Source organism: Vanessa tameamea, chromosome 21 (genome assembly GCF_037043105.1).
Source record: "Vanessa tameamea isolate UH-Manoa-2023 chromosome 21, ilVanTame1 primary haplotype, whole genome shotgun sequence".
NCBI lineage: Eukaryota > Metazoa > Arthropoda > Insecta > Lepidoptera > Nymphalidae > Vanessa > Vanessa tameamea.
Genome location: NC_087329.1, coordinates 2,651,317 through 2,717,900, shown reverse-complemented (window position 1 = coordinate 2,717,900; position 66,584 = coordinate 2,651,317). Strand labels below are relative to the sequence as shown.

The 66,584-nt window shown below is 32.8% G+C and overlaps 1 protein-coding gene across 1 annotated transcript; it reads left to right on the top strand.

Annotated features, from left to right (window-relative positions):
• The first annotated feature begins 10,700 nt into the window (after positions 1-10,700).
• Fasn3 (Fatty acid synthase 3) lies at positions 10,701-49,069 on the top strand. The gene is made up of 41 exons (XM_064218167.1): positions 10,701-10,793; positions 14,533-14,685; positions 14,832-15,024; positions 23,167-23,287; positions 24,741-24,944; positions 25,164-25,280; positions 25,617-25,780; positions 27,296-27,438; positions 27,852-28,055; positions 28,535-28,724; positions 29,696-29,855; positions 30,273-30,442; positions 30,613-30,764; positions 31,296-31,479; positions 31,736-31,884; positions 32,288-32,472; positions 33,054-33,173; positions 35,633-35,742; positions 36,006-36,196; positions 36,312-36,481; positions 39,254-39,517; positions 39,635-39,755; positions 40,357-40,647; positions 40,798-41,241; positions 41,416-41,586; positions 41,729-41,859; positions 42,028-42,178; positions 42,476-42,647; positions 42,799-42,911; positions 43,299-43,460; positions 43,608-43,736; positions 44,153-44,232; positions 44,492-44,647; positions 44,815-45,066; positions 45,213-45,366; positions 46,017-46,221; positions 46,972-47,122; positions 47,376-47,550; positions 47,721-47,897; positions 48,023-48,125; positions 48,394-49,069. Exons 2-41 carry the CDS (start codon positions 14,533-14,535, stop codon positions 48,969-48,971), a joined length of 7,260 nt encoding a protein of 2,419 aa, XP_064074237.1. The 5' UTR covers positions 10,701-10,793; the 3' UTR covers positions 48,972-49,069.
• The last annotated feature ends 17,515 nt before the right edge of the window (positions 49,070-66,584 follow it).

The following is a 66,584-nucleotide window of genomic DNA, read 5'->3' as shown; positions in this document are numbered from 1 at the left end:
AGCTAGTACTACGAGGGAGCGTTTTTATGTTCGAGGAATGAGAGAGTTGAAGGGGGGTTGATTAAACTCCTTAGGATCGTAACGTGTTCAGTGACTCATAATTAGTATAAATACGAGAATGTGATTAGACAATTATTCTTTGAGTCAAACAACATAATCGGGAGTGAAAATTAAATATGTAAAATATCGAATATCGTGCCGTTTTAAAGTTCCTTACCAAACAAGGAAAATCATAGTCTCGTACATAGTCTACTATATATGAGAGAAACCATTATATATTCTAGAAAAAAGAAATACGTGGGCGATGGGAAGTTGTCTCTTGGGGGGAACAATTCGTATCAATTTTGTACATCAAGCTACTTTGAAGCGATTGATCTAAAAACATTTAGTAGAATTTTATTTTCAACACATAGATTTTCTGATGACGTTTAGCTTCAACAAACAATTTGCATTTTTTGGTTGTTCTGAAATTATTGCTTTTTGAATAAATTTAAATTAATCTTAATCTATGTATATACATACATATATAAAAAAATATAACTGATGTTAAGTGGTCACCACCGCCCATAGACTTTGACGCTGTTCGAAATAATTACCATCCCTTTCTTCGCCAATGCGCCAATGTCCCTTGTGCCTGTAGTTACACTGGCTCACTCACCCTTCAAACCGGAACGCAACAATACTAAATGTTACTGCTTGGCGACAGAATAGCTGATGAGTGGATGGTACCTACCCAGATGGGCTTGCACAAAGCCCTACCACCAAGTAACAAGTTACCATAAACAAATCGAAATGTATGTAAATCCTAATCAATTTCAAGTCATAAGATAAAGTCACAGTACGTTTAGCCGTTCATGCCTTACAATGCCAATGCGTGACTGAATTTGGGAATTAAGCTGAGATGTTTTATGCCCCTTGTGCAGTTGCCCCTTGTTGTTGTATGAGTTCACTCATTACCACCAGTGTGTGCGTAAACACACACTGATTTTAATACATGAGTGTGTGTATATCTTATATACACACACTCTGGTTGATTATTTTATAAATAATATATTAATAGTAGTTATATTTATTTTATAAAGTTTATTTATATTCATAAATGAGAAATATGAATAATATCAATGTTGGTTTGAGAAAACCGTCGGTGGAAGCTGATTTGTTGTGCGTGGTAGAAAATGCCTTAAATATAACGCTGTTATGTATTTTCGGACGTCTAGGCAAAAATAAACGTAAAGTTAACGTAATTTGGAATCAGTAATATCTAACAGACAATGTTAATATATATTAAATGATCAAGATAACTTCAATGTTGTTAACACCTTTAAAGACGTATCACTTTGAATGTTACCCACATGAGTCGTTAATTTTAAGTGCTTAGTAAATATTTCAATAAATCAATAAATAACTTACATAGTAGTCTGATCAAGAATTATAATGAATCGCAGAAAATGGCTACGCAAACCTGTACTTTTTTACTAATCTGTATTTCTTAAAATAGTTATTATAAATGTGCCTCAGAAGCAAGGAACATGCTGTCTCGGAGTTTTCTGTAGGCTTTTTTAAGACGCAAAATTTTTAATTACAATACTTTGATATCCTCGTTTATCCTTATATTAACCAAGTAATTGTACGAAAACAGTTTTTTGAAAATATTTACAAATTATCTCTACGAATCTTCCTCGTTTATCGCTCTTTCCATAAGTGAAAACTGTATCGAAATCCGTTGATTGGTCTAGAAGATGAAAGCGGAGATACATACGGAAACGGAATGTGACTTAGTTTTACACAATTTATAGGTCCTGTACATACTATTTACATGATTGAATAAAAAACGAATAGCGGTTGTTTTTTTTTTTTACAATTTTACGGTGTAATTTGTATACATTTATACTTAGTACTCGAAGGTTAATGTAATATTCATGTTCTTGATGACATTTGACATACTGTTAAATAGTAAGCGGCGATCAAATCCTAGCGAAACTTGGACTTTATAAACCGTGTTATTCTGGTATTATATATCCAGTTTATTTTTAATTGCTTTAATGTTTTTGCGTACTCTGGTCAATGTCCCAGTTGCCATGAACTTCTGAAGATCTTAGAAAGGTATAAGCAAAAAAAAAACGCGACTGGTCATGTATAATCATACATTATATCGTAGCCTGGAGCCAGATCAACTTACTCTGGGTATAGGTAACTTTATTATTTTTTATGTGATCACACAATGTTACCAGTACTTCCACGTTCTGCCTTCCCAGCGAAAGTAGCTGCCGTCGAATGCAGATGCTTTCCAAAATATATATAAAACTGGAAAATAGTCTCGCCTCGGACCATGATTAGGATATGTCATAGGCATGAATTCACCCAGAACGGTCACTGGATGAACTAGACATCTGCGAACGTAGCTCGGCAGTCCGTCTAAGTAAAGAGAAGTATTTAGAGGGATACAATGGTCTGAAAATATCTAGCTTTAGTGAGTTAAGGCAAGTAAAACATTTCCTGGAGGTGGAAACGACCAGGAAATTCTTTATAATAACAAAACAAATCGGCTTGTTGTGTTCTTGAATCTCGTACTTATGTATTATTTAGCATGCACCATACACGATGATCTCTTGAATCTGAATTAATTCCTTGAAATGGAATTATGTACTTACTAAGAAATATCTAACACTTCTGTTCAGAGTTAAGACGTTATATTTAATATATTTAGATAATATAAGCAATATAACAAACCCAGTTTCAACCCAAAACAACGAATCCAAACTGACTTAACCTAAACTTAATCTCATTTTTTTAAAGAAAATATTAATATTTTATATGAAACCACTTTTATATGTTATGTTTAAGCAACAGAAGATCTTGGAAACAATTTTAATACTTTGATTATAATTATTATAACAAGGAATCTGCCTACTAAACCATGGATGCATCGGAGGATGGATTGAATAAACTTAAAATAGAAAAGCAGTTGCGTAAATATCACCAATACAAAATCCAAGGCTCCTAGACCAGGCATGTTCACTATTAAAGCACATTGTGTGCTTTAATAGTGAACATTAAGTTGTTGAGGCACTTATTTTTTTTTAAAAAAGAATAGTAGCAATGGCCTAAATAAATTAAAGAATTACTAATATTCCTATTTACCCCTCCTTTTAAGCTTATCACTTGTGTTAGGAGTGGGCACCACAATAGCTCACTTTTCACATCGCTAGGAGACCCGTAAACCATTGTAAACCGTTAGTTATTCATAGTGTAATAATTTAATGGTTACAAGGTTGGAATCATACTTCAATCTTTATCCCCTTCTATAATAAATTAATTAAAAATATTAGCGTTAATGCTTTGGCACAAGCGGTATGTTCAATAAATAGTAACTAAAAACAGAAACATTGATTGATTAATATATAATTTTTATTTTAATTATTAACATTTAAGTTCTTAAATATATAAAAATATGAATTAAAAATAATTACTGTATATATGTCGGAATGGAATGGTAGCAAGCAAGCAGCGTTTCCCCGTTGAATCGCAATTCCGATCCTCTGGGCAAAAAACGAACTCTCCTCTCACCAGTGGAGGCAATAAGGCGAGGCGTTATACTTCTTTGTTATATTTATTATAATTATAATATAATTGTGTCATTGTAGAAATATTTGTATTTTTTTACACCGGTAGGTAAGCAATTTCAACCTTTCCATACATCGTCCACTGTATTGCCCACCGTGAGAACAATGATTATACTTCCTTCGTGCCTGTAGTTACACTGGCTCATTCGCCTTTCGAAACCGAACAGAACAGTACTAAGTACATAAATGTAAAAAACATTAAGAAAAAACTCGATGTATATTTTGCAAATATAAAATAATTAATACAATACATGGAACACCTGTATACGCTATACTAAACGATGTTGTTCTGAGCAGGTTAATGAATAGTCACAGCGCCAATTCGCTTATCGTTGTTTTATGAAAAAAATAAACAACTAATTGTAACATTACTTATTTGCTATGTACCTGCTTATTGTTTCTTTTATATTTTGTTTTGTAATTATTGTATAGTTTTAAGTCTATAAGTGTTGACAACGAATACCGATGTACGGATAAATCCAATAGGGTTTTTGTTACATCGTTTTAAATACAGTACAATATAAATAAAATGTATATTCACTTAAAATTAATAAATAAAAATAAAGTATTGCTGTTTGAATTGATAAATCAGGATATACGGCTAGTAAATAATTAATAATACATTTTTGAGGATCGTTATAGCGTACAAAGTCAATATTATTTAGGAAATAAGCGAGATCAAGACTAGTTAGTCCGACTTTATAAATTTTTAGTTATTAATTTAAAGTGATGCGATGATTATGCTGTCAGTGATATGCGAGAATTATTCATGTGCATATATTATTATTGATGTCTGAGTAGTATGTTTTGTATCGCTATTGTTAGTGTTATATGTATATTTAAATTATTTATAATTATGATTAGTTGACGTACGTTCACCCCGCTCGGCCGATGTTCTGGCTGAATGTATTACCATCGTTGCCGTATTTTTTCTAAATACATTCTGAGTATAATCACATATAAGGAATCTAATTATAAACGAAATAATATTTTATTCCTTGTCATCGAAAAATAACAGTTAGTTTTCACATTAATTAAATTTTAATGAAATCAACAAGACTCTTTTCCCTTCGTATAGATAGTTATATCAGTTATGCGGATTGGCAAGGGGGCCTGATAAGTGATCACTACCGCCCAAAGACACTGTAGGAAATATTAACCAATCCTTACGTCGCCAACGCTCCGCCAACATTCGGAACTAAGATGCTGTGTATCTTATAACACTAATTCTAGCAGACTCACTCTTTAACCAGAACGCAACGATACTAGGTAAATCAATATTTATCCAGTGATACTTACCCAGACGGGCTTACATTTAGCTCTAAAAACAAGTATAATTGGATAGCGATATATCCAATTTATATTAGTCCAGGAAAAGTCCAAAATGGACTCAATCGAAGGGAACAAATAATGAATTTAATCTTTTCAAAGTTTCTTCACAATCAAATATACTCTATTCAAGTAGGCGTTTACAGGCAATTGAATCTTCATTTTACCAGATTTCTTGTAATATAAAGATACAGCCCGTTCGAAATGTAGTAGAGAACCGACGAAAGACTCAGTAGGTATTCTTTTTTTGTCAATCGATAAATTCGATAATTAAATACTCATCTACAATTACATTTATGATAAAATATTTTTTCAAATAACATTGCATATAATAAGAAATATTTTCGTAAGGTAGAATGATTCCAAATGAAATAATGTTCTATCATATGAGACAGTTACTGCAATAAATATTTGAAATAACTTTAAACCTTTAATAAATATTAAACATAAAAAAATATTGGGCATTTAGTGCATCTTTTTAGTGGTATAATTTTGATGTCGCTTTATATCTAGTGATGGCCCCGTGTTTATAAGAGTTGAATCTTAAGCGATGATTCTGAATTGGAATCCGGTACAAGCAGCTCTGAATTCGTCTGCTTAATTTATCGTTGAAGGAAACCATCGAGAGAAGATCTGCACGAGGTGGATGAGAATCTTCTACGTGTAACCAACCCACATTAGAGCAGCTTAGTGGTGCAAGGTCCAAATCTCCCAGCCATGGGAAAATAATATTACTTTTTTGTCATTTTATTTTTGATATGTTTGGTAATGGTTGCCATTAGAGTATATTCGGAATAATATAATATAACCATAATAAAATTAAACTAACAGAAACCGTGACAGACATTTCATAAATAGGAAATTGAAGACAAACTTGAAACACCAAGTTTCCGTCTGCGTAAAGTAAATACGGATACAAGTTAAAGTATCGCCAGCACAATCTCTCCTTCTACCGATTCTTGACTATGCCGATACTCAGCTGATGTTGACTGTTATCTTTACTTAAATGAAGAGCAACTAAATAAACTTGTGTTAGACAAGTGTTATACAAAATCTAAAAACTAGTGTTAGTACTTCGCAGGAACATTTATCTCTGTTCTATTAAATTAATTTTTAATCCAATGATTTCTATCTCAAATACCGATACAAGATTTTTCTTTTGTTTTTTTTTTTATGATATATATAGGCAAACCCTGAAAATGGGCCACCTAATACCTGATGATAAGAGGTCACCACCGCCCATAGACTCATAAGCTCGGTGGAACTTTAATTGTTGTTCTCAAATTATTATAATGTGTATAATTGTAAATACGTTCGTATTATATTTATATAACCTTACTCGCAATTTAAAATAATTGTACCACTTCCCACATGTATTTTGCAACCAGTTCTCTGCTCAAAGGTTGCCTGGAGATAGCTGCTTTAGCGATAAGGTCGTATGTTGCACCTCATGCAACTTTAATATATTTTTCGCCAATGCGCCACCAACCTTGGGAACTAAGATGTTACGGCCCTTGTGCCAGTCAGGTTTGAAACCGGAACACAACAATACTGAGTACTGTTGTTAGGCGTCAGAATATTTGATGAGTGGGTGGTACCCAGACGGGTTTGCACAAAGCCCTACCACCTATTAATCCGAATGTCCAATTTAGTTCAAGTGTTGGTGTGAATCAATCAATATCAATGAAGAACAAAATAAGTATCTGCGATGACGTCCATACGATGCATTGCTCTAAACTTTACCTTATAAAATGAAATTCTCGTAAGTCGCATCAATAGTATATATTTAGAACGGCTGAACCTGCAAAGCATAGCCTCTTATATAACAGCAGAGAACCTCCGAAGCGTGCTGCTTTATGGCATAAGTTTTACAAATGTTTTTTTTTAAGTTACTTAAATACAACGTCTCCGTTTAGAATAGTTTTCTTTTGGTTGGATACATGAGAGTATTTTTTTATAATATAGGTTGTGAAAGGGCAGATGGGCCACTTGATGGTAAGTGGTCACCACCTCCATAGACATTATGTGCCACCAACATTGGGAGCCGAGATGTTATGTCCATGTATAAACCAGAATACAACGATACTAAGTATTGCTGCTTAGCCGTAGAATATATGATAGGTTACCCCCACGGGGGTGTAAAAGAAACCGACTCCCTAATAGTCGGCCTAATATTTTTATCAGTTAGACGTTAAAAAACTTTCCTCATTTATTACTTTAGATTTTTAATATTAAAATGACCAGTGCATGTAAAACTATGGAATAAACAGGGTAATATAGTCGACCGCGCGGGGTCACGGGATTCCATTAAAATATAAACACTCATTAACAAACAATGTCCTTCCATAAGCTACATATGCTACGGTTCAAGTGTATGAAATGGAGATTCTATAAAAAGCCTACAAGGTAATTATTTTTTAAAAAAAGGGGCAATTCATTTCTTACGTAAGACGATTTAGGGGGGAGGGGGGTCGATCATGTCTTATGTTTTCTTACAAGGGAGTGGGAAGGAGTCTCGATAGTTCTTACGTAAGATCAAAAAAATGCGCGAAGTTAAAATTATTTGAAAAAGGTTCGTTTGTCGAGGTTCGCTCTTAACTTTAGTTTTATTGATTGGAAAAGAAATCATGATGTATAGAAATTGCCCCCGCGCTTAGTGACGCTGTGTAGGTCAGTAGGGGCAACAGAATTTAAAAAAGAAAGAAAAGATTATGGAGCGGAATTTTTAAGAAGATTTTCACCGACTTTCAGACATTTAGATCATTCGAAAATTTGAATACGTACTGAGGACTGTTAAGTAAAGTGTTTTTCGGTAAAAGAGAAACTTTTTTAAATTTTTTTATTAAAATCATTGAAATTATGCTAATTCTTATTATATTTTTTTTTGACTGAAGTTGTTTTCTCTACTCAGGCAGAAAAAGCAACTAAATTTTATTTCTATTAGACGTTCTAGTCAGCGTTGCTTAATTTTAATTATAAAATAATTGGTTTGTATATATGGCATGAATAATTTTAAAATTTTGGATTTATTTTAAAGTTAATTATGATCATTCACATTGTTAAATTTATCACTGACGAAATTAATTTCTAATATTTTTTATCGTCATTACACATATTGACCGATTCCACAAATTGCTGCTTCATATCTATTCCTAAATAATGAAATATTTTATATACAGGCTGTTGTTAAATAAGTATGCTTTGCGTTTATATTATATACAAGAGTAGGCAGAGGTTATATGAACTTTATAGTGAAAGATCATACAACCGGTCTTTTTCATTTATTAGTTATGTTATGTTATGCCTACTCTAAACTATTCAAACGTGTATGTCATACAGCTAAATCATTGCATATAAAAAAAAAATATTGACGCACGTGATAAAATTAAAACGACATGGAAAATTATTAATTGCGAAACTGGAAGAGTCAAAAATAACATGTCCGACTTTAGCTTATCTATTGATAACAATTTATCTTCCTCAGACCGGGATGTTGCAACTGTTTTTGAATATTTTTTTGCTGACATTCCATTTTCGACTACTAACTCATTAAATTCCTCTCCTACCGTTGCTGAATCATTATTAAAAAACAATGTGGAAGAATTTAATATTAGTTTTAAATTTAATACAGTACAGAGAAAAATTGTGGCTAATTTCACTGGAGTTAGACACATGCAGGTTTCCTCAAGAGGTTTTTCTTCATCAACGAGCACGAGATGAATTACAAACACAAATTAAGCAAATAAAAATTCAGTTGCACGGGTTTGAACCCGCGATCGTCGGTTGATATGACTCGGCGGTCACTGGGCTATCTCGGCTCTACCTGGAAACCAACTGTGTAATCTTTAATTAATCGCATTGTATGAAAATAATTTTACATTCTTAGACAAACGTGATCATCGAGCCAACATCGGGCTTAGACAGTTCTGAACTTCGAATGAAGGTATTAATCCCAGCGAGTCAAACGTCAAAGTGTCAGCCACAAGAAAACTCTGCAAATTGCGCCTAAGTGAACATTTAGTCTGACACGGACTCGACACGACTCTTAAAACCATACCAGATAAATCTTAGAAAAAGGTTATTCATGAAATTAAAGAACTTTCACTCTAAAAGTAGCCATATTTTAGGAATATTTCATACATGTCTTGTATGTTGGATGGTTATAAAAACCGTGAAATATCCACAATTTGTATCGTTTATTTAAATTTAATTATACAGACTGTTACACTCCAATCAGTCGTATTCTCTCTAATCCCTCTATCCTCCATCTCACTTACACTTATATAATTATCCTTCATGCTGTCTCTGACATGCACACTCTCGGTGCCGTTCCAAAATAATCCAGTATTGCACCTTTGTCATGTGTACATAAAGGTGCTTGCCGTAACTGGAGGGCGAAACTGTCCATAGTCGAGCTATCTTTGGTATGTTCTCAAACTTTAAAATATACCGGAAACCCGAGGGTCTGGAATACCGGTTCTGTTCTGTTCCGGTTTGATTGAGCAACAACAACAACAGTACTAAGTTTTGTTGGTTGGCGGAAGAATATATGATAAGTGGATGGTATCTACCCAGGGGGGCTTGATAAGTGGGTAATAATATATGATAAGTGGGTGGTACCTACCCAGTTGGGCTTGATAAGTGGGTAATAATATATGATAAGTGGGTGGTACCTACCCAGTTGGGCTTGATAAGTGGGTAATAATATATGATAAGTGGGTGGTACCTACCCAGTTGGGCTTGATAAGTGGGTAATAATATATGATAAGTGGGTGGTACCTACCCAAGCGGGCTTGCTCAAAGCCCAGTAAGTAACTTAACTGTAATTTATAGCTGAACATAATTTCTTGGCTAAGGTAATATAATAAATAATAAAGTATATCTGCTTTGTGTGTTTTCGTGTTTATATAAATATGTTTTGACTATGAGTGTGCATGTGTGAATTTATCTGATATAGAGATAATTTAGATTGACCTCTGATTGACATTTCATACAAAAACTGGCAAGAAATAATCTTATATAGAAAACAAAATAATATTTAATATTGAACATATTACAATCGAAAACTTCAACACATATTGTATTCAATATTTAAACAATAAAAAAGTAACTTCCAGTAACGTTACCGTTTCTAAAGTAAAATATTTAAAGGTTATATTAATATTTCGAACATCCTTATCGTAGGGAGTGAAGGAGATCGCGTCTGTTTGTGACTGAAAAACGACGATGGCGGTAAACAATGTGTCAGATTTAATCAATACATCTACAATTTTTTTCAATACATCTTAAGTCGATTCCGTATAACAAAACATGAACGGTTTTAAGTACAAAATTTTACTTCACTTACATTGGAAACAAACCTATTAAAGTCTGACAGCAAAATAATACCAAATATCGCAGTATAAGTTAGTTAGTTTAAGGTTCAAGTTTAAGAGGCCGCCTCTTATACGAACGCCTCGTAGCTCTCTTCTATATGTATTTGATATTTAGTTTCAATAATGTAGGTATAATAAATAGTATTTGTAATGTATATATTTATTTATTGTCTAGAAATTATTTTATATCGAATTTAAATTATATTTTATATACAGTAAATATTGGCAACAATTATGAGTAATATTTTTTTATTACAAAATAAAATAAATAATATATTAAATATTTTCTTAAACACTTTCTCTAACACCGCACACCCTGTATATCATTTTTAAATTGGATGTTTAAAAACAAAGTTCGTTGGACACTCGCGACCAGACGTGCAGTGGCCGGTGTGCACGTAACAGGTTCGAATCCAGGAATTTTACTATAAATTGACGTCCCAAGTTACTTCTACTAAATTTAACGGTGAGCCTATTTTTTAACTTGTATTACTTACAAATATAATAAGAACTTTTTGAAAGTGTTGGTGAAAACTGAGTTACAGTTTATGAGTTCCCACATTAAATATATGTTTAAACACATTTGTCGTTGGTTTGGTTAGTTGGTTAATAAAACTTTTGGTGAATAACTTTTCGATATTTATAATATTATAATTCATATACGTATCGACTGATATCTGTTCTTGTAAACATTGTAACAATAATTATTAATATTGATAATTATATTTGTTGTATTTATATGTTTATTATAACTAGTGTTTACCCAGATATCGAAATCTATCATAATTCGTTACTGAAAATTGGACTATTTCGTTTTTCTTTTCTACTTATACCCAATACTTTTATTTATAGCTTTAAAGCTACAATAACTAAGCTAAAAGCTGTAAGGTATAAGGAAAATCGTCCGTCGTTGGTCTAAATATGCACAGTTAAAGTATATAAATGCAGAAAGTATATAATATGCATTATAAATAGATCAAATTAATAAAAATAACATCACGTATTACCATTTGTTTGATGCACACAAACATATAATTCAATTCAATTCTTAGTTTAATGGCTTTAGTTGTGCCGACAGGGCACAGATTATTTCGTCAATGACATGTTGGATGGAGAAGACACGAAAGAGATTGATCGGTACGGTTGAGGGAACAAACTTAATTATATTTTGAAGACTAGCATAGTAGCAATTTCCTTGTTAATCCTTAACCTAGACAATACAAATATTAAGGGTTAATAATAACGTAAATTAAAAATAATTGTTTGTACTCTAAACTATATATACTAAAATATAACAATCGATTGGACTATTCACAACTTAATTTTATTGCATTTAATATATTTACATAAAAAAGAACAAAATGGACTAAACATATACGTCAACAAACATTCAATATTTATAGGACGAGGGACTTTTGGAGGGAGAATGTCGTAAATCATGTAAAAGTTAAAAAGCGATGACGCTTTATTGACATTTACATTTTTTAATGACAAGGTATCATCCAGTTGAGCCTAATTTTCTCATATCTTTCCGATCAAAGTATCTTACACATATATTTATTAGCAATAAATGATCGTCGACATTCCAGTAATAAAAGATCACTAGTATAAATAATTAATGCAAATTAAATAAAATATATTATGATTAAAGTTAAACTTCGTATAAAACTCGTTTGTGAATTATATTCACGCAATAAATTACAATATCGTTCAGTTTGAATTTGAGTAAATAGCGTCAACCGAGGTTACTTCGGGTAGATATTACAGGAGGTCCGTGGAGTGTGCAAATATAAAATAATAGTTTTAGACTTTGCACACGTTAGTAAGGTAAATAACGTTCACTTGAAGCTCGCGTCCGCAAATAAAATAATTCCTTGCAGTTTGTTTAGTTGAGTTGATGCCGTCTAATAGATGCAGTTTGCTAGGAATTAGACATGGCGCTGTAACAAATTCTTCTATAATAGACGAAGAAACTCTATACTTATTTCTTTATTTACTAGTCATCTTAATCGATGATATTTACCATTGGAAAACAGTATGACGTTGACTTTTTAGTCTTAGGTGTGACTGCTGTGTAGGTACCACCCACTTATCATCATTCTACCGCCAAATAGCAATATTTAGTATTATAGTTCTCAAGGTTGGTGACGCATTGCTTGTATGAGAAATAGTCAATACGTCTTACAGTATCAATGTCAAAGTAAGTCGTCCACTTTTAGGTTTTACATTAGGTGGCCCATTTACCAGTACACATACTTATTAAACATAAAAAATAATCATCACTGACATTAGAAATAACGTATTTCATTACAAACTCTCATCCTCCATTTAACCCCCCATATCAGATTCCTCTCTTTGTATTCACCAACGTTCTATATGGAATTAATGTGAAAATTTCATCCTCTTAGAAACATTCGTTAAAGCGGTGCGTAATTCATCCGGTAATTTAAAAAAATATAAAGTACATACATACATACACTCGACGTACATCAGTTACATATAATTCTTGCATATATTTATAATTAAAGTAACTTTAACTCGCTAGTAGTTTATAAATGTTTAGTTTTTAAGTGATGATCATAAATGAAAAACCGTAACATTTTCAAGAGCGTGTCGTTTTGCCGATATTTGATATTGTACAATTTAGAATTTGTGTGATATTTTGATAATTAGCTGAGAGACTCCAGTGATTAGTATATCTATTTATTTCTATACTAACAATAATATATGCATATGCAACCATGTCAAACTTGAAGGAAAACATTTTGAGAAAACCAATATTATCCTAAATGTGTATACGCCAACCCACATATGAAAGAGGAGTTGAGTAGCCTTCAGTTCAATCGTGAGACATACAGGCACTTTTAATATAAAAGTAACAACTTATTTTTACAGGGACTAGGACTTTTGTCCTACTGCAAAGGTCTCCTTTTCCTTTGAGAAGGTTTAGGCGAATTCCTCACTGCCCTTGTCCTATCACTAGAATTAATCTTCTCTTGTGATCTGACAACGTCATAACAAATAATACGAGATTTTATTAAACAATGTCAATATCACCCACTACTGGATAGTCTCGTCTTTAAAATGAATCATTGAATCACTCTATAAAACCTTATTAATATTAATATAATGTTTAAACATTTTCGTCTCTGTCTCTCCACTGATAAACTCCCATTGCTGTGCTAAGGCCTTCTCTACCTTTGTGAAAAAAGGTTTTGGACACTTTTTTTAAACAATAAATTGAATATGAAATTTTCCATTTGTGTTATTCATTAAAATTCGTAGCGTTATAAAAGTTCATGGAATTTAATTAAATAATTATTATTCAATAATTAAAAATTATACTTTTAAATCATTGTTTATACAAAACAGTCAAAGCTAGTTCATAGTGCAATTATTTGCAAGTCAGTACCGGGTAATGAAGATTACCTGGTACGTGTTACATTGTTTTCTATATATTATGTTTTTTATAACGTAAATTAAATAATTCATTGCGTATTAATATTGGGGTATAAAAATAAACTTTCGTATTTCATAAATATATTATATGTTGTATACAATTGAGTTGATGTTTTGTATAGTTTTAATCGAGCGGTTTTAAGCGATCCGCGAGATCATTTCTGTTATATTATATAAAGTAAAGTAAAGTAAGTAAACTCCATTTTGAAGAAGGTTTGGAGTGAGTAGCATAACCTCATAGTTGTCAAGGTTGGCATTTGCAATGTTAAGAATGTTTTTTTTTAAAAAGGCCAAAATTATGGACAGTAACTCTTACCGATTTATTACTAGGGAATAAAATAGACTCGATTTCAAAACTTATTTTAATATGAAATACATTAGATCGGCTCAGTTCACAGCAAATTTAAGCGATAATCAGTGACCGTCAGCGTAGAAACGAACTATAGAAGATTCTGCAATAAGAAACTCAAATCTCACCGCATAACACGAACGTGAAATGTCTAAATGTGATACACGACATTGAATTTAATAATTACAAAATTTATACACTACACGTATCAAAATGGCGTAACACTCTAAGTCAGTTGTCAACATTTCACGAGTGATGTACAAAATTAATTGTTACAAAATCGCAAATCTCCTATGTCAAATACTGAGCCAAACAAATATCATGTATGAATTTGTTACTCTTAAAAAAAGCCAATCATTATTGCTAATTATAATAAAGAAATGTAATGTTTAACCAGATGGCACCCACAATCGTCTCAGATGACAGGCTGACGTCGGGTCACCGGCTATCGCATCCAGCACCTGGCGACGAAGTCCTCATCACCGGCATCTCTGGTTACTTTCCCGATTCGGACTCTGTTAAACACTTACAAGAAAATTTGTTTAATAAGGTATCGTTGTAAATTCTTAATATTCTAGCCAGGTCCATTTAATATACCTTGTATTACGAAATTCTGAAACTGTAGCAGGAGGCCCTTAATTACAACGACAGACTTACGAAATGTTGAGTTGAAATTGGTAATTTATTTGTTATCAGGTGGATCTCATATCGGGTGACAGCCGTCGTTGGAAACTGGCTCATCCCGAGATCCCGCCACGTACGGGAAAAATCAACCATGTCAACAAATTCGACGCGTCCTTCTTCGGCGTGCACTTCAAGCAGGCGCACACCATGGACCCTATGTGTAGGATCCTTTTGGAGAAAGCGTACGAAGCTGTCATAGACGCTGGTAAGTTAATAAGTTAAAGTACAGCTTTATCCATTTCAAAAATAATCATAACCAAAAAAATTTTTTATTCAAATTTAGTCAGTAGTTTTGAATTATTATTTAACAAGATTAAAATAAAATCAGTAATTGCTCACTGAGAATAGCATTATTTTATATTACATTAATCGTATAGATATATCCACTAACGAAACCGTGTTCCTACGTAAATTATCGGGGTGGTTTCGTATGAATGACACTGGTGCCTACAAGATGTCTGCAGTGCATGAGATGTTTAACGTTAGGATAGACAGCAAAGATGTTCAGCAACAGCCTGTAAATGTGCCACTGCTGAGGCATTTTCACCGTTCGAGGAAAAAATTTGGAGCTCATCTTTCATCTTCAAGTTCACATTCGCTCAACTAAGTATTACGAAATAACAAACTAAAACGTGTAAGATCAATTTTACAAATATCTGTCCGTAACTTAATAGAAAAAAGAACTATATAGTTTTTTAATTTACCTAGGAAGGTAATGTAGGCGTTTGTGTGTTGTGTTAGAACGTAAGGAGGCTTGTTAGTGTATATACTTAAACTGTTATAGTCTTAGATATTCTTCCAGATTCATTTATTAACACTATTTTCACATTTATTTTACCCACTAATCCGTGCTTCACGATACATCCCGTATTCTCCAAATCTCCCTATTATTCTAATTATTAAAAAATAATTAGCATTATAACAAAACACTGCCGCCGCGTTCGATTTCTTGACATTTTTTTACTTACCGGCCAGTATCGGACATTCGGCCAGTATTAATCAAAATTAAAATATTACATTACAACATATTCTAAAAATTGTCAATCATATTATTAATTAAATTATTCTAATAAATTATAGTTATACAATTTGTAAAAAAATAACTCTAACAATAGGGTATAAGTATTTTGACTGACGAAGGCTCGTCTCTCTAAGGCATTTTTGACGCAGAAGGGCGTGCCTTTATTAAATTTAATATATTGTACCTCTTCCCACATTTATTATACAAGCAGTGCTCTGCCCAAAGGTTGCTTGGGAGTGATCGTTGTTGTAGCGATAAGTCCAAATATTAAGTTTGAAGTATTGGTGTGCAATAAAGAATAAATAAATAAATAATATTTTCATGCAGAATAATAAAATGTAAATCTGTTATTTTTTTTTTTTGGTTTTTATTTTCGTCAAAATGGCACGGATTATTTCGTCAATGTCACGTGCGATATAATTCTATGGAATATTATTTAACTTCTGACCTCTGAAGTCCGACTTGAATATTCATGGGAAAACGGAAAAAAAAAACGAAAAGTGACCTTTTCACCTAACTATTATTATGATATCAAACAAACCGTATTTTAAATCTATGTACGCCGTAATAAATATAATGAATACCGTCCACTATACGTATGAAAATTTGTTGCTCGATATAAATGACATTAAGTAATTATTCGACTTATAAAAGGTTTCACATATTTACGTTCTTTAAATATTGATATATATGTTATGAAACTATATGCGTCTGTACTGTGCTAATATCTGGCTTTGTGCAAGATCTTTTGTTTCGGCCCACTGATCGCATAATCGCCAAGCAGTTGATTTATTATTGTGCTCCAGTCTGAAGGATGAGTGAGTCAGTGTAACTAGACACAGGAGTAATGAAATCTTAGTTTTTGAGGTTAGGCGTGCATTGACCATTTATGGCATGGTTAATATTTTAACAATGTCAATTCCTTCGTGCGGTGTTGACCATTAGCAGCCTGTAAAATTCCCACTGCTGGGCTAAGGCCTGATCTCCCTTTGATGAGAAGGTTTGGAGCATATTCCACCACGCTGCTCCAATGCGAGTTGGTGGAATACACATGTGGCAGAATTTCGTTGAAATTAGACACATGCAGGTTTCCTCACGATGTTTTCCTTCACCGCCGAGCACGAGATGAATTATAAAATTATAAACACAAATTAAGCACATGAAAATTCAGTGGTGTATAGTGGCAATAATTTTCCTTATAACACTTTAAACAGATATTTAATTGTATTTAATATAATTAGTGTAAATTAAATACTGTTGTTTTTGTTAAAACATTTTTAATTACACTTCGAAAAGAATAATGATACATGAATTAATTAATTAAATGTATATTGAAATTAACCCAGATTATAATGAAACGTATTATTTATGTAGTGTTTGTTTTTAAAAATAAAAAATATTAAAAAAAAAAATTGTTACGAAATCTCTTGATTCAAGGACATTAGTTCATCTCATTCAATTAGTTGAAACACTCAATGAAACAAAATAGCAGATTCTGTGTCTACGAAAATAGACGTCTCGAATATCCGAATGCGAATTGAATCTAAGACCTCTGAATTCACGGATCAAATAGATTGAGTAGAGGGAATAGGAAAACTAGATCGTATTATGACTTTGAAACTACTCAATAGATGATCACAAGTTCGTTTATAATAATGTAAATAATAATGGTACCACCATTACCATATTAAACCTTTTATTTAAGAAATAATCAATTCTTTATTTGACTTCGGTAGTTAGTAAGAATCAAGAGATTTCGTAACAAATTTTTTTTTTTAATATTTTTTATTTTAAAAACAAACACTTCATAAATAATACGTTTCATTATAATCGGGGTTAATTTCAATATACATTTAATTAATTAATTCATGTATCATTATTCTTTTCGAAGTGTAATTAAAAATGTTTTAACAAAAACAACAGTATTTAATTTACACTAATTATATTAAATACAATTAAATATCTGTTTAAAGTGTTATAAGGAAAATTATTGCACGCGACGACAATACTTTTTTTATTTAAAAACAAGCAAACGTGTCAGTTGCAGGTAAGTGGTCAACACCGCCGAGATGGCCCAGTATTTAGAACGCGTGCATCTTAACCGATGATTTCGGGTTCAAACCCAGGCAAGCACCACTTAATTGTCATGTACTTAATTTGTGTTTATAATTTTATAATTCATCTCGTGCTCGGCGGTGAAGGAAAACATCGTGAGGAAACCTGCATGTGTCTAATTTCAAAGAAATTCTGCCACATGTGTATTCCACCAACCCGCATTGGAGCAGCGTGGTGGAATATGCTTAAAACCTTCTCCTCAAAGGGAGAGGAGGCCTAAGCCCAGCAGTGGGAATTTTACAGGCTGCTAATGGTCAACACCGCACGAAGGAATTGACATTGTTAAAATATTAACCATGCCATAAATGGTCAATGCTAACCTAACCTCAAAAACTAAGATTTCATTACTCCTGTGTCTAGTTACACTGACTCACTCATCCTTCAGACTGGAGCACAATAATAAATTAACTGTTTGGCGATTATGCGATCAGTGGGCCGAAACAAAAGATCTTGCACAAAGCCAGATATTAGCACAGTATAGACGCATATAGTTTCATAACATATATATCAACATTTAAAGAACGTAAATATGTGAAACCTTTTATAAGTCGAATAATTACTTAATGTCATTTATATCGAGCAACAAATTTTCATACGTATAGTGGACGGTATTCATTATATTTATTACGGCGTACATAGATTTAAAATACGGTTTGTTTGATATCATAATAATAGTTAGGTGAAAAGGTCACTTTTCGTTTTTTTTTTCGTTTTCCCATGAATATTCAAGTCGGACTTCAGAGGTCAGAAGTTAAATAATATTCCATAGAATTATATCGCACGTGACATTGACGAAATAATCCGTGCCATTTTGACGAAAATAAAAACCGAAAAAAAAATAACAGTTTTACATTTACATTTTATTATTCTGCATGAAAATATTATTTATTTATTTATTCTTTATTGCACACCAATACTTCAAACTTAATATTTGGATTTAAAAGGAGTTGCACTTTGCAACAGGCGGCCTTATCGCTACAACAGCGATCACTCCCAAGCAACCTTTGGGCAGAGCACTGCTTGTATAATAAATGTGGGAAGAGGTACAATATATTAAATTTAATAAAGGCACGCCCTTCTGCGTCAAAAATGCCTTAGAGAGGCGAGCCTTCGTCAGTAAAAATACTTATATCCTATTGTTAGAGTTAGAGTCAAACTTCAAAACTTGGTAGTTGAATATATGATGAGTACCTACCCAGATGGGTTTGTAAAAAGCCCGATTTGCAAAAGCAATTTTGTGCATTAGAACGTTGAGTACCTATGTATATATATTTCAGTAGTTTGAGTGTGTTAGATTTTTTTATAGAGAGTTAATACATTATGTCAGGATATTTTAAGAATAATTTCTATTTCTTTATTATTTTATTATATTTTAAGGTTATAAGACAATAAAAGATTATATATGAAACACAAATATTTAATTAGCCATTATAATAGCTGTAGTAAACGTAATATTGTATCAATTAATAATTGCAATAAAACCAATTACCTTAATCAAAATATACTTTATTCAAGTAGGCTTTTACAAGCACCTTTGAATCGTCATTTAACCAACTATTTAAAGTAAAGCTACCACCGGTTCGGAATGTAGGTTCTACCGAGAAGAACCGGCAAGAGACTCAGTAGTTACTCTTTTTCAATATCCAAAAATACAGTCATTTTAGTTAAATACAATTATACTAACTTAGTATATTGATAATTGCAAAAACACAATTCATATATTCATCAATAATTTAACAAGTAATAACAATTTTATTATATCACAAAATTATATCGTACCTTAAATGTTAGCAGCAGCTTGCTGGTCCAGGATCAAGTGAAAAGTAAACGTAAAGTGTTCTGTACCGAGCTTCCATCACTTATATAAGCCTCACTACAAATCACGTGACTCACAATATTGAACAGAAAACTCAAAGTACCCTCTTATTTAATATCAATGTTATCGAAACAATTCAAAAATACCTTAAATTAAATTATTATTATTACAGAATTGATTAAAACATACAATACATAGTGTAAGCCTTGTTTGTAATTGTCTAATTATTTATTTATTTCTTACTTAATCTGACAAGTGCAATGATGTATAAAAAAATAAAATACCTGATAATTACGAATGTAGTATATGTTATATGTTATTTCTAAGCACCATACTGCTTAAATATATAAGACATCTTTGGTGAACTACCAATGGTTTAATAAAAATATCGGTTCGATAAAAAGCTATAGGCTATACAGAACGCTCGAACAATTTATCTTAAAACAAACTTCGTTTAATTCGAGTAAAACGAACCTTGGCAATCTTTATTGAGCGACTACTTTTATCTTATACATTAAAACTTCTATTCGTTAATTATTATAACCGGATAATTCTCTTTGACCGTCTAATATTATTCCAAAGATATTCCAAAATTTGATCGATGATATTTGAAAATGGAAGAGTAGTTTTGAATTTAACTGAATAATGTCTTCCTAGGCACTTTTAAGTAATAGGTACTATTTCAAATATTTTTTTATTAATAAAAGTAAAGGTCGTCGGTCACCAGTAAAAATCAAAAAGATGAGAAAAGGGTACTCAACTGTATTTAATACGCTTCGTCCTCCGTCTGCTGTTTAAAAGCATATGATATAAAAGATTAGTAATTACACTGTACATTATGAGAGCAAGCAAATGTGAAATCGATCATCTAATGGTATATCGGTGATAATAACACCAGCTTCCCGGTCGGATAAGAGAAACATTCAAAAACCATTTTTCGCGAGTTTATTTAATAATCCGTAATATTTTTGCTAACGGTTCAAATGACAAAGTATTATAGGTAGTATACGAAAGTCCGGTATAGCAGATGGTAAAACGTTTAAAATTAATATATAATTAATGTTTATAAGGATTTATTCGAAGTAATTATTAAACTAAAATAAATTTTCTGTTATATTTTCTACATAAAATTGTTTACTGTGAAGTCAGACCACAAGTCGGAACGGTAAAATTGGGTTTTTCTGTAGAAAAAATCTCAGTGCCTCTTAAAGCACAGAACTTTTTCCGATCACGTCGGATTGTAAGAGTGCACATGTTTGCGCACACACTTGTGCAGTATTATACGCCATACGCAGCTGGCTGGTCTCCCTTGAAGTAGCCGTGACCGAAATCGGTCATGACTACATCACAGAGACTGTGTCCGATCCGAAAAACAGGTAAAGATTAATGTCAAAATGATTCGTAGTTGTTGCACAAAAAAAAAACAACTAATCGAAATTTACCTCATAATAACAATATGATAATGGTCTTTCACATAATTTAACACAGCTCGGTAATAACACCATGATAACATAAGAAGATCAAGTATGATCTCTCTATCCGGATCATACAACTGGGACCAATTCTACTAACAAATGTCAATTTGTTACTCAGTACACTTTGTTGGAATCGAATCGAAACGTATTCGTTGCGATTTTCCTGTTTAACTACTCATCAATCCAAATGTTTTTCGATCGTATTCGGTTAAGAATCGATAAGGCATCTTAAACGTTTTAAATTAGTATTGCTTGCAGCAACGATGGCCCTCGCGGGTATTGACGCAATGTGATTTCTGTCCAGTGCTCTGAATGTGAACGTGAAGCAATTCAAGAAAGCGCAGGTAAACGGTGGGAGTAGCTAGGACTCTAGGTAGCCAATTGCCTCGTCATCTATTTAGTGACACGCAGGAATGGATTAACGAGATTCCCGCTGTCCCTATCTTCTATCTAGCGAAACCACAGCCAAGGGAACGGGCTTGGGAGAATCAGCGGGGAAAGAAGACCCTGTTGAGCTTGACTCTAGTCTAAACGAGCTGGGGCCAAATGAATATCGCTTATAGCCGGGGATAATTTTTTGTGAGGAAAAGAGACGGAAACAAATCGCATCTGTTTTAATTAGTAGAATTGCCCAGTTTTCATATATTGTGTGAATAAACAATAGTATTAACATTTAATACACGAAATGTATAGGACTGTATTGTAACTATCTGATTAATGAGCCGAGACACAGTTTATATATTAATTATGTAGTATGTCGTATCAATTCATTAGTTGGTTCTGTCAGTATTAATCAAATAAATAGAGCGGAATAATTAGTTACGTCTAATTAAGATTTGAGAAGCTGATGGATTAAAAAAAACAAAAATATTTGTAACAAATTTATATATTACATGATTATTAGTTTGTCGAAACTTAATCTATGATGACCTCCGTGGTCGAGTAGTGTGTACACCGGTTTTCATGGGTACGACACTCCCAGGTCCCGGCCGTGTCAATGTAGAAATAGTTCATTAGTTTTCTATGTTGTCTTGGGTCTGGGTGTTTGTGGTACCGTCGTTACTTCTGATTTTCCATAACACGAGTGCTTTATCTGTACTTAGGCGATGCTAGTAAACAAAGATTATATTTTATTTTCAACTTAGACTAGATCATTATATCCAGTTTTGAAAGGGAATGAAAAGACTAATAAAATTAGTTGTAAATTGTTTTTTAAGTGGTAGTAAGTTGTGCAAGCCCGCCTGGTTAGGTACCGCTCATCATAAATTCTACCGCCAAACAGTAACACTTGGCATAGTTGTGTTCCGGTTTGAAGGGCAGGTGAGCCAGTGTAACTACCGGCACAAGGGACATAAAAAGTTCTTACAGCGCCAATGTATATGGAAAAATAAAGTAAATACCTGTTCATACATATTATGTTTAGGAACAAGAAATAATCGACTTTAGAATATTTCGCTAAATGTTTCTTACAAAAAACGATTTAAAGTTTAGCCCGAAATGGTTTACATTTAAGTTACAATTTGCAAAAATGTATTCGTTTTGTTTACAGTTTATCAAAGAACTCTTTACACTTGAAGTTTCAAGGCTAATTTCGCTCTATATTTTGTTTATGATCTTTCGTTTTGTTTTATGATTTATTGCACAATAGAAAAAAATGTTCAAAATGCTTAATGTTTAACTGATTATCTATCAGTTAAAAGTGTAGGAATTACTAGGAACCGCTCATAAAAACTAATATATATTACGTAATAGGTATATAATAAAAATCACGTGACTATATTTTTTTAATTTTTAAAAATATTCATCTAATGATCTCGATGATTTGTGTTACCGAATAGTGTTTTGTTTTACTAGAAATATGTGATCATCAGTAAGGAATTCATGATTTGAATAACTTCTAAAAATAGTATTTGTCAACAGGTTTGAATCCAAAGGAACTGCGCAACACCAAGACTGGTGTTTTCATCGGTGCTTGCTTCTCGGAATCTGAGAAGACATGGTTCTACGAAAAAATGCAAGTCAACGGTTTCGGTGTGACTGGGTGAGATTGTGCAAGCAAATATAGATTGTATCCGTTTAACATTGAGTGTATATTTAAGTAAAACATAAGGAAACGATGAACACAAAATAATAATAATAATAATGTTTATTTCATCAATAAGCAACACAGTACAATAACATCACAAAGGTATGAAAAATAAAATAAAAAAATATATAAAATCATTAAATAGTATGAAACAAAGTCGCTTACCGTTGTCTGTCTGTCGCTTTATATGCTTAGATCTTTAAAATTACGCAACGGATATTGATGCGGTTCTCTTTAATAGATAGATTCATTCAAGAAAAAGGTTTATATGTATAGTACATGCACAATATGGTAGAGAAACACTGATGACTCTGGAGGTTTCTAAAGTGATATCTTTTTACCAGAAATAATGGCTTATTTGCGAAGCGATTTTAGGCAATACAGCATTCATCCTTATCCAATTACAATAAGTACCTTAAATTCATTGTGCATTTAGTATAGATCAATATGGCCTTTTACAGCATGTAATTTAAATGAATATTTTCGAAGATATTACAGATTTAAAACGCAGGGACATAGCGGTTTGTTTTGTCTAACGACTGAAAAACTGTGAACGTTGTAAGACATTCTGTAGTATATTTAGTATCAGCATTGCACCCGTGCGAAGCCGGGGCGGGTAGTAATGAAATAAACTCAATGACAAAAAAGAAAACATAAAAATCAAGAATACATTATCCTTTTAATCTTCTGTGACTTATAGGAATAAACCTTAAAGATCGTTTAATCTTACTAGCAAAGAGTTTTAACTGTGGACTTATTAATCTCGAACAATAATGAAGTAATACTGCGCTTTTACATTGAGAAAGTTTATGAACTTCCATTTCTAACATGGCGAAGTTAGTAAGTTGTTAATAATGAATATGGAAACAGTTCAATTCATTTAATCGATAGAAATTATTAAACTCTATGATCGGAATTTTGGTATGATGAAGTTTGTGTCATTTAGTTTTAGTAAGAGATTAAAATACTGGTGTGGAATTACAAGTGTATTATATATAATTCAGAGAATAGACACGCTCTTTATTTTCTACGATTTTTGTGGTCCCGTTACGACAAGAAAATCGTTAACTATTTTGGGAATTATTTTCTCGTATAGCGTTTGTTTGAATAAATATCTTGGAAGTGATTAATTGGACATTAAAAGTAACATAAATCACAGTTAACTAGTATAATAGCTATTTCATGTACTGCGTAATGATTTGAAAGTCAAAAAATAATATAATATCGTAGGCTGTTCGAATTCGATCGAGGCAATATTCGAGATCGGACTTTTGTCACAAAAGTTTAATGTTACATATATTATTTTTTAAATATATTATGTTTGGGAAAATAGAATTAATTCTTGGAAACAATAGGGTTTCTCATCAATAACTATTGAAGAGTTTAAAGTTTAAAATATTATTTTTAGCTGTTCCCGAGCTATGTTAGCCAACCGTATCTCCTACTGGCTTGGAGTTACTGGTCCTTCATATACCGTGGATTCAGCTTGCTCCAGTTCTCTGTACGCCTTGGAACACGCATTCAGAGCTATACGTGACGGCCATTGTGATGCTGCTATTGTTGGTGGATCGAACTTGTGTCTCCATCCTTACGTATCCTTGCAGTTCTCTAGGTATGGAATGATCTATTTCATACATTGCTGAAAGTCTGTTCTTGTTTTATTTTTATTGTTCTGTTTATGTAAATAACAAAGATTTATAGACTTTTTCGTATAGTCTTAAATCTATCTTCTCATATCTATTGAATTCATTTTACTATACCAAGTTTATCACCGATATTATGACTTAAAAATAGTAATTATCTCTATATGTTTTCCGAATATTTCTTTTAGACTGGGTGTATTATCTCCTGATGGAAGATGCAAGTCTTTCGACAACAGTGCAAATGGTTACGCCCGTTCTGAAGCAATTGTTGTTTGTTTGTTGCAGAAGGCTAAGGATTCAAGAAGGTAAGACTTCGAGTTGCTTTATTAATCCAAGGACTACTGTTAGGATTCCCAATAACCGGAGTTACATACCTCGCTTACTTGTAAATGAATATAAATTTGGTTGTTAGTGTATTTCGTCTATTTTTTGCTTTTTTTTTTAACTAAATCCATGTCTGTGGGTTGACATTATCAGGTCGATTTTCTCATTATATTCGAAATTTGAATATATTTATTTTAAAATATTTAATTGTATCAATTAATATTACACTAGAAACAAAAAAAAAAACAATCAAATATTTTTTTCTATAGTGACCATATGGCAAATGGTAAATATTATTAAAAAATTCGTTTTCTCAGGGTCTATGCCCAAGTCCTCCACGCTAAGACTAACTGTGACGGATACAAAGAGCAAGGTATCACCTATCCAGCTGGTAACATCCAGAAGTTACTCCTCAGCGAATTTTATGAAGAATGTTCCATTCCACCCAGCACCCTTGAATTCGTGGAAGCTCATGGAACAGGTATGTTATATATTATAGGAGTTTTAGACATTTTATTGTAATAATATTAATGGTTATTCGTACATTGAATGAATTATCGACGTTATAAGTGCCAGTTATGCGAAGACTTTGAGGAATTTTATTAAATATCTTATCTTATCTTTCTCCTGCAAATTTATGCTCAGATAGGATGGAAATTGTTGGTCTGGAAAGAACCTGTGACTTATACCTCAAACACAAAGTGTAGTTAGATTGAAAACTCTTTTTAAATAAAAATATTTATATTAATATAATTAACGTTCGACTTGTCTGGTCTTATTAAAAATGATGCATGTAATTCAAGTATAAAGTTTAAAAGTGTAATATTAAATTGTCCTTCTAATAAGGAGCAAAAATACAAAAGCGCATAAAAATAAAAAAGACAACGGCTAATGGGTAACGTTCAAAAGATAGGAAAACTTAAACAACGTTTACTTGGAAAGCAGTCTGACATAAAATTAAAAAGCTCTTTCATCACGAACTCAACTATTGTCGTCGACACAAAGGAACGAGATAAATTTTCGTTTTAAGAAAAATACGAGGGAATACAATGAGACCAATAAAAACATGTAAATAATTCTGTTGATTCGTACCGAATGGACGCTGAAATTGCTTTTTGCAAAGACACCGATGTCTTCCATTGGTTGCTTTTCATTAGAATTTATCAAACATTGTCTGACATAGAAGACTTAAAATAACATGTTTCACTGTTGGGTAAAGATATTGTTTCCGCTTGAGGGTAAGATGTTGAACTTTCAGACTATAATCATTTAATGGTGGAAACTGTAGCGGATTTCTTTGCGACATATTATGTAGGTTTATTGATAATGTTTTCCATGAAGGCCAAGCATAAGATTCCCGTTTGTTAACCATTGAGCCACTTTGGTTTGAAATAAGAATAAGAATGGTAAAATATTTAAGCTTTTTTTATATGGATGATTTAGAATTTCGTTCGTTTTGTTGCCTTTTTACATTTACAGACGTGACGTTGATGTGAGATGATGTTGCTTGTAAATTGTACATTTCCGAGTTTCGTTAGTTTCTTCGAGCTGGATTTTGCATCATATTTTAACAGATATTTGTTTCTGGACAAAGTTCAATAGAGAATTGAGATATCGATATATCGTTTCCAGTGATTCCGTTTGATAGACATACAGATAGATAGAGTTACTTTTGCAATTTTTAATATTAGTTAAGTTGTTTACTCGTAAGGCTCAAGTGCAGTGGTCACTACAAATGGCTGTTGTTTTAAATTTCACGGGTTCAATATCTGCTCTTCAAATCTTTTATATATTATGTAAAACAAGCCAAAATATCTGTAGACTATTTCCAGACTTGTGATAAAGCCTCCCAGTGGAAGTCGTAAAGTGTCAGGTTTATTTATTTGATATATAAAGTCAATCATAATCGACTCCCTCCCATCTGTACCACAAATAGTCAAGTTATAATAATTTCTCAATAGCCAATAACCAACCAAGAACTTTTTTCCCCCATCAGGTACAAAAGTAGGAGATCCTGAAGAACTTAAAGCTATTGATGAAATATTCTGTACTGGACGATCTGAACCTCTTATGATAGGTTCTATTAAATCTAATTTGGGACATAGTGAGCCGGCTTCAGGTCTTTGTTCTATCGCGAAGGTGAAACATACTTATTTTTTATTTATTTTATTTTATTTTTATTTATGAATCGTCAATATTTCAATTTCCACAACATTTCATCTTATCGAATCGTCAATATTTCAATTTCAACAACCACCGTTCCAGAAAACAGCGAGAAGAAATGGCAAAAAATCTTTAATCTTTTAAAAGAAACCAGATTTCCCCTAGTTTTCCGAATAATATACTGTCCTTTTATAGCTCATATAAATTCACTTGCATTGCAGTTTCTATACGATTACTGATTCTTTTAACTGATTATTATTTATGATAACTATATTATGTTTATTTTTTATATTTTTTATAATAGAAGCTAACTTATGTGAACCGTTTCTTGAAGATAATATTGTTAATAAAATTTATCTATTTTATTTAACACCAGAATATTGTTTCAGCTCTGTATCGCCTATACTACTGGATATATTCCTCCAAATCTGAATTTCCAAGTTCCAAGAGAAGGTGTTCCAGCCCTAATGGAGGGTAAACTCAAGGTAATAACGGAAAAGCAGCCTTGGAACAGAGGAATGTCTGGTATAAACAGCTTTGGCTTTGGTGGTGCAAACGCCCACACTTTGCTTAAGAACGTCGCGAGACCGAAGGTAAGACAGATTCAGATATTGTATTTAGTATAAAATGCCTAATTTCCCTGATCTTCTAGAAAATAAATAATTTTACTGATAACATCTAAAATGTGTCAGATTATAAGGACTTGAAAGTAACAGATAAATTTCTTACTATTAGTTTTGCTTTTGCCAATATTTAATGGGAAAAGTTTATTTAATTTAGTCCGGCTATAATACAATATTTTAATCAATGATATTGCAAAATTTGGGACGTAACTTGTTGAGTCTGCCGTGCTCCATTTCTGTCTATTGTCAGGTGGCAAACTGTCTAATTTTAATATATAATTTAGTCGTAATAATAATAGTAGCCTTACTTTTTACTTTAGACGAATAAAAAATAGCTCAGGGAATATATCACATAACGTCTTTTTATTCAAATGTCTACAAAATCTCCATAAACTATCGAAGATACAAAATAACATTTATTATATCTTGAGTAATTTATTTACAATTAGGTCAACAATGGAATACCATCGGATGATCTACCTAGATTGGTCTGCGTATCAGGTCGCACTGAATCAGCGGTAGCTAAGATTCTAGATGACCTTGAATCAAGGACAGTTGACGCTGAACTCATTAGACTTTTACACGCTATACACGGCGAGGACATCACCGGCCATGTTGTTAGAGGATACACATTGTTGAGTAAGCTACAAGTTACATAAACATAACATAATCAGCCTGTAAATTTCCCACTGCTGGGCTAAGGCCTCCTCTCCCGTTGAGGAGAAGGTATGGAGCATATTCCACCACGCTGCTCCAATGCGGGTTGGTGGAATACACATGTGGCAGAATTTCGTTGAAATTAGACACATGCAGGTTTCCTCACGATGTTTTCCTTCACCGCCGAGCACGAGATGAATTATAAACAAATTAAGCACATGTAAATTCAGCGGTGCCTGCCTGGGTTTGAACCCGAAATCATCGGTTAAGATGCAGGCGTTCTAACCCCTGGGCCATCTCGGCTCTCTAGTTATTGATTAGTAAAAATTTCATTTCATTAGGTTTTCAGCTCTTCAAAGTTAGCACGTGTCAAATGTGTTTCGTTACGGTCAAACGTTTTTGGAAATAGAGGTTATTTCAATATTATGCATGATATAAACTTAAAAATGAAGTCTAAAGTCTTGAACGTTTAAGAAAATATGTATTGATTTTTATAAGATCTCGCCGGAGCAGTAGTAGGTAGTAAGTAGCTCATAAGACTGCGGATCGGATAGTTCAGATATCGGATCAATATAATCCAATGGAACCGAAAACCGACACGACCGGAAAGAGTTCAGTCTGGACGACTTTACATACTTTCTGAGGCATTTCTGTCTTCTAGAATCCGCACTTCTGTCCTCTCAGTTCTACATCTGATCCCAGTTGTTACTGAAAATTTTAGGATAGATGAATAATTACACCCAATAATAACATCGGCCCGAAGTGTAGTTTTAATCCCGGACCACCGGATATGCGGACTTATGTTTAGGCACTAGACTAACGAGACACCAATTATTTATAATTGACTACCAGAAAGCTAAAAGAGAAATTGATAATTTTTTTGATTGAAATTGTTTCGATTGTTCTATATCTTAATACAGTTAAATAATATATGTATAACTTTTAATATTTAGATTCCACACCAAAAATGAGCGTGTCACTAGCTCGTAGCATCCAATACTTCTCCGGTGTTCGTCGTCCAGTGTGGTTCGTTTACTCCGGTATGGGTTCTCAGTGGGCAGGAATGGCTACCCAGCTCATGAGGATTCCTATATTCGCTGCTGCTATTGAAAAGTAAGTGTGAAAGCTATTACATGATTAGTTGTTATTAATAGATTATTTTTTATTTATATTGAACAATGTATTTACTTTATAATCATAAAAATTAACGGCCTTAATTAATCGTCGTTTACTTACTTAACCATTAATTTTTCACTTTAAGTTATCATTGATTTGATTTCGAAAGAAAAAGACACAAAAATATTTTATTTATCTTATATTACATTTATACATAAAGCTGCAAGACAGTTACAATCTATTGTAATAGATAAAGCCGCAAGACAGTTACAATCTATTACAATTTTTTTCTAATTAATAAAAAAAATGTTTATTATATTTTATCAGGACGTAACAAAAACAGTTATTAATTTTAAATAAATTGCTAATTCACTAATGATTCATAATTTAAATACCATAATTCATCTTCCATAGATGCCACAAAACTCTAGAGCCCAAAGGCATAAACTTGACCAAGCTAATAACGGATCCAGACCCTAAGATATACGACAACATCCTCAACTCCTTCATCGGTATCGCCGCTGTTCAGATCGGTCTCACGGATGTTCTGAAAGCTCTTGGAGTTGAACCGGACTTCATTATTGGTAAGAATTTTACCATATTTTGGTAAGAAAAATTAACAAATAAGCTATTTGATAAGAACTTTTTATCTTCGAATTTGTAGCTAGTGCTGATAGCATACTGATAATGATTTTTATAAATTGCAATATTTTTTTACAGTAATTTTTTTAGAGACTTTGTTTTTTATTTTTAGGCCACAGTGTGGGTGAATTAGGTTGCGCGTACGCAGACGGCTGTTTCACAGCGGAACAGATGATTCTTTCAGCATACAGTCGAGGTTTGGCGTCAATAGAGACTCCGTTTATTAAGGGATCCATGGCTGCTGTTGGTCTTGGATATAATGATGTAAGTTCATACCGGGTTTATAACATAAAGTCTCATCTTAAGATATTTTGTCGATAACTACCGAAATGTTTTATCCAAGTAAGCACTAAAATTCATTTTATTCTTATCAGGTCTATAAGTTATTAATCGACAAAAAGTTACATATTATTCATAAAATAGGTGGGTAAACTGATAAATGGCTAAACTAATGGTAAGTGGTCCCACATAGAAATTGAAACTAAGAATTTCTTAACATTATTTTTTACACCTTTTGTTTATTGAGCTTCACAATTAGCTCGCACACTGCTACATTGGATCACTCACCTTTAAAATCGGAGCACAAAAATAGCTGTTTGGCGGTATTACGTGTGATGACTTTTGGGCATTTGCGCTCATTTAGGTAGCGACTATCCACATGGGTTTGTACATAGCCAACGTCAAGTACAGAGCCCTATCACAAAATAGTCTATCTTTTAATCAAACGAAATTTCTACGTGATCAAGTACTTTATAATTTTTTTGGTAAATCACTTTTTTTTGTTTAAAAAATCAGATAAAAACGATAATTCCACCTGAAATTGAAGTGGCTTGCCACAATGGCCCGGACTCCAGCACGATTTCTGGACCAGCGGATAAAATGAAGGCTTTTGTTACCAAACTCGTAGCGCAAGGAGTGTTTGCCAAGGAGGTGCCGTGCTCTAACATCGCCTACCATTCTAGATATATCGCTGAAGCTGGTGAGTTTGCATATAGTTTGACCGTAATATAAATATTATTTAAAATAAAAAATACCAGTAAGTACGGTAGATAAATAAAAGTTGTAAGTTGTTTTCTTACAAAATTTCTTATCATCTTGTAAAATGGTTAAAAATATAACCTAACAAAATGCTTTCAATTCCAACCTCATCGCTATCACTTATTTATGGAAACCAGATAAAGTAAATAAAGATCTACAGCTAAACAATAAAACCTTTACTTTAAATTTGAAAACAGGACCAAAACTTCTTAAATATCTGAAGCAAGTGATTCCATCGCCAAAACCACGTTCAGAACGTTGGCTCTCCACTTCTGTGCAGCAGGCCTTGTGGAAAGATCCCAAAGCTGAGATGTCTTCAGCCGAATATCACACCAATAATCTCCTGGTAAGTGCTGTTGAAGAGTTCACTGTTCAAATTAAGAATGTTAATTTCTTATACAAATAATTTGATTCGTTGTTTAAATTTTTAAGAAAAGACACGTAGAGTAGATAATGGGACAGAGGCATTTATGAAAACAAAATATTAAAACATTTAGTTAATTTAGAGAAAAAAAATTGTACTTTGTAAGAGATTTATGTTATGTGCATTTAATTCTTTACACGACATTTATATTATGAATGAATAACGCAAACGTTCTAAGAAATCTTGTAACAGTTATTAGATATAATTTTAATCATATTTCAATGAACTCTTATACGAAGGTTCTGAAAAATCAAGGTTAAAAATTACATATTAGATAAGTTTACTTTGCGATAAGTTTTGCTAAACGTATATACTATTATTTTAGAGTCCAGTGCTCTTCGAGGAGACGGCTCGGCTAATCCCTGCAAACGCAATCACTATAGAGATCGCCCCGCACGGACTCCTACAAGCAATTTTACGTCGATCCCTCAAAAAGGATATCATTAACATTCCTCTCACTGAGAGAAAACACGAGGACAACGTACAGGTTCTCCTCACGGCCTTGGGCAAGTAAGTAATTAATTTTCCTGGATTCATTAATTAATAAATTCCAATAAAAGATTTGCAACTATTGAGGTCCAAGTTAACGTATTACTGATATACATAAATACAATACATAAAATAACTGGTTTGTACTTTCCAAAAGATAAGAATTATTATAGTTTTTGCAACGAAAGAAGCGATTGTGGTTTCGATAGAGTATTTATAAACTTCTGTATATATACTTGTTGACATTCAGCCAAGATATATTATACGTATAATTGTATTTAACTAACATAACTTTGTATTTTAAAAGTTTGAAAAGAGTAAGTCCTGATTTCTGTGTCAGTTCTTCTCGGTAGAAACAACATTCTAGTTCTGTAAAATGACAATTGAAAATTGCTAGTAAAAACTTACTTGAATAAAGATTGATTAAAGAATATATTTTGATTTAGATTTTTATTTTAAATTATTAAATTACAAAAATAATCTTTCCTAAAGGTCGACTGTTATGTAGTCAATGTAATCAGAATTGTATTCACAATTTTCAAGTCATGAGCTAATTCTTTGCTGTTAAAGAATATTCTGAATAATAAGTACGATATTTACAGATTATACGAAGCCGGTCTTAACCCTCGTTTAGCCAACATTTACCCGACCATAAAATTCCCCGTCTCGCAAGGAACTCCCATGCTCTCACACCTCGTCGAATGGGAACACAGTGAGGACTGGTGAGTTAATTACAATGTAAATACTTCTAACCTTATATTTTAGAACTTTAATTTAATAAATTAAAAGTAATATGAAACAAGTATTCATTTTTCACTGCTAAAGATAGAAATGAGTTTATCAAAATTCAATGGGTTACTTTAGCATGTGTTTAATAGTGAAACAGGTTATTAACATAACAAAGTAACATCCTCTATATGTCCCATAGCTGGGCGAACTTCTCCTTTCCCCTCCTCTCAAAGAGAACTGTTGGAGTTTATGCCACTGAGCTTCACAATTGCAGGTTGATGGATACATATATGGCAGAATTTCAAGCGTTTCGTGCAGGTTTCCTCATGACGTTTTCCTTTAAAATCGAGCCGTTAACAACAAAATATAAACACATCTTAAATTAATGTACTTTGCCCAAATTTTATTTTAAAATCCAAGCATTCTATCCATTCATCTTCGTCACATATCTTCTGAGACATATATAATTACATATAATATTAATTACTTCTATATTATCAATATGATAAATGTTCAATATAACCAAAACCGTCTAAAACTGGCCCAATACAATAAAGTCGTACGAATATTAATAGCAGCACATCCATCAGGCGCCCGCAAACAAATCGCTCTCGCAGGGCTGGGGTCGTTCGTAAAACGAGTTTTTAGTTGGAAATGAGTGATTTTTGAAGTGAAATGCTTGTGAAAAGTAGATTATTAATAAATTATAATGATTAAACGATTATTTATATGAGGTAATTATGTGACAACCAAATCCAACATTTGGCTCAATCCGATATATCCTTACACATTTAAAAAAACACACATTTAATTTTTTTTTTTTTATTATATCTTTAAACGGACGAGCAAATGGGCCACCTGATAGTAAGTGGTCACCACCGCCCATAGACAATGGCGCTGTAAGAAATATTAACCATTCCTTACATCACCAATGCGCCACCAACCTAGGGAACTAAGATAATTGAAAAATAGTACTTGTCCTACTTTTGTTGGTATCGTTAATAAAAAAATCATAATTCCAAAGATAATTAATCTTAAAAGATAATAAAATTGGAAGGTAAATGAAAACTATTTTTTGGTTCAGTTTTATAAAAATATTCTAAATTCGAGATGCATGTTCTCACTTCTTTCATTGAATTAAATGAGATTGTTAAATAATCAGAATTTTAACAAAAAAAGTGTCATTTTTAAGAAACGATTTCAATTATAACTATAAAGAAAAATTCTTCACGTCCCAGATAAAACCAAGTACTTAATACTATATAATAATAAAGCCTTTATTGCTGTTCTTGTTTATACAAATAAATTATAAAACACATTTTTGGCCTCCTCTAAGGATTTCCATTCATACCTATATTTTGCTTTGCGAGTACATATTGGACCTTTATTGTATAATATTGGACTTAATACTATATGATTTAGCAAAAAAATAGTTTACCATTCCATCTGGTAATAGACATAAATCAATTTCGTTAGGTTTAATTATAGATCAGCCCGTAAACTGTAACATTTTTGTTTAAATGTTTTAGTCTTGAGAATTTTCGGTAATTTTGTTAATTCCATATAAATTTTAAATGGAATACACAACTTTATACATCCAATAAATATATCGAGTACAATTATTATTGCCGAGATACAGCGTCAGAACAAGTGCATTCTAACGGATGATTGCGGATTCTAACTCAGGCAAGCACCAATTATTTTCACGTGCTCAATTTGTGTTTATAATTCATCTCGTGTTCGGCGGTGAAAGAAAACATCGTGAGGAAACCTGCATGTGTCTAATTTTACCAACCCGTGTTGGAGCAGCGTGGTAGAATTAGCACGAAATCATCTCCACAAAGAGAGAGGAGGCCTTAGTCCATCAGTGGGACCGACTGTTATTTTTTACACTTTTAAATCAATTTACAAGCAACGGTCCACCAATCCGCATTGGAGCAGCGTGACTGAACAAACTTCGAAACATTTCTCCTCAAGACGGAGGGAGACGTAACCTAAGCTTAGCAGTGGGACTTTGGCAGGCTGTTAATTACAATTATAAATAAAACTAGCTATGCCCGCGACTTCGTGCGCTATTGTTGTAGCCTATGTTTCTGCTTATAACATCAGCTTTAAGCCAGTGAAAGTCCCGTGAAATAGGTACAGCCGTTCCAGACCTAATCTCTGGAACAAATAGACAGACAGATAAAAATTGTAATTTTTTTTATTTTGGTATACATATTTACCGTGTGTACATACATATGTATTTAGTAAAAAAGCCGTTATTTTAATATTACAAACAGACACTCCAATTTTATTATATTTATAGAAGATGTTTGTGACTGGACAGACAGAGACAAAAAAATAGATTAAGATCTGTCCATGTTTAATATCATGATTTAAACTTGTTTTTTAATCTAGTAAGTGGGTGGGTGATTTTGACATTATTTAATATTGTCACGTATTACTTTAGGTACGTGACGTCATACAAAGCACAAGAGAAGATGAAGTCTAGTGAGAGGACAGTGAGGATGTCCATTGTGGATGAAGACAGCGATTACATGGTCGGCCACGTCATTGATGGTAAGATTTCTTTTTTCTTTGGTATACTTTATATTTGAAATATATATTAAAAATATTTGCTTCTAAGAGTTCTTTTTAGACCTATTAATAGTAAAAACTTTGTTATTCAGTCATAGTATATTAAGTTACATTAACTCATATGTAAAACCACAATTTATGAGATTAACATCCCAAAAAAATGTGTCAAAACATTCTGGCCTGATAATTTTTCTCTGTCATAAAAATCTATATCAGTTCATAAATATATATTTTATTTGTCGTAGGTCGCAACTTGTACCCTGCAACCGGTTACATTGTGATGGTGTGGGAGACCCTCGGTATGATGATGGGAGAGCTGTTCACAGAAGTGTCCGTGGTGCTCGAGAACGTTCGATTCCAAAGAGCTACTAACATCCCTAAAGATGGAAACCTAGAGTTTGTTGTGATGATTCAGAAAGGAAGTGGGAACTTTGAGGTTAATTGTATATTAAATTGTTTTTAGTTTGTACATTACAAATATATACGCTTTTTCATAGTATTATACATATTTTTCAATTTAAAATCATCTTAAGAAACGAAATATTTAACAGATTGTTGAGAGCGGTGCATCCGTTGTGACGGGACGTATTTACGCAAAGAAGAACGTTGGACAGAATTACCGCGTGCTTCCATTTGAACCGGAAGTCACCGGACCCAATGTCAAACATCTACTTACGAAGGACTTCTACAAGGAGTTACGTTTAAGAGGCTACCAGTACAGGTAATGTGCAGATTAAAATCAACTTACCAGAATTTATTATAACATTATACGAGTCACGTCTCTTCTAGTTTAGAGTCGAAATCTACTTTATTATATCAGATTACAATAGACAGGGAAATAGATTAATTAAATCATAGTAAATGTTTAGTAGGGAATAATGTTGGTTTTCAAATCAATTAATATCGAAGTGAACTTAGAATTCAATTAGTACTAACTGACGAAGCCGGAGATTCATCCATGTGTATATAAATGTATTAATTCATCAAATAGTTAGTAGAATGTTTTAAGCCGATTGTATATGTATCATTATATAGTATAAAACAAAATCGCTTTCCGCTGTCTGTCGATATGTATGCTTAGATCTTTAAAATTACACAACGGATCTTGATGCGGTTTTTTTTTAGACGGATTGATTTAAGAGGAAGGTTTATATGTATAATACATGCACAATATAGTAGAGAAACACTGATAATTTTAGAGGTTTCTAAAGTTATGTCTTAAATAAACACATTTTTTGCACTTACATTGCAAACGCTGGCTAAATCCTAGGAGATAGATCAAAATAATGTACTACAGTATTGTATACATTAAAAAGGTCTTCAAAAAAAAATCCGCGATGGTATATGTCTATCTTTTAGGGATAACCCACATTTACTATTTTTTATCCTTTAAATTTTACGAGAAATAATGGCTTATTTTCGAAGCGAAATAAGCATTAATCCTTATCCAATTAAGTACCTCAAATACATTATGCATTTAATATAGATCAATAAAGGGCCCTTACAGCATGTAATTTAAATGAATATTTTCGAAGATATTACGGATTGAAAACAGACACTCATTCAGATAATACTCTTTGGATTGAGTTTAGATTGAAGTTCCTTCTGCAGCACTGGACTGTAAAAATCAGTTATCGAGGAGTAACTCTATTATAAATCTGGTTCATTTTAAAAGATAAACCTTAGGAGTTTTTTGACATTACTTTTTGCTGGAAGCTACTTTCCGAAACGGTGGTAGAGTTAAAATATTGACGGCTAAAAAGTGCTGTATTGTAACGTTACCTGTAGTTAGTTGTAGTTGAATAAAGTATATTGCATTCGAAATTGGATTTTGCTTATATTCATAATAATTGAGATGGTTCAATGGGATCAACGGCATCATTCTAAAAGATAAGAAAAACAGAGAAATTGTAACGCTAAGTTGCCGTCTCAGTAAAGTCCTTTTATCCAACTCCAAGTCAAATAGTTAGATTCGGTAATAGTCATTTAGATACATAGCTTTCGCAATAACTGTGTAATTAATTGATCGAAAATAGTAATAACTAATGAGTTTCATGTCGGCGAATACATTTAAACTTACATTTCGAATAAACTATTCAAAGAAGTTTTGCCATTGGTTTTCTATCACAAAAGGCATCCTGCAGTTCATTGCTTCTGATAACTTATATTCGCAAATTTGTTTTCCAACTCGAATGAAACAATACACAAAATTTTAAGTACCTTGATTTGATACGGCATTATTATTAACTATGCAAGCAGCCATTTTAGTTTCGAAAATATTATGGATGGATTTCAGCCAATTTATTCATAGTTGGAGTAAATCCTTCATTTACTCGTATAATATGTTTTTAATATTTAAAAATATAAATGTGTCATTGACTATAAATATTTAAATTTAAAGCAAACATTAGAATTCGCATAATTTAACTATTATATACAATACATGTATATACTTATATATTATGGTGAATGCGAAAATAACTAATTGTCTGTTACCTTCTCAAGCTTAAATCGCTGAATCGATTTATTTGAAATTTGGTATGGAGATAGTTTCAGTACCGGGGAAGGACATAAGCCACTTTGAGACCAGCTCAATTTTGAGACCAAAAAAAAAACTTATAGGTTTTTTTAAAGTTTTTTCAGTAATATATATTTTAGTTTAAAACACTTGTTTTAATAAATGTTGAGCATGTATGATATCTTATACTATGTATTATTCTTATTCTAATGCGATAAAACATTGAACCCTACAGTGGTCAAAGTCTGAAAATCTATAAATATATTAAGTGTATAAACCTTCAAGTACCCCAGTATATATTATTCTGTGTCATAGAATTTAAACTAATTTGAAATACAATTAAAAGTAAGTTCTATAATGATTTTCTAAGACCATTTAACTTTATTTTAATTTTAAGAACATAAATCATTATGAACTTTGCCAAAATATCTGTTCGAAATATCATAATTTTCAGTCCATTGAAGCGATTTATTATGTTTAGCTATATAAATTTCTAAGAATAGGCAAACGTGATACAAGTTAAACGCTAGGTCTGAAGAGATCTGAGAAAATCTTGCATTTAATATTAATGGTTTTGTCGCACTAAAACAGATTCTAACTTTTGAGGTTTATAATAATTCGGATTTCTAATTCAAAATTTTCGCCTACGAAGCAGCGACGAGGTGCGCCAGTTTGTGTTATTCATATGTACTTGAATTTTTCGACGATTGTTTCAACGCACTTAACCCTTGATCTTTGATTGTTTATAAATTGGTTTCTTTTAACTTTTTAATACGTAGAAGGTATCATTGATAACAAGTCACTCGTAAGTGTTTTATTTTATTAGACGCCCTTTCCGAGGTAAAATGTTATCTTCTGCGTATTTAGTTTTAGAAAGAAAAGACTATCTATTATTCAAAAATGTTTTCAGGGAATATTTATAAAATATTATCGTACAATTTTTAAGCTAGTACTAATGGAAATTTATTTCGACAGTGGCCTCTTCCGAGGCATAATCGGATGTAACGTAGAGGGAACCCGAGGCCGCTTGGCCTGGGTCAACAACTGGGTCGCCTTCATGGACTGTATGCTGCAAATGAAGATCATCGGGCAAGATACTCGAGGACTCTTTGTGCCCACCAGGATTGAGAAATTGTCTATAGATGCAAATATGCATTATGACGCTTTATCCAAAATGAATCCTGATTCTTCGAAGCAGTCATTTGAAATAAGGGTGTATCACGATGTAGACGTTATTAGGTAACCTAATAAAATATTTGAGGGTATTTTAAAAAATAAATGTATAATAATGCCTTTTCAATTTTTAGGTATTCTTAACGTGTAGCTAATTTAATAATCTTTTTTGTTTTTTGCCAGGGCTGGTGGCGTGGAAATTCGAGGCTTGCATGCGACACCGATTTCAAGAAAAATTCCACTTGGCGTACCAGTTTTAGAAAAGAACGTATTCATTCCTAACTTCGGAAAATCTAAGATGAAGGTAAAATTATAAATAGAAATTAGAATTATGACACCCATCGAATAAATTGCTTGCCATACAACTCCCAAATTTGTCGTAATATAAAATATCTTTGGTCTTCGTAAGGTGATGTTTAATAGTCTCTTACCTTGTTATAAGGATTTAAAAATAACGTTAATAACTAATGTAGCCTCTTGCAAGTTTGAATAGTTAATTTTATATAATAATAATCATAAAACTTGATTTACTTAATTTATATCTCGTATCTATAGAAATATAATAGAGTAAGGAATGAGTACATAAGAGGAAGTTTGAAAGTGGCACCGGTAACCGAGAAGCTATCTGGAAACCGGCTGTCTTGGTATGGGCATGTTATGCGGAGGAATGAGGACCATGTTGTGAGAAAGGTTTTGAAAATGGATGTGGATGGATATAGAGGTAGGGGAAGACCCAAGAAACGATGGATGGATTGTGTGAAAGACGATATGGTTAGAAAGAATGTTACTAGTGAGATGACGTCCGACAGAGAAGTATGGAAGAAGAAGACATGCTGCGCCGACCCCAAGTAAAATTGGGATAAGGGCAGGAGGATGATGATCTATAGAAATATAATACTTTTCAGATCGAAGATATTCTCAGGTGCAATGTTCAGCTCATCCTTGAAAATATGCAAACTTACAAAGTTAAAAGTATTGAAATTGTTGACGATGAGTATAAAAATAACGGATGGGAACCAATTCTGGAAAAAGTAGCAGACGTCTTAGGTGATCTACCGTTGGTACAAGCCGAGTTATCTATCATCTCTGAGGATCCAATTCAAACACCATCAAACATTTCCGTGGAAAATAAAAAACTAGCTGGAGAAAATAATGCTCTTATAGTTATCGGTGCTAATCTGCTTCAGAGACCTGAGGTACATACATACTTAAAAACATTTTTTATTAGTATATTTTTTTTATTTTCTAAACTATTTTTATTTTTTTAAAATATATTCGTATCCTATATATCACATTTCTGTAAAGCACGAATTAATAATTAGTACATTGTTAAAATTCTTTTGTAGGTACTTAAAAATGCGCTAGCAACTCTCCGTGAAAAAGGGTTTATTATGAGCCGTGAAAAAGTACCCATTAATCGAAAAGATTTCTCTGATAAATACGACATCATTACCATACAAGACACTGGCTTCGAATATATAGTCCTCTTCCGAAAGCGTGTTGGTGCAAAACCGGCTAAATTTGTCAAAATCGTTTCATCTGATCAAACGTATGCATGGATAGACAAAGTCAAGGAGGAACTAAAAGTCGGACAGAAAGTAGTTTTATATAGCCAAGATGAGCCGATAAATGGTCTATTAGGTCTTATCAATTGTCTGAGGAAAGAACCTGGTGGTGAAATAGTCTATGGTATGTTAATTGCCGAACCTTCAGCCCCACCATTCAATCCAGATTTGGAATTCTATGAAGAACAATTGGATATGGATTTGGCTATCAATGTCTATCAAGAAGTAAGTGCATAGTTTAATGTAATAAATTTTAATGATTTGGATAATTATTTGTTCAGCAATAACTTTTATTATTTTACCATTTTTATAAGAAACATAAATATCTTTCGCAATAAGACGAAGCTGGAAGCATTTACGAAAGAAAAACTGAAAAATATGGTTTTTTTTTATATTAAGGGTCAATGGGGCACGTACCGGCACTTACTCTTGGGCGATTTGGATACTATCAAGGCTCACCACGCTTACGTGAACACCGTTACTATTGGAGACCTGTCATCGCTAAGATGGCTGGAGGGACCTATTAGAGTGAATCCAGTTTTCAAGAACCCAGAAAATATTCTAGTACATGTAAGCAATACATTTTACAACACTGTTGAAATCTTTAAATGGTTGATACTGATTTTATTGTGCCATCAGGTTTTATAGGCTATAACTACAATTACCCACTGCCAATCGTCTTATTTAAAAAATAATTCGCTTGTCAACTTAGGTATACTGCGCGGCTCTGAACTTCCGTGACGTGATGACGGCTATGGGGCGCGTGACGGTCGACGCCGTCGCAAGAGGCAGACTCGCACAAGAGTGCGTGCAAGGGTTCGAGGTCGTCGGCAGAACTTGCAAGTAAGCCATTTTACCTGACATCGCAAAAAATATTCGTCAACCGTTTTGCATTTAAATGATAAATTAATTTGGTTCATGTTAACTTACCTTACAAAATCTTTAATGAAATTTGTTATTATTGACTTTTGTCTCTTATAAATCTTTTTACATCTAATCAATCTCGTTCAGTGGTACTCGAGCTATGTGCATGGTGAAAAACAGCGGTTTGGCAAACATGGTGGTAGGGGATAAGGCGCTCTTATGGGGCATTCCTGATGAATGGACTTTCGAGGAGGCTGCTAGCGTGCCTGTAGCTTATGGAACTGTATACTATGCCTTGGTGAGTTAATTATTATGTATATACATAATAACTATATAGTTTAATTATGTATATACAACTTCTTGTGTACCATTTGTGAGTTCGTTTTAATCTAAGTTCGATTTGAAACATAGACTAAAGACTTCCATAGTGTAGTAAAACAAGTTTCTATATATATCTATTTATTGTATGGAACAAATAGAGAAAAGAAAATAAATTCAAACAAACCTTCAAAGTTTCACGATCAGGATATAACTTTTGTTCAGATAATGTATTTACTAATTTTATAATAATATTTTAAATGCATAATTTTAATAGGTAATGGTAGCCCAGATCCAAAGAGGAGAATCTATCTTGATCCACGCTGGTTCTGGTGGTGTTGGTCAGGCTGCCATTAACGTTGCTTTTTACTACGGATGTGAAGTTTTCACTACTGTTGGTACTCCGGAGAAACGAGCCTTTATCAAGAAGCTTTTCCCACAACTTAAAGGTATACGTCAATTTTGATAAACCTTTCCTTGAATTCATATTCGTAAAGAAAATTCCATTAACCACACCGCTTGATCAACAATATAACAGAATCAAAGCTACGAAAACAAGGTGGTCCTGGATTGAATTTAATTTCAACGTTTGATTTACAGACAGTCATATTGGCAATTCTCGTGACACGTCCTTCGAAGACATGGTCAGAAAAGAAACGAAGGGAAAGGGCGTGGATATGGTTCTCAATTCTCTTGCCGATGAGAAATTACAGGTATTTTGGAATCTTTATTCAATTACATTTATAGAATTAAAAATGGAGACTGTTTGCAAATTAATTAGAGTATGATAATGATAAACATTGTTTATTTGTAATTGAATTCTAAATGACGATATAATTGTAATGTTATACTTAGTTAATATCTTTGGCGAAAGTTGTCACTGTAGCTATTAATCATTATTATGAAAAAAAAAGTATATTTAAAATAGACAGATAATCATGCTTACTTATATTCTGAAAATACATGACATATTACGTACGTACACATATACGTACTTTTGTCTTGGAAATGCAAATATTTCCTGGATAATTAAATATTTTATACATTTTTTTCTGCAGTTTTGTATATATAATTGTAACAAGCTCGTTTAATTTGTTTAGGCTTCGATTCGGTGTCTCGGCTACCGCGGGCGCTTCTTGGAAATCGGAAAGTTCGACATCAGCAACAATACGCCCATCGGCATGTACTTCTTCCTTAAGGAGATTTCCTTCCACGGAATTATGTTGGACTACATCTTCGACCAAGGCTACGAATTTAGAAAGGTTATTTTATTGAATATTTCGTTTTACAAATTATACTCAAAAATGATTACCAAGACTTTCATGTTCATTGCAAAACAATTTAAGTAGATGTCTTATATATTATGATGTATCTTTCTACATATGACTTTAACAAATTATTTTGAACAGAATCTACAAGATCTGCTGTTATCTGGTATTGAAAGTCGCGCTGTTCGTCCACTTACGTACTGCACTTTCAAGAAGGAACAAATCGAGTCTGCATTCAGATACATGGCCGCTGGAAAACACATTGGAAAGGTGAATACTAAAATCATTATGTATGTATATGAAAAAAAAAGCTGGATGTTTACCAGAAGTCCCAGATCTAAATTTTATATACTGATTATTATTGTCATTAAAAAGTCGTCGCCATTTTATATTATACTCAAGTGCTTTAATAAATATTTAGGGGATCTGGCCATGCACTTAATCTCTCTTTGATCGTGTCGGATTACCATCTTATAGGAATATGAGAGTACGTGAATAAAATGACAGCAAAACATTCATTCAATATACATTACACACATACAATCTTGTGCTATAAAAACTTTACGTGTAAGTTTTTCGAAACTAAGCAATACAAGTTGTTTTCTGTAATCAGCTTACACGTAACTGCACTGAGTCTTGCCACTTGTAAGGAATAAGTTCTTTATTTATTAAGAAAAATGTTGCAGGTGATTATTAAAATACGTGATGAGGAACGAAGCAATCGTGTAACGAAACCAACATATATGCCCATTGACGCTGTTCCTAGGTACGTTAATAATTAGCCGTCAATTAATTAAATAATTTTAATTTTATGGAATAGGTGAATTGAACCTAAATAAACACCTTCAGCAAATTAAATAGTTAATTAATAACGCTGATAGTATGTGTTTGCTAACTGTGTAAATATATAAAAAAAGTTAAAACTAATCAAGAGTTTGATCGGTGAACGTACTTAGAATAGTTAGTATATGCAATAAACATTGGAATTTCCGTACAATTATTACTAAGTATGATTTATCGTCTAGATACATGTGTGATGAAGAATTAGTGTACATCGTTGTGGGAGGTCTCGGTGGCTTCGGTCTGGAGCTTGCAGATTGGCTCATTCTGAGAGGAGCCAGGAAAGTGCTGCTCACCTCCAGGAGAGGAATTAGTAATGGTTACCAATCATCGCGGCTGAGGTGAGTAATATTTTCTTAATAAAACAAAAGCATAAGCTGAATTTTTAAATCAAAAACTTAAGTTAGTGTTGCTAATAGAGGTAAAGAAACTTGTTTTTTTTTTAATTCAGTTATATTGTTGTTACTTCATAAACATATTATAATTGTCAAAACTTATCTTTTAACAGAGCATGGGCGGGCTATGGGGCTGATGTACAAATTTCAACGCATGATGTCACAACAGAGGAAGGATGTGAACAAATGTTGAAAATGGCGAACTCTATGGGAACAGTCGAGGCGATATTTAACTTGGCAGTGATATTGAAAGATTCCATCTTCCAAAATCAAAGTCTGCAATCATTTAAGACGTCGTTCGCACCCAAAGCATTAGCCACGATGAATTTGGACAAGCTGTCGAAGAAATTGTGCCCTAAATTGAAGTGAGTATTGTATATTATGATTATTTTATTGCACTTTTCTAGCCATGAAGCACTTCGGATCATGAAATATTTTAACTAGAAATTATATGTTATTAATAAGATGCCTTTACAAATGAAATGATTAATTATTTATTGATATCTATCAGAGATTTCGTGATATTCTCATCCGTGTCTTGCGGTCGCGGTAACGCTGGCCAGACCAACTACGGCTACTCCAACTCCGTGATGGAGAGGATCTGTGAGTGGAGAAAGAAGCTCGGCCTCCCCGCGCTTGCTGTTCAGTGGGGTGCCGTCGGAGATGTGAGTGTTCTACCAGTTAGTGTAGTCGATAGTTTTAATTAACAGCGGTCCGTTAGAGTTAAGCTGGTGACGACCTTGATATATTACCTTTGAGGTACAATTAATAGTTAGCTTATACCAATAATGCTATATTTTTTTGAATATAGCTAGTTGTTAAAGTTTATTTATAACTTACGTGTGCTTAGAAAATATCTATTAAATTATACATATTTGTTATTACTTATGTTTTATCTATATTAATACAAAAAAGCCTCATTCAATTCATAAATAACAAAAATGTTTGTACCAAATAAATTAATTTTATAAATTGTTGATGGTATCGAAGCAACGATCAATTCAAACGCAAGCGGGGACGCCATCGATCATGATGATATTTTAATCGACTAGTTAGAAAACTGTTACCTCCACAAAAATATTCAATATATATTTGTAGAAGGTCTTTTCAGAGGGATGGGCATAAATAGATAAATAAAAATTGGTTTAAATCAGAATACTAAGCATACTGCTCTGTGCATTTTATTAAATTAATCGTTCTCTCAAAACTCGAAGTCTTACTACAATTTGTAATAGTTAATTAGAATGATTTATTAGCAGTAATTGCTGTATATTTAATAAAAAATGTCTTTAACCAGTTTCGTATTTTGGCGTAGGTCGGTCTCGTAGCAGACATGCAAGACGAAGACGTCCAATTGGAAATCGGTGGAACTTTACAACAAAGGATTTCCTCCTGTCTGCTATCGCTCGACAAGTTCTTGAAACAGGATGCCGTTATAGTGTCGTCGATCGTGGTAGCCGAAAAGAAGGCTGGTGGTTCTGGATGTGGAAGCATTGTGGATGCAGTTGCCCAGATTATGGGTAAGGAAAACAAAATTTTAGAAGAAATAGTAAGAAAAGTAAAATAAAGTAATTTTGTGTTTATAGTTAGTATAACTCGTCTATGTGAATTTTGTTTTTTGAGTAATAATCACTCTTGAACCGAGATGGCCCAGCGGATAGAACGCGTGCATCTTAGCCGATGATTAAAGGTTCCAACCCAGGCAAGAACCACTGACCCACTGAATTTCTATGTGCTTAATTTGTGTTTATAATTCATCTCGTGCTCGGTAAATGAAACCATCGCGTGGAAACCGGCATGTGTCTAATTTTACCAACCCGTGTTGGAGCAGCGTGGTAGAATTAGCACGAAATCACCTCCACAAACAGAGAGGAGGCCTTAGTCTCTTTTAAATCAATTTACAAGCAACGGTCGCTGTTGAACAATCGTCCAATCATAATCAACTAGGTACAGGAGATCCATCCTAGTATTATCACTTTAAATAATTTAACTAGTGTTCGAGTACTGAGTCATCTGTGATCTTACCATTAAATGGAAATTGGTCATTAATATTGTATGGAGCTCGGACAAATTAAAACATTCCTGAATAATACCACGAGTGAAAGTGTTTCATCACGGAATTATCATAACCCGTCATTTTTATAGTACAGATTAAACAAGTCACTGTCCTCTTCATTGTTCTGGATTATTTTGGTTGAGACTTGTTAGTTTCCACATCATTTCTCTAGTTACTCAGGAATAGTTACTACTTTGTATTCTCTAATTTCTAGGTATTAAGGATCTTAAAACAGTGTCTCAGCAAGTGTCTCTTGCGGAATTGGGCATGGACAGTATGATGGCGGTCGAGATCAAACAGACCTTAGAGCGGGAATTCGAGATATTCCTGACAGCTCAAGATATCAGAACCTTGACATTTGCAAGGTAATTTGTTATTAATAAGTGGTTATTACGACATAACGCCATTTCATAGCCATTTCAAATGTATGAGATTTACTTTTTGTCCTTACTTTCGACAATTGAATGTATTTTAATGAGTACCTTGTTTTCATTGATTCAAAAGATAACGCTTTTTTTAAATATATGACTTTAAAAAAAAAACTGCCACTTCTCGAAATCTTAGTTAAGTAAGAAAGTCATACTGTTTCATGATTAAATGGAAAATATACCCAAACAGGTTAGTAGAACTAACAGCTCAAAAAGAAGCTGAAGCATCGACATCAGTGTCGGCACGTCATATTGTCCCTGAAGATGCGGCTGGTCTCCGAGTCCTCATGAGGAACTTTGGTGATGAAAATTTGGCATCAGAACCTTTCATTTACATGCCATCTATGGTTAGCGATGGCTCAGAGGTAAGGAATGCAGATTTAATTGTTTAATTTGATTTCATTTTAACAACTTATGTGTGTTTATAAACATAACTCATATTAGGTTCTCTTCTATTATTTAGTATAGCAAACTAACTTAAATTTTTTGAATACTTGTATAATTATAAATATTAACTATTAAGTTTTTTTCGCAGACCGACATATCCGTTCATGAAAAGGAATCGATAATGTTCATTCTACCCGGTCTAGAAGGTTGTGCTGCGGGATTGGCAGCTTTATGTCGTAGGCTTAAGGTCAAGATTTGCGTCCTGCAATTTGGCTATGAAGAGAAGCACGATACCTTAGATTCTTTAGTCACTAGGTTACACAAGGTATGGATCGTTGCAACAGTTTTAGTTATTAATTTAAGTAAATAATTCCTTATAACTAGGAATGTTCGAATTTTTATAACATCATAATTGGCAAAATAGGTTTATGGTTGGGTCTTTTGTTTCAGACGATAAAATCAAGATTATCTCCTGGAAGTCCGTACATACTTCTCGGATACAGTTTTGGTTCTTTGCCCACGTTGAAACTGGCGAGCATATTGGAAAACGAAGGTTTGTAAACTGTTATCTTAATTAAAATTATCTTATTCTTGTATACTCGTAGGCTGCATTAAAACACATTTAGAGAAAACAACTGAAATGGAATAAATATTTTTGTTGACCAACTCATAAGAGTTTAAAAAAGTTATTTTAAAATATATTACCGGTTTTATTTATTTTATTTATCTAACTGATGCTTTTTTATTGAATCTGTATGCTGTATTTATTTTCAATGTGTATATGAAATAAAAAAAAAAAAACGTTAATTTAAAATTTCTAGGACACAATGGAACAATATTCTGCTTGGATGGCAGTCCAGACTTCCTCTATGCGATATTAACCTTAACAATGTCCGCCACAAACGATACTCAGTTACAAAACAGTTTTATTCGTGTAACCATGGATATCGTCAGTCCGAAAAACGAAATAACTAACACACTTATGGACAAACTCAAGGATATCGAATCATATGACGAAAGAGTTCAATATGCATTGAAAGAATCTCACGCTCAGAGTAAATATTCAGATAAATTCATAGGGTCGATTGCCAATGCAAGTTTCGATCGGCTCAAAATGATCCTCAATCAAGATAAGCTGAAGAAGGTCAAGGCACCAATAATTCTATTGCGTCCGAAGGAAAATCCACAATTCATGGTTATCGAAGAGAATTATGGTCTGGATAAACTCACTGAAGGTCCGGTGACCGTTCATCTCGTTGAAGGTAACCATGTCAGTATAATTGAGAATAAGGATTGTGCGAACATTATTAATAGAGTTTTAGCTGCGCAAGACGGAAACAAGATTGGTCAAAATGTTGTAACTAATATTGTCGAGAATCAGCGCACAATAGAAATTTAAATATAATATTTAACATAAAACAAATCTTGTTAGTAAATATTTTGTTGATTACTGTTTAACTCGTTGTTGGGAGTTTTGGTAGAATTAAAATTTTTAAAAGTATTCATTAAAATATTAATTGTGTTATAATAAGTATTTGTTAAATTATAAACGTATAGTTTTATGGTTAATTTATTTTAGCTTTAAGGTAAAAATATACCAGTACCGAATAAAATATTCATTAGTTAGGAAATTTTGTATTTTTGTAACATTTATACTGACTACTGATTGTTTTAAGGGTTATAATGACATTTTTTAATTTGTTCAAATTAAGGTATGATACTAATTTATTTCTAAAATTTGATTGTGATTTTGGGTACTTTAGTGTCGGTTCTTGTGAATATATAAGGATTTGTATGACGAGGTGACTTTTATTTATCTTCCTTGCCTGTCTTTGATCGCTGTAGTTTTTATATGTAACATAAAGTAAGTAACAACCCGTAAATGTACTACTATTGGGCTACGGCCTCGTCTCCTTTTCGAGAATTTTTTGAGCTCATCTCTAACTAGCTGTTGCCCGCGGCTTTGCTCGCGTGGCTAGATATAAATTAGTTATAAATAATTTAACAGACTAATTTACAATATTACGTTAATTTAAAAACTTTTTGTAAACCACATTTGTGGTTCAACTTTCGTGAGCTAGATCCTAGATGAACAGGCTATTTAAAACTTTCCATGCGAAATGCAGTTATCTTAGGTCTGCTCCGGCCATTTTAAAGATTTGACCTCGTGCTTTATTAATTGTCATGGCGAAGCAGACTTTAAGCGCGAACTGTACTCTTTTGAACTTAAAAATGTATTCTGAAGGTATTAATTGATATATTCGTGGAATATACACTGTTTCTTATCCATCCATCATGCAGTGCTAACTGTATGTACTCTATGACATAACGATGGAGTACCTTAACTATTAGTCTAGTACAGTTGCATAATTTTGGAGGTCTTAAATCCCTTAGTAACATTATTGGCACGCCAACCTTCTAACTTAAAAAATAACGGACTTCTAGATTAACCTATATATGAAATTTAAACCCCTTTCACCCCTTAGGGCTTGAATATCCAAAAACGCTTAAATACGTATCTACTTATTTTTAATCAGTATCCCAAAAATTATTTTCATATTTCTAACTTAAAAAATGACGGTATTCCTTACAAACTTTCAATCCTTATTTCACACCTTTAAGTGTAGAATATCTAAAAACGCTTAAATATCTACTAAATCTATTAATTTTTAATCAGTATCTCAAAAATAAAGTTTCATTTTTCTAACTTAAAAATTACGGACTTCCATTCAAACGTTCAAGCCCTATTTCATCCGAGAATTGTTTTCATTTCTTATTAATGAGATATTCGTAACTTTATTTTACTTGTGTTTGTTGATCACACAGTAATCATACTTATTAAAATAAATATATTACTATACTATCAAGACCGCGTGGATGGTAGCAAGAACGCCAGCAGCCCCTTTGCCATCGCAATTCCGCTCCCTATCCGATATCCGGGCAAAAAAATTCCTGTCACTCGAATGATGCAGTCTACTCGACTTGTTCATATGAGGGTCCTATTGCAGTACAAGAATATATAATGATACCAAGAAAAGTTGTCAATAAAGTCTAACGCTTCCCCATTTATGATAAAATAAAAATAAATAAGGATAAGAATTTAAATGAGAATTAGTTCACTTTGCCTTCTCTCCCCTAATAATATATCGTGATCAGTTAGTCGAGCCCAGTGTTTCAACTATAATAATTGATCACGCTAAGACTTTGAAGAGGTTCATAAGGTTGTTTAAATTATACAAATGTATTACTTCAAATCTAAAATGAACAATACCTGTATTCGCATAAGCATTCGATATTCAAATCACCAGAGAAAACTCATACATCATCTTCACAGTTTCATATTTAAAAAGATGACTCGGCTAAAATATACCTTTAAAGAAGAATTACTTAAGAGCAACGCTTTAAATTTTAGTATGGGATTTTAGTCACTATGCCGAGCAGGTTAAAGTCGCTATTGTTGTACACGATGTTTGTGTAATGTACCAAATATTTGAAATGGTAGGACCATTCAATATGCGCTGAGGTGGCAGTTAGCTCACCTGTTTCTACACTCACGTAAATAGATTGGAGTAATTTACTCGCTACCTTCCCACGCTCCCCGTAGTAAGTTTGCCCCTACCATTGCTTACATGATAATATTGATATTCTCGTGTAATTTAATTATTCGATATTTACCAACTCACTATCGGTAAAAATTTTGCCGTCACCGGGCGCTGTTGAGACGCGACTCGTCAAAATATATAATCATTATACATATTTTATAATGATTATTGAAGTTCGTCTCGTAAAAAATTCTTGTGAAATTTTAACCTGTTAGAGCAACTGGTTTAATATGTACGTTGTTTGTTAGTCATTTTAAATTGTATTAAGTAGATGAGTGTAGTACACACTTATTGATCGTCGAAAACATACTTGTATCAGCGACTCGGAGCCAGAAATATCGAATTCCTGATATTTTATATGAAAATCTACAATAAAGCCGGCACATGATCAGAAGCCATGTTTCGAGATGTTATGTTCGCAAATTTCCGATTACATGATTAAGTTTAAAATTATGAGTGAGCTGGTGTAACTACAGGCACAAGGGATATGAAAGGCACAATCGTAATACGAGGAATAATATTTCTTATAGCACCGATGTGTATGGCCAGTGGTGATCATGAGATGGTCCATATCACACTATGACATGACTATGACGTAAAGAAATGCCATGAAAATTCAGCGGTACTTTTTCGAGTTACTTATACTCATCGGTTAAGACTTACAAGCACTACTAGGTTATCTTAGGTTTGTATAATATGTTTATTTATCAACTATTATACACATAAACATAGAACTACTTATTCATTTACAAAAAGTAATCTATACTATTCAATAATACTTTTTAATTATATTTTTGTTATTTGGACTGCCTTTTTGGATTAAGGCAACAAGGTCGGGCCGAAACAATATTATTGGGTTTTTCTTTCGAAAAAGTTCAGTAAGAGCCCGGAGTTTTGAAGTTGGAAGAATGTACCACCTCGTGCCTCGGACAGCACATAATACCGTTGGTCCTGCACGTGGTCTTTCCGGTCGTGTCTGTCTTGTTGTCACATTGGATTATGAGGTTGAGGGAGTTGGGTGCACCAGTGTATGTACACACTTGAGCACTGTAATATGCCTAGCGTAGGCTGGTCTCTTTTGAAATTGATTTGCCTGACTGAAATTGGTCCGGACAACATCATAATCATTAGTTATCTCCGTAAACAATGAGTTGGTTACATTTTAAATTTCTCATGAATTAAATGAATAGTGAAATAACTTTTTAAAACAAGAATATACACAATTAATTTAGTATTTTATGCTGTAGACAGTTGATTAGTTTAATAGTTTCAAGTCAATCCTGGGTGGGGAATCAGGTCACGCATGCCTTATTGAAATTGAAACGAAATTTGTGATCTTAACTCCATAGGATAAGATAAATTAACTTATCCAACTAGCAAGATTCCATCCAAATAAGTTTGCAAGTTAAATATTATGATGTAGAAATAAATAAAACATCACGCACCAATGGTAAAAGCTAGTTTTGAAAGGGAGCTCTGAACTGAAGCTGAAACGCTCGTAGGTTACGTAGAAGCGTCGTTAGCGTTTCTGACTTTACGCATGGTTTCTTAAAAGCAAACACTTCACGGATTTTATGTTTACATTTAATATAACATATCTATGGAACAGCAAAACGTAAGGTAAAGAATAGTTGAAACTCTTAGTGAAATAAACTAGAACACTTGGACCATTTTTCTTATTCTTAATATATACAATTTTATTTATTTATTATGGATTTCCAACCAAGGTTACACTCCCGAGTACGTTACTTCGTGAAATAATGTTTTCAAAATGTATTTGCTCCTTCTATAACAGAAAACCACATCAAGCATAATTAAATATTGACGTAACTGAATTTAAACAAAAATAATAGTTACCCAATGGTACCTAAATAACATAGGAACTATTAAAAAGTAAATAATGGTTACTTAAGAGAATAAGATTAAGCACGAAATTTAAAACTATAACAAAAAAGAGAATTAAAAGAAAACAAAATTGTGAGATATTTTTCAAGCTTCTAATTCTGAGTTAAATGTATTTAAATGAGCGTAACGCTTATAATGCGTATTCAATTGTCTACAGATCTTAGACAAAGCACAGTGTTCATGATGTTGTTTCTATGTTTGTCTTCTTTTCGTTTCTGTTCATTTGATTGTGATGAAGTATTAGCGAGGTGTTCTGCTAAACGCCAGCGAACGTCTGGTCCAATAAACCAAGATTTTTTCTTTTCCTGTTACGACTTTCAATATAAATGGCGAATCTTATAACGCTTGCGAAGTCGGGACGAATTACAAATGAAATCAACTATCATCTAAATAAGTATAAGAATATATTTACAATAATGTTATGTATATCGCCGCGGATATACCAAAGCGTAACTAACACATTAGTTCGTAAGTCTTGATTATTTTATTACAATATTATTATCCGAAACTATCCGTTCATTATAAGTTCATTTTCTTTTTTCAAAACTCAAACTCAAAATTCCTTTATTCAATATAGAAGCATTACACTTACTTATTAGTGGTCAAATTAAACACTACCACCGGTTCGGAAAAAGAAACACCCTGTTCTGAGAAGAACCGGCGAAAGAAACTCAGCGGGTCTTTTATTTTTTTGTCAAATTAATTAAATACATAATTGTATATGAATAGAAACAGCCAGGAGGCGATCGTTTCATTCCCAAGGTGTGCTATCAAACATAAACTCACTAATTGTATAGTAACCTTTCGCACGCAAGTTAAGTGTTGTTTAAATTTAAATAGTTTTAATTTGTACTAACACCAACTACTTACTATTTAGTATTTATGAATTTAAATGGATGACATTTTGACGAAAGAAGTAGGTAACTGGGTTTACATTTTGTTCAATATGTTTTCTCAACAGTTTTAGACCTTTGTAAAATCATTTCATATTTTGAAATGATTTATTACAATGTAATTTGAATTATTAAGCTACTTAAAAATATTGTAAAAATAAATGAGTGCAATGACGAATTGACTTTTCCACCTTACGAATTTCAAGAGTAGGGATTCGTGACGCGTTCACTCATTTATTTAAGATCGAACGCACAACGCTGGGACACTTGAGCGTTGGGCACTCGAGCGGTAACATCTCCCCGGTTATATTGTGTTATCTTGCTCAAATTATTTTAGTAAAATAAATTATCGTTTATTGTTTATACCTTAAATTGTTAAAATATTGTTATTTAATAAGTATTTGATTTTAAGATTAATAAAATTACATTAAATTATAATGATTATTGTTGTGATTTCATTTCATTAGTCTTAAGAAATTTTTCCTTTTTCTATTTAATAATTAAGAATGAACGAAAATAGCATGACCGGTGGCTCTCAAGAGGTCAACGGTCATGATATTTTTAAAAAATCCATTCCTAATCAAAATCCGACATGTATATTGATAGTTACATTGATCACTTTGATAGAATTAGTGGTAATGATTATATAAAAATGAGACGTAAGGATAAGCTTATAATGCTAAGCTTCCGACTCTGCAAAGTCAATAAATCCTTCTTAGAGCAATATCTCTGTTTCTATAATAAAATTTCGCAGACTTTTTTCAACTTTCATTCATCACAAAAAAAAATCATGTAAATCAAATAGCTCAAGTCGTTTATCGTCGACCTTATTTTTTGGGTGTTACCGAAAAAGTGCCGTGTGGAGAGCGGCCACCACGTGTGCCCTGTATTTTAGGAGCAATTTGTAACAGGTCCATTCAGCATAACGTCTCGTCCTGCATTGATTTTAGGCGATAGAGCGGTCGCATCGACGTAAACAATCGTTCAAATGATCTGCAAAATAAGTCAAATTTTCCCTTCGTATAAGGTATCCTAAATATTCCAATGTAAACAGAAAGACTTGTGATAGATAGTTTGGAATAAAAGTTAATGGTAAGGAAGCAGGAGGTACTTTATATATTAATTTATATTACTACTAATAGTTTTTTGGAATGGAAGAAGACTTTGGAAAGGAAGAGGAATTATGTTGGTTGAGTTATTTTAGTTGATTCAGTAACTCAAATAACTCATTTCACATGTATCTACGCCCTTAGCCTTGTCGAAAGAAGTATAATTTGATTGATTAAATTATTGCGATTAAACTATCTCAAACACAGATGAATACGTTTAACATATTTTTTCCGAGGTCCGTTTTTCGTATAAATTCGGGCCAATAATCTTTCTATTGCTCAATCATTTTAATTAGTTGTTAATGTTTTCTTATTAAAGCTTACAATTACTTACCTTTCAAATCTTTATATATTTATAGACATTTAATTGGCAATATCAGGATTATTCAAGTTAATAAATAATATACACAAACACATAAATCACTGAAACTCTTACAAAAAAAATAAAGATAATGTTGGAAATTAGCGACTCGTCGATCCAAGATGGCTGCCACGCTAGCATAGACGAGACGCTTCACTAGAGCGCCGTTCAACTCCCATTGACACTCTTTTCCAACCAGTATGAATAAACAAGATGGCGCACCATGCGACGTCATATTTTTTTTTGACAAGCGAATAACTTTATCGGCTAAACGTTTCTTAATTTATCATCAAATTTTATTAGCATTTTTTTTTAAGATAAAAATAATACTATTACAAAAAACACTACTATTCAGCCTAAAACCGAAAAGGTAGGCATAATACAGTCGTATATAATATTTTCAAAGAAAAAATCAGTATCATGAGAGTTGTCAAACTCAAGCATATTTGATGATGTGAGGATTCTAACGATATCCCAAATCAGTTTAGGCATTTAAAAGTTATGTTGGAACAAAAAAACTATCATACACTGAAAACATTACACATCTTTTTTGGACAGTCGTGTAAATAATGTAAAAATATTGCCATTGCATGTCTAGAATTAATTTCACGTTTATTAACTACTAGTCGTCGCCCGCGGCTTCGCTCGCGGCTTAGGTGTTGGTTGTCATGTACTAGGCAAAAAAGTATGTCCTTCCTTGGAGTTCAAGTTTGCTTCATACCAAATTTCGTCAAATTAGGTTCATTGGTTTGGCCGTGAAAGAGACAGACAGACAGACAGACAGAGTTACTTTCATATTTATAATATTATTTAAATATAGATATTTATAATAATTTATAATATAGATTTAAAATATCAACAAACATTTAAAATTCCATACAAATGAATAATAATCATTAAATTAATTTAGATTGTATTCAAATTATATTGTTGTTAGATTTCAATAAATCAAGTGCAATTGAATAATTATGTCCTACGAATTTATTTTTCGTTAACAAATTACGAAAAATAAACTTGATTCTATAGGATATTAAAACAAAATCTTAGTTACCATAGCTAATATTTCATTATTCATCTTCGTTCGGCTTTAGGGGTTGGTTAGCAGGTAAATATTACCAAATAGTAGATATTAAAAAATAGCAAAATATTTTTGTTTTTCAATTTTTGTCTGATTATTCCGGCTAATCTCTGGAACGGCTGAACTGCCGATTTTGACGGGACTTTCATTGGCTGAATAAGGAGTAACTTAAGATACAACAATAACTTTTTTCTTAAAGTCGCGGGCACAGCTAGAATTAGTATATATTAAGAGTTTTATTAGCGTGAAGCATCTAATGCGGTAAGCGAGATGACACACACTCATGACGGTTTGTACGTCCTTGTGTATACCTGGTGTATTCTCTTTGGCGGAAAACCCACGTGAGCGTTAATAAATATAAAATATTAAACATTTAAATGAATTTCTATACAAATTAACATGGGCCATAGTGCAAGTATTTATAAGTCAAATTCAGGCAGTATTTTTCCCGGCGGTGGTATTTTTTTTGCAAATTATGTTCCCTTTTTTTTTGCAAATATTAGGTACTAGTAATCGTAAATCATTCAATCAGAAGCTTAACAGCCGCTTTAACTAAAGGTGTGTTGCACTTTAAATTTTTGCTAATACTTTGAAAATGTAATATAGATTTATATAGTAAATTTGTTAAATATTAGTAATGTTATAAGTTTAATTATTGAACCAGATGGCACCCAAATTCGCCTCAGAAGACAGGCCGACGTCGGGTCACCGGCTGTCGCATCCAAAGCCTGGAGATGAAGTCCTCATCACCGGCATATCTGGTAGCTTCCCTGATTCGGACTCAGTCATACACTTGCAAGAAAATTTGTTTAATAAGATATCATTACACGTTTTTACTTCTCACTAGGAACTTTTAATATTCGTTTTAATTTCGGATATTGGAGAAAATGTCCAAGCACCATGGTTACAGTTATGAATAGTTATACATACATATAATTAATACATCCCTATCACTCTAAGCGGGATATGTGGTACTCATGGCTCCAAACGCCGGGGCTAATGTCAAGGGAGACCAATCAACTACGCAGGATCTATTGTAGTAGGAATTAACACAGGTATATTCTCTATTTCCTCACTCTCATAAACGGATCGTGTGGCTAAGCTGACACGGCGAAAGAGTTCAGGCACAGGACCCATGGCTTTGCGTGCTTTCTCAGGCACAGGCGTCACACGCACATCCAACTTCGAGAATCCAAGCTGTTGTTGAGAAATTCTATAGAAAAAAACCAATAACTTTGTATCGGTTGGACCTGAGCTTTTAACCCAGGACCTCGGGATCAGTAACCTTATATCAAGTATATAACAACCAGGCGATTGTAAAACCATTTATATCGTAGCCAAACCGGTACCGTTTCCGCCACGGAATATGAGCTCAAACGATTATGGAAATCGAAGACGGTAACACCACGTTATCATCCCTTCCCCTGACATACCCCCCCTTCTGGGGCGCCTCACCGATGCCCAATACTTGATGCCTGGACTTTTTGCACCCTCGACACTGGTTATTTTATAACTAAAACTGCGAACCTAAAACACAACCATATATTATTAAAACAAGCTGCGTATGTGTGAATACGTACACTACTTTCTACACAATATATACATCCAATATAAAATCGTTATTTCTTTACCCTTTATATAAGAGAAAGAAAAACTGAACTGAAAAAAAAAACAGAAAAACTGGATGAAGTACACTGATAAACAACGTGATGTTTTTCTGAAATCCCTGACTGAAAAAACCCTGTTAAAACTGTTGAAGGTGGTAGGAATTTGTGTAATCCGTAGGCAGGTAGTAGGTACTATTGCCAAGCAGCAATACTTAGTATAGTTGTGTTCCAGTTTGAAGTATCGGTTAGTCAAACTAGAAGCATAAGAGGCTTAACATCTCAGTTCCCAAGGTAGCTCATTGGTGAAGTAAGGGATGGCTAATATTTCTAACAGCGACAATGTCTATGGGCGTTGGTGACCACTAAACATCAGGTGGCCCATTTGCAGGTCCGCCTAACTATTACATAAAAAAAAAAAAAAACTATTGAGTTGTATTGTATAATTTTTTATCTATAGATCCGATATCCGTTCCGATATCGTACGAGTGAAGCACGACATTTCTTAACTATATTGATTATTAAAAGCACGAGATATTGGCGAATAAATGTCCTCTCGGCACAATCAAAGGCCACAACAAAAAGATTATTAATAACAACTCCTAGAACCTGATCACAGTGTCACCAGTTCCAATCTAAATCACCACATGGATAGACTCAAACATATAAAAAAATATCAAATTAAACAATCAGAGTAATTTAGAAGAAATTCAGCGATATACACACGCACAGAGGATTTATACGTATATACTTTAACTGATTGATAGGGATCACCATATCGTATTCAAACATTGCTTGTCAAAGTTTACAAAAAACGATTCCTTTGTTAATGTTCTCAGGTGGACCTCATATCAGGGGACGCTCGTCGTTGGAAGTTGAATAACACTGAGAACCCGCAGCATACGGGAAAAATCAACAATATTAACAAATTTGATGCCTCCTTCTTTGACGTACATTATAAACAGACGCACACCATAGATCCTATTTGTAGAGTCCTTATGGAGAAAACATATGAAGCTATAAACGATAAAGGTAATTTAACATACAGGTCTTTCCTAAAATTTGGACTTTCATAATATTTTACACCTCCGTCTTGCACTTGATCTCCATCAAATTTAATCCAAAAATTACTTATTTGCCACAAAAAAGTATTCTTAGCCATTTCGGCGGCTTAAATTAGCATATTTATGGTCTCGAATAAAGATATCCGTCGTTATTTTATATTATTCTTATCTTATATCGTCATCATATTTTATATTATCATTGTTTTTATCTATACTCTATTACATTTAATAAAATTGGAGTGTCTGTTTGTACTATTAAAATAATCGCTTTTTACTAAGTGCATATATAAATATATATATTTTATGGTAATGGTCGGCGGACGAACAAATGGGCCACCTGATGGTAAGTAGTTGGTTTCATGGAAATTATTTATAAGAAACCTGATGTCTGTGTTTTTAATTCACATACCTGTTCCATGTGCTTCCACGTACTCGAAGGTGTTGGGTGGAATGGAACACTCTTCGTAAAATTCACAGAGAAGTAACTTCTGCACGTCACCAGAAGGGTACGTGATACCTTGGTTTTTATATCCATCACAGTTAGTTTTAGCGTGGATTACTTGAGCGTAGACCCTGAAAAGGGTATCTGGTTAGGCTATTATTATATTGCTATTGATAGATGATAATTTAAAAATATGTTGTTGTGTGTTGTAAACAAAATGGATAAATAAGGTAAGATAACAGGATTATATTAAAGATAAAAAAGCGTGAACTTAGTATTCATTGATTTCTAGGCCGGATGTATAAAGAATATTTTACTATACTGACATACTCTGTAATTCAAATGGTGAAAAGAGTAACTACTGAGTTAAATGATGATTGCGCGCTCAGAGGATCTTCGCGCAGTATCATTGATCTGAATATTATTTGCTAGTAATTAGGACCGAGCAAAGTAACCCACTATAGGATCTTATTACCTTCTTGAATCCTTAGCCTTCTGCAGGAAACAAACCACTATTGCTTCAGAACGGACGTAACCATTTGCATCGTTGTCGAAACACTTGCACCTTCCATCAGGAGATAGAACACCGAGTCTTAAACAAAAATGTAGCTATTAAATAAAATCGTTAAGTTGAATCAAGTTTTATTAATTTTAAAGACTTTTTTCTTCTTTACCTAGAGAACTGGAATGAGACGATAGCATTTTATTTTAACCCAATGTTACCTCTTTAATATATGAGATGAAGCTGTACATACTACTAATATTAATACGCATAAATAAACCAAGATCAAATTCTAGGTAGGCTAGATATCACATATTCATTAGATAGTATATAAACTGAGCCTATTATATCTTTTTATACCTACTATGACGTCATCGCAGGTATATTTGAACATCACTAAGATATTTTAAAATTAATTACAGCTATTTGAGCATCAATGATAATCCTCTATTTACTACCCTAGAAGAGTTTTTACAGTTTATAATGGTACGATTACAGGACAACAAACAGAAGTAGCATGCAAGTCTATTATAATTCTGTGGGTTAGCCGTTAAATGTTTCTTAACCACATTTGGCATCTATTGGTGCGAAGAAAACAAAATGGCGGTACTTTTGTATCGTAATATTAAATCATTTACAGTCTCGAAGGTCATGTAAAGTTGCCTGAAGGAACTAGTGATAGATTGTTAAAAAATAAATAAAAAAAATACCATCTGAACTAATTTAGATGCTAGCGTGACTTTTTATGTTGTCATATGTATGTGTGATATATTTATATGTAACATTGATGTGTTTAGTAACCGTAAAGTGTTTTTTTATGCTAATAAATGATTTTATATCGTGTTAGAAAATTTCAGTGTAACTTCAGTTTTTTTTTTCTTTAATATGTTGATTCATTTTATGTATAACTATTTACTTTAAATTTAGAGTCAAATGCTATGCTAACTTGAATCATTGTCAGTTATTATAATTTAATTATAATAAATAAATATTTAATGATATCATATTTTATTTTAATTTCAATTCCAAAATACTTACCACGACATCAATTTTTTTGATTAAAAAAAATAAAATGTCGATAATAAAGCAATGGATGGAAATTTTAAGAACGCAGCTCTCATTCTTTTTTCTAGCAATACCCTCGCCCCGTTTAATGATATAACGTTAGAATCCTTGCAAGAAAAGCATCCTTTGCCAAATCCAACAACTGTGTTTCCAGCTCCGCCTATTCAGAACATTTTTTTACAGATTAAGGATGAGGATACCTATGCCGCCATTATGTCATTCTCTAGCGGGTCTGCTAGTGGCATTGATGGTATCACTCCAGAACATCGTAAAGATCTTGTGAGTGCCTCGGCCGGTGACACTGGCAGAGCCCTATTGAGTGATATAACTAATCTTTGCAATTTTATGCTATCTGGTATGGTGATTTCATCCTTTTTACTACATGTTTATGGTGCAAGACTTTGTGCCTTTAACAAAAAAAGACGGAAGTATCCGTCCAATAGCAATCGGGACCACTTTTCGCCGTTTGGCATCTAAATTAGCATGTAGGCACATAGTTTCCACCCTAAAAACCAAATTTCAACCAATTCAACTCGTTTTTGGAAACAGAGGTGGTTATCAAGCAGCAGTACACTTTACCCGTACCTTTCTAAAAAGCGCTTCTTTCGAAACTTCCGAAAGCCCATAGGAAATGTGCTTCCCGGGAAATACAGCTAGTATCGGAATACTTGGCGTTGATATTTCGAGCCTCGTTCAGTTCCGCGGTCAATTGGAAAGCAAAGCCAAATTGGCATCAAAAAAGGTGCCTCCTTGTAGTGCACGCCAAAAAAGCTAGCGTCGAATTTTTCAATGTTATAGATTTTGCCAGTACGCTGCGGGATATCAGGGTGAGTCAACATCCAACGACGATTATCCCTTGATATCAGGTCCACCTGTGAACAATGACATATTTATTGAATTTATTTAATTCACGTGAACGATTTAAGCTCACAACATGTACCGAACTTTTAAATCACCTTAAAAAAATTTTTTTTATTATAAACAAAACGCTACCTTATTAAACAAATTCTCTTGTAAGTGTACAACTGATACCGAATTAGGGAAGCAACCAGAGATGCCGGTGACGAAGACTTCATTACCAGGGTCTGGAGACGACATCCGTTGGCCCGACGTCAGCGAGTCTTCCGAGACAGTTGTGGGTCACATCTGGTATAAAATAATCTACTATTATAACTTTATTTTATTCGTATTCAGTAATAACATAACATTTAGCTCAATTGTTTTGTAAAAACCCAGACGTTATTACACAAACACACACTACAATATCTGAAATAAACGAAAAGTAAGTAAAGTTTTCAAAATTAAATGCGAGCACTTGCTTTGGTTATCACGGCAATATTGTTTCTGATTGAAAATTAAATGATCTCTTTTCCACTTTTATATTTCAAATTGACGAAATTTATGCGTCAAATTAATTATCGTTGCAAGTAGACAACAATGTAACCAGGATCTAATTTTGACTTTCAAATTTTTGCACTATGGCCTGGCCTTTGTTGATTTCGTAATTCAAATAATGATACATTGTCTAGCCAAAAAGAGCAAAGATGTTCATTATTATATTCAAATTAATAAAATGAAAACAAAACTAATGACCAACTCAGCAGAGATCGATATTGCTAGACGGAAGTAAGCTTGAGTACATACTCGAGTATGTGTATTTGGGTCAGATAATTGCCCATACAGACCAAATGTCAAAGGAAATAAACAAGAGCAATTGCAAGAGGCAGGCGAGAATACTGATCACTAAAGGAAATAATGAAAAGTGAAGAACTAAGAATGACCATTAAAAGAAAAACTTTCAAAATATTTTAGTATTTCAATTGATTCTTTCCGTTTAGATTTAAATATTTATTTTGATTAATAATACGGTTTTTATTTTGACTAGAATTTAAGCTTATAATTAAAGTCGGGCAACCAGCCATTCGTTTGACTGGACACGAACGAGAAAGAAGTGTTAACTGATAAATATTATATATAGTAAGTGTTTTTTTTATTATAATTAAAATCCAAACGTCGAAAGTTAAATTGTTATAGTGTAAAGTAAAGTGTTGTGAAGTTTGAGTGATTTAAATAATAAGGGCGTAACATAAGGAACAAAACCAGTCACCGATATAGTCACCCGAACGGACCGATTGAAATGGCGTTGGACAGGTCACATGCTACGGTGCAAGACAGAAAAATGGAGCAACCAGGTAGCACTCTGGTACCCTAGAGATGGAAGTAGACAACGGGGAAGTCCAACAAGAAGATGAAAAGGTGACTTTCACTTAGCCTTGGAACCTTACTGGACCAGATTAGCAACAGACAGAGTGCAATGGAAGCAGTTGGAGGAGGCCTATGTCAAAAGACACACCGAATTGAGGGATATTTTATAACAATAAAAAACTATGCACACCCAAAAACTGTAAATGTTCGGAATAAAGGGCTATTATTATTATAGTAAATGTAAAAAAAAATAATTAAAAACACAGAAATTATTTATCCCTTAATTTATAATTAACATAGATGTATTTCATGTTTATTTAAATTTTAAATGCAGTAAAATAACCCTGAACATTTACAAGCTACTTCTAGGTTTGTCTTTTCTAAGTTGAATAAATAATGTAAGTGTAATTCATACACATTTGATTTAATATAAAAAAACCAAGCTTAATTTACGTCCTCAGTCTAGGTTATACGTTATACATATACTTTAAAAAGTATGTATCGCCGCCTTCGTGCATTAATCTGAAATTTCACCATAAATAATTATTATTATTTATAGAATTTTTGTCTGTTTATCTATTCGTTTGTTACCGCTAATCTCGGAAACGGCTTTACCGATTTGGATGCGGTTTTCACTGATTTATTACAATGGAGATGTTATGGAACGTGGGCTGATGAGGTTAAAACCTTTTTAAATAGTTCCAGTGGTGTTACATCACATCCCTCGGCGTTTGAAAATAAATATACTATAAGTATAAATGAGGGCGGCACAGATGATTTTATGTGTATGCCCCGGTTTCTTCTATTTCCAAAAAAAAAATCGTTTAGCTTTATGTGGGTCTGTCGCGTGGTCGCAACTGCGAAAAAATCTATGCTTTAACCCCCGACGGCACTGCGTGTAATATCGTCTAATATACATTATGCTGTTAGACAAATACTTATTGGGATCCACAATGCCACGACAGACTCAAAGATACACAGATATGTCAACCATATAATACTCCCACTTTTGAGGCTTAAATTCACGCGAACGGAGTCGCGGGCACCAGCTAGTCTTTTGAATAAACGCGAAGTTTCGCGCGAGATCCACTACATGTAGTTTGGGCTCATAGCTATATCCGTCATGTCAGATCACAGATAATTTAGATTTAATATTGAATGAAATTTAATATTGAATATTTTAACAATGTATGTTAATATATACGATACTAGTAACGAAGTGTATCAATACAGTAGTCCATTTACCTACATAAATAAATTAAATAAACAATATAATTGATATTATATTTATGTCAGGTAAACTGTACAAAGTAAAAGGATAATTTCAAGAAAGTTTAAAATTTTTATCAATGACTTTTAATTTGATAAGGCGCCGTAGTTATTCATAGCAAATATATATTCACTTCGTATATTTCACAATAATTACATTTTAAAATAACACACGTATTAAGCATGTTCTCTATATTCGGGTACGTCCAAAATATTTGCGTTTTAAATGATTTAAGCAAAGCAGTCAACTTGACACTATATGTTTTTTTAAAACAAATTTATATTCAAATTGATATGCACAATATGCATTATACTAATGCAAACTAGTATTAAATGCATTTATTACTATTAAAACTATTTTAAAGAACATTCTCTGCAGTCGTCTTAAACAAACTGAAATAAATAGTGATATACGCAAACTATAATTTAAGACTGAAACTCCACACAAACTATAGTACGCTCGAATAGAGAGCCTCAATGTTTTTGAGAGACTTAAGTTCATTCTATTAATTATTAGCGAGTCTTGAGTTGCATTTGCATGCGAAGTCACTCTTACGAACGTATTTGATAGGTTTTAAAATTGGATATTTAATGATTTCAGCAATTGCTCAATAATATGAAAGACAACTGCATGTAGCGGATATGAGAATGCTGAGAGGAATGTGTGGTGTTAAGCCATTGGATAGAGTAAAGAATGACTACATAAGAGGAAGTTTGAAAGTGGCATCGATAACCGATAAGTTATGTGGAAGGCGGCTATCATGAAAAAAACATGAATTTTAACTATGATAATAGTTCTTCATAGTTTTATATGCAAACTATTCAATAAGGGACATATATTTTGATTTTGACGTAAAGTATTTAAGGGTTTAGCGAACGCTATGAGTTATTGCAATTCGAGGAGATTGTGAAAAAGAAGTAAAATTATTAAATAACTTGCTGTGCCCGCGACTTCGTCCGCGTGGAATATATATAGGAATATATAAATATATATAGTTATTTTGGGCATCATTTATTTTTGCAAATTTTTTTTTTTCTGTTATTATTTTAGACAATTTATTTTTTAAGTTTTTAAAAGAACATAATTATTTTAAAGTACTTCTGCGTAAATTATATTTTTAGTTTTATTTTCTTGTGGCAGAAGAACATATTGGTTTTCTCCGCAACCTGATCTTGACAACGCGCCATATAGTTGGCCGTTAGTTTAAATTAATTAGTGAAAAGCAGTCTTGACGTAAATCAATTCCTATGTGTTTAAATGTTTGCCCCTGTGATTTATTAATTGTAACGGCAAAAGATAGCTTAACGGGAAATTGAATTCTTTTAAAATTGAGGGCTCAAGGATGAATAATTTTCCCCGTTTTTTTCACATTTTCCATTATTTTTTCCGCTCCTTATAGTTGCAGCGTGATGTTATATAGCCTAAAGCCTTTCTCAATAAATGGTCTATTCAACACAAAAAGATTTTTTCAAATCGAACCAGTAGTTCCTGAGATTAGCCTGTTTAAACAAACAAACAAACAAATTCTTCAGCTTTATAATATTAGTATAGATTAAATTATTACAACGCTTAAATTATTTATTGTGTATTTTATCAATTCAGTAATAATAGAAATTAAGATTTAAATTAATTTTGAATTGTATTGATGACATTTATATTAAATAAGACGCTACTTTGACTCGTTTGTTCATTATAGTGCATCAAGTGATTTGTAGTGAGGCTTATATAAATGAAGGAACTCATCCTTGTAGAACACTTTTTCCTGGAGCAGCAAGGTGTTAACATTTAAGATATGATATAATTTTGTAATAAAGTATGATTGTTATTGCTTGTTAAATTTTATTGATACTATATTTTTTACAATTATCAAGATAATGAAGTTGGTATTGAGGTATAAGTATATAGTATCAAT

Coding starts and splice junctions, on each gene's coding strand:
- Fasn3 (XM_064218167.1), top strand. CDS start 14,533: ATGGCACCCACAATCGTCTCAGATGACAGGCTGACGTCGGGTCACCGG. Junction 28,056..28,534: donor AGAACGTCGCGAGACCGAAG/GTAAGACAGATT, acceptor ATTTACAATTAG/GTCAACAATGGAATACCATC. Junction 44,233..44,491: donor CCCATTGACGCTGTTCCTAG/GTACGTTAATAA, acceptor TTTATCGTCTAG/ATACATGTGTGATGAAGAAT.